This window comes from Corythoichthys intestinalis, chromosome 16 (assembly GCF_030265065.1).
Source record: "Corythoichthys intestinalis isolate RoL2023-P3 chromosome 16, ASM3026506v1, whole genome shotgun sequence".
In the NCBI taxonomy this organism is placed as follows: Eukaryota; Metazoa; Chordata; class Actinopteri; order Syngnathiformes; family Syngnathidae; genus Corythoichthys; species Corythoichthys intestinalis.
The window spans coordinates 37,033,603-37,105,691 of record NC_080410.1 but is presented as its reverse complement, the minus strand read 5'-3'; the positions used below and the strand labels follow the sequence as shown (position 1 = coordinate 37,105,691).

At 39.6% G+C, this 72,089-nt stretch overlaps 1 protein-coding gene across 1 annotated transcript; it reads right to left on the bottom strand.

The window, feature by feature from the left end:
* Positions 1-43,315: 43,315 nt before the first annotated feature.
* cacng1b (calcium channel, voltage-dependent, gamma subunit 1b) lies at positions 43,316-68,689 on the bottom strand. The gene is made up of 4 exons (XM_057817291.1): positions 68,338-68,689; positions 50,057-50,131; positions 49,666-49,803; positions 43,316-43,714 (listed from the first exon to the last, which is right to left on the bottom strand). The coding sequence occupies exons 1-4, from the start codon at positions 68,576-68,578 to the stop codon at positions 43,482-43,484; spliced, it is 687 nt and encodes a 228-aa protein (XP_057673274.1). The 5' UTR covers positions 68,579-68,689; the 3' UTR covers positions 43,316-43,481.
* Positions 68,690-72,089: the final 3,400 nt, after the last annotated feature.

Below are 72,089 nucleotides of genomic sequence, written 5' to 3'. Positions count from 1 at the left end.
TCCAAAACAAAGATGTCTTTTTACTAGGGCTGTCAAACGATAAAAAATTTTAATCGAGTTAATCACAGCTTAAAAATTAATTAATTGTAATTAATCGCAATTCAAACCTTCTATAAAACATGCCATATTTTTCTGTAAATTATTGTTGGAATGGAAAGATAAGACACAAGACGGATATATACATTCAACATACTGTACATAAGTACTGTATTTGTTTATTATAACAATAAATCAACAAGATGGCATTAACATTAATATTCTGTTAAAGCGATCCATGAATAGAAGGACTTTAATTTCTTAAAAGATAAATGTTAGTACAAGTTATAGAAATTTTATATTATAACCCCTCTTAATGTTTTCGTTTTTTCGTTTTAATAAAACTTCTGTTTGAGCGGGGCATGTGCATTAATTGCGTCAAATATTTTAACGTGATTAATTTAAAGAATTAATTACCGCCTGTTAACGCGATAATTTTGACAGCCCTAGTTTTTACATTTCTAATAATGGCTGCTGCTGGCTGGAAAAAAAACTTCTCATATCTCAAATATCTAATGTGCGTGCGTGTATGTGAGGGTCAAGTCATCAGCCAATTAAATGTGCGTTTAGGAGGAAAAAATGGACCGGCACATTCAGCAAGTGAAAAGATGTACATGTAAATCTAAACATAATGGAAAATAATTCACTTAATAAGGGTGGGGTCAATTACAACAATTAAAATACATGGGAAGACAATATAAATGGCCTACTGTATATAATTGAAGTCATTACATAACGCAAATAAGGTTGCTCAAAAGTTGGTGGGGACAATTTGAGCATCCTGAAAAGTTGGTAGTGTTTTGTCCCAACCGTCCCTATGCAAACTTACGCCCTTGATAGTAGGCCAAAAAGATGATACAAAAATCATCGAATTCAGAAACATCCCCCGTCCGAGAGCATGAGTGCCCTCCAGTGGAGAAAAAACATTGTTACCTCTGGGAGTCATATGATTATTGTTGCGACGTCTAATTTTTTTCTCAAATAGTTGCTCAAGTAGATGTAACGGAGTAACTGTAACACATAACTACCCGCTTCTGTATATACTGTGATTTTCGCACTATACGGCGCACCTGACTATAAGCCGTCACCCACTAAATGTGACACGAAAACGGTATTTGTTCGTAGATAGGCCGCACTGGACTATAAGCCGCAACTGTCCTCACTGTATTATGGGATATTTACACCAAAGATCTTAACCGGTAACACTTTATTTGACAGCGGCATCGTATGGCTGTCAAAAAACTAAATGAACCACCATGAAGCTTCGAACCAATTGGCCGTAAAGCTTCATTGCTTCAAGAAGCTTCATTTGGCCATCACTGCTACCTTGCGGGAGACAGTCGACCTCCTCTGCCACCTGCTATGAACACTGTTGTTGTCCAACATGCCACCTAGCATGCATTGCAGCTCTACAGATGTAAATAACAATGAAAATTCATGTTCTGTGCTAGTTCTTTATTTAGTTACTGTTCCATTTGTTTCATTGATTGCTTGTTATGGTATTTGGTAACACTTTATTTGACAGTGACGCCATAAGACTGTCATCAGGCAATCATTATGACATGACACTGTCATGAGCATTAATGAATGCTTATAACAGATGTCATTTAGTGTTATCCAGCAAATTATCTCACGCTTGAATGGATATAAAAGATCCGAGCTGGACATAAATGTAGTTAGTAACATAATTTGCCAGGTGACACTTAATAAGATCTGTTATAAGCATTCAATAATGCCCATGATAGCGTCATGTCATAATTATGACGATCTTATGACAGTCTTATGACGCCGCTGTCAAATAAAGTGATACCAAATACCATAACAAGCAATTAATGAAACAACTGGAACAGTAACTGCAAAAATAATTAGCACAGAGCATGAATTTTGATTGTTATTTACATCTGTAGTGCTGCAATTCATGCTAGGAGGCATGTGTTACCTATTAACCCAAAATAAAACAACAAATAAGCTGCACTTGACTATTAGCCGCAGGACTCAAATTGAAGAAAAAAAGTAGTGGCTTATAGTCTGAAAATTACGGTACTATATTTTCACACTATAAGGCGCTTCGGATTACAGTATAAGGTACACCTTCAATGAATGGCCTATTTTAAAACTGTTTTCACTTATATAGTGCACTGGATTATAAAGCACAGTAGTAGTAGTAGTAGTAGCAGTAATAGTGATTGGCGTTATGCATCCACTAGATGGAGCGGCGGTACAAGGAATGTCATACTATGATTAGTCAATCTCGATCCATGTATTGCCATGTAAGGCGCATCGGATTATAATACGCACTGTGGGTTTTTGAGAAAATTGAGGGCTTTTATGTGCCCCTCATAGTGCGAAAAATACGGTAAGTAATATTTCTGTGGAAAAAAGCAAAATGCCAATCTCACTCAAAACACATGATAATTTTATACCTAGATTAATCCTTCATTTCCATTTTTTTCCAGACAATTTCTCAGCTTTATTGAAGACCACAAGCTGACATTATCCCTGATAACACATTTGGGCACAAGGAAATGTCGTAAAACGTTCACCGCGCAGGTTGCTGACTTCCAGCTTTGCAATTCAAATTGCCTCCGAAATTACATTTGCATGTGCCGAGTTGTCATGCAGAGTGTCGGCAGGTGGGTGGTGATGATGATGATGATGGTGCGTGCGGCTGGAGTGATAACATCCAGCTCTGAATTCCAACCACTTTGTTGTCTTTGGAGCCACCTGCAGCAATACTTAACTCATTGGCTGCCACATTGACTGCGTGAGGTGAGATTTAGAGGGCTGGCAGTCAAAATGTCCTAATCGGGCTTTTTTTAGCTTCTTGATAGTAAATATTCTCATATTTATTCGTCTACAACTTTTTGAATTAAGAATAGAAAAGAAAAACTTTTTTTTTTTTTGTATAACTATCGCGTATTTCTTTCTCTCTGTCCCCCCAAACTGTCCAGCTACCTTATCTGAATAAACAACACAATAAAAAAAAATTGCAATGAATGTACACCAAAACTCCCATGTGGCACATTATTACTGTTCCAGCCTATAAAGACACTGGAAACAGTAAATATTCTCTTTTTATATTTATTAAAAAATATATTTTATTCATCTTATTCATCGAATTAAAAAATAGTGAAGACACTATTCTGATTTATTGTTAAATTTGTATTTACTTGATACTTTTTATTTTTTAAAATGAAGAAAAACAACTGTTAATATTTTCATTAATTTTTTAATTTTTTTTGTTCAGCACCAGGTATGTGCTGGTACTGTATGAGATTTTGACGGTATGATAACCTTAAGCAAAAATACCGCGGTTTTACAATATCACAGAATTGCAATTATTACTCAAAAATGTGTTATTTGAGATGTATGTACAAAAAAGTTTTCCATTGGACATGATTTTTTTTTATTTTTCACATCATATTTGCAAATTGGCAGATGTTAACAATGGCAGGAGACTTTACAGAAGTAGGCTAATGGCAGAGAGGAAACTAGTTAGCCGTAACTAGCCACGTTATCTGCCTCGTTAACAAGCTTACGTTATAGTATTTGTTTTACCGTCGCTAGACACATCAACAAGCTTGAGTGAACTCTCGTAGCTAGTGGGAAAAATTCACGACAGCGTTTACTTATGTTAAATTTTGTGTAAATTGACGGGTGATGATCACGTAAATGTGAAATCATGTTGTAGGTGTTCCCTGCACATCGGCTGTCCTTCCTCCTCAAAGCCGCGGCCGTCTGTTTAGTTTTGGGAGCCGAAGTACTCCCATACTAACGACTTTGTCTATTTTTGAGGGGGGAAAAGCTCAGGTTAGTGTCACTGACAGACACAGGACAGAGCAACAACGGTAACACTTTATAATAACTATCCGGTTTACTAGTTAATAGATCATTAGTAAACTGTTGATAAATGATTTATTGTTGATTTGTGAAGTATTTGCTAACACTTTGTTAAGCATTTACAGGGTGTTCTTAACCTGAAACAGTTTGTGTAGAAACGTTTCAAGTTTTTGTGTGTCACGTTTGGCATTTCTATCTTTTCAGGTTAAGAAATGCCGTTCACTTCAAAAGAAAAGGCATTTTGATAAGGCATTTTGCAGGCAGCGCTCATGTTGCACATTTATGAAAATCTGCCATAGAACCAACAAATATTTGTACTTTTCTTTGTATATTTAACCAATAAAACTTATGACCTTCAACATAAAGTGTATATAGTTTTATTAAGATCCATCAACTAGCATGGGCATTTAGAATGGGGTCAACCATATTGGAACACCCTGTAAATGCTTAACAAACTGTTAAAAAAAATACTTCACAAATCAACAATATCATTTATCAACAATTTATTAATGATCTATTAACTAGTAAAATGGATAGTTATTATAAAGTGTTACCGCAACAACTGAAAGGGGATGGGTGAGCAATGCCGTTCCAAGCCACAGATTTCTCGCTACATTTTTGAGAATTCAAAAATAGCTAATACCGTAACTATGGTGTGACGGATAATTTTAGTGGTTTTGAAACCATGACGCTTTCATACCACAGTAAACCTTGAAACCGGTAACCGGCACATGCCTAGTCAGCACATAGTTTTTGGTTGCAATGCACAAGCTCATAGAAATTTAACTCATTGACTGCCATTGACGGTGATAGACGTCCAATTCAATTGGACTGGGAGGTCTAGCAGGTTCATTCACTTCCAGCCCTCACAGTTCAATTGGAATTGACTTCCACAAGAGACAAACTAAATGAAATTCCCATCAGAAGTATGAAAACAGCCACATGATTGGACGTCTATCACCGTCAATGGCAGTACTTTTTGAATACGCTGTATGTGAAGAAAAACAAGGCAATAGCCACCCAGCCTGCGTGACCGTTTCACCGAGTGCTCCGTGTTTTGGGTTTCGCTCCCTCGCCGTCGCCATGGTGACCAAAAAAAGGAAACCATAGATGAAAATATTTTCAAATGAAGATTGAGAAAACTTTGCTTCTACTTTGCAGTATGTTCTTTCCTCCCACGTTTTGCCCAGTGAATGAGTCACATGGAGATGAGTGCTTTTAGTCAGCCGGCGAGTGAGAAAATATTCCACAGGCGTCATTCAAAAAGTGCAATTAGCTGCAGTTTTTATTTATGTATTCGCCATTCAAAACTGAATGGCAACACGTTTACCTAAGATAAAAAAAATAAAAGTAAATTAAAAAACACGATTGTACCTCTATAGCTGTCAATGGGATTGAAACATGAACACCCCTCCTTGTCCAAATTGATTGAAAAAGATAATTTTATATAGCAATTGACATATTAAGCCTTGAAAAAAATCTTTCCTGGATTATGACGCAGTGTGACCTCTAATCATATATGCCTTCCTCTCTTCTCTGCGTTGCCATTTTGTAATCATATAAAACTGCAGCTAAAAAAAATCTACTTTCCACAAGAGTGGAGCAAAATAACGCCTCCGTGCATATCGTTCTTAACAATTGTTCCCTGTGTGTTTTTCTGCAATTATTTGCTGACCTTTTCCAGCACCTGCCGCCTCGCCATGATTGTAAAAGCCGACTTGGATTAGTCATTTACAACAAAAGCTTTGAATATTTTGACTTGTCTCATTGCCACTGGCAGCAACAACAGTCAACTTTTGCTCTGGTATTAACATCAGTTAATTTATTGGCAGTGTTAATAACGATGTTAGAGTATAACAGCGTTACTAACGGCGTTATTTTTTTCGGTAGCGAGTTATCTAATTACTGTAATTACTTTTCCCATCTTTGCAACACCTTTAGCGTTACTGAGGATGTGAAGGGACGCGTTAGCGGCGTTACTACAATTTGATTGAATTGACTGATTGTTTTCTGATTTTGTTCCTGCGTCTTGAGAGGTAGCAGAGCAGGAGGGAGGAGGAGGGAAATGGGTGGTGACGCCGTTGCAAACGCGATGCTAGGCGTCTCGGAGCGTTAGCATAGCATTCGTGTTCCTGTTAGCATTAGTATTTAGCAGGCGAGCGTCATCTTAAACTCTAGGCCATTCTTTTTTGCGTACAGTTCGTGGCATCCTGGTGGGTACAGTTAATTAAAAATAATGTACTGTTTTCCTGTTGAGTAAGCATTATCATCACCAAGTTGGTGTTATTCTTTTAGATGCTACAATTAGGGCTGTCAACAGACTTTGGGAAAAGAGATCATTATAGGGCCCCCCACCACACCTCACCCCATCCCTGCCACCAGCTTGTCACGACAGCACAAGCAAAACCTTTAATGCTTTGCAAGCAATGATAGTGTAAATTTTCAAATTATTTTATTTGAGATGGACAGTTAAATTTAACAGACCGAAATGTCATTTAAGACAATATAAACAAACAATTTCCATCTATTGTCCAATATAGGCTACAGTACAATGCAATTGAGAGTGCTATGCCTGCCTGCTAAGAAACAAAACAGTTTAAGTAAACATCCCTGCCCCCTCAACACCCCTGGGGTTATCAAGCCCTCAAACAGTGATGCGCCAAGATTTTTTGACAGCAAAATCATTTATAATATCAGTGAAATCCAGTTTTTGAGCAAGCTCACGCTCAATGGAGAGCATGGCTAGGTTGTTAAGCCTGCCCTGTGATATGGTGGAGCGTGGGTAGTTTATTATTTGCATTTTACTGAAGGCTTGTTCTCCTTCAGCAACAGTCAGCCTCGCGCACCTGCTCCCCACAGACTAACATATATCCCTGATCTCCCATCACCTTCTCTCTCCTCGGCTCAATGCGAGCAGCATGTCTTGTCATACCGCAGCTCAATTGTCATATCTGTATGCCTTTTCAGTTGTTTTTTCTTTCCAGCATCTGATTCAGCTGGATGGGCGGGGCCGTGGCCGCACACCTGTGGCGCATTAGGAGCGTTCATTATTTAAGGACTCCTGTCACCATCTGCGAGTGTCGGACTATTGCATTTGCTTGTTACCTGCTTTGCTTACCGCTGTGTGCTCATCGTCACCCTTGGTGCTTCCCGACATTCTTTGATCGTGTTCTGGTTTGATCTCATTTACTTTTGTGCTTTTTTGGATTTTGTAATTGTAATTTTGTACTCAGTTATATTCACGCCATTTTGGCGTGCTCCCTCAGTTGTGTTTTCTTATACTCGCGTTTTCTAGCGTGCTCCCTCAGTTGTATTTTCTTATACTCACGTTTTCTAGCGTGCTCTCTCAGTTGTACTTTGTTATACCCGCGTTCTCTTGCGTGCTCTCTCAGTTGTACTTTGTTATACTCGCGTTACTTAGCGTGCTCCCTTTGTTGTACTCATTAAATACAAAATTCGCTCTCTGATCTCCTGGTCTGTGTTTTGGATCCACATTAACGGCTTGCCGTTCATAACATCAATAGGCTACAAGACAGACTCGAATCGGGCTTTGGTCACGGTGATTGCGAATGGAAACATTCAGTGTTAGCAGCTGTTGTTCACTTACCGACATCGACGTCCACAGCCAACTATAGCCCTAATTCTCTGGCTTCTTGCCCCCGTTTAAAAAACTGTCATTTTTTTCGTTCGCCTCTATGATCTTCATCTCTTTTTCTTTTTTCTTTTTTTTCTGTCCACCCGATTTATGACGACTCGCCATGCTTAGAGTTTATAACAATGACAGATTTTAATTTCCCGCTTCTGGGCACGTACGTAGTGTTGCCCTAAGTGTGCCAGAGCGGGGTCAAACCATTCTCTGCTAAGACAGAGGGGGTGGGGGGTGGGGCGTTGTGTAAAAAATGGAAAAAAATATACATTTGAAATATTGAATATGTTAAAGTTATATATATATCGAGTATAACATAATATTTAATCAGACAATGATTTAAATAGAAAAGAAATATATTCATGTAAAGTCAAATAAATTAAGGGTCATTCAGAGGCCCCTATTGTCCTGAGGCCCGGGACAACATACCCGGTTAGCCCCCCCCCCCTTTGACGGGCTTGGCTACAATATAATAAGATATAAAATATACACATATACATACTGTATATGTGTGTGTGTGTGTGTGTATACAGTGTGGCAAATACGTATTCAGTCAACCACTAAATGTGCAAGTTCTTCCACTTGAAAATATTAGAGAGGCCTGTAATTGTCAACATGGGTAAACCTCAACCACGAGAGACAGAATGTGGAAAAAAAACAACAGAAAATCAAATTGTTTGATTTTTTAAGAATTTATTTGCAAATCATGGTGGAAAATAAGTATTTGGTCATTACCAAAATTTCATCTCAATTCTTTGTTATGTACCGTTTGTTAGCAATAACGGAGGCCTAACATTTTCTGTAACTCTTCATTCACACACTGTTGCTGGTATTTTGGCCCATTCCTCCATGCAAATCTCCTCTAGAGCAGTGATGTTTTGGGAATGTCGTTGGGCAACATGGACTTTCAACTCCCTCCACAGATTTTCTATGGAGTTGAAATCTGGAGACTGGCTAGGCCACTCCAGGACCTTGAAATGCTTCTTACGAAGCCACTCCTTTGTTGCCCTGGCTGTGTGTTTTGGATCATTGTCATGCTGAAAGACCCAGCCACGTCTCATCGTCAATGCCGTTGCTGACGGAAGGAGATTTCCACTCAAAATCTCTCGATACATGGCCCCATTCATTTTTTCCTTTACACAGATCAGTTGTCCTGGTCCCTTTGCAGAAAAACAGCCCAAAAGCATGATGTTTCAACCCCTATGTTTCACAGTGAGGATGGTGTTCTTCAGATGCAATTCAGTATTCTTTCTCCTCCAAACACGAGAACCTGTGTTTCTACTAAAAAGTTCTATTTTGGTTTCATCTGACCATAACACATTCTCCCAGTCCTCTTCTGGATCATCCAAATCACAGGTGTCAAACCGATTCCAGAAAGGGCCTAATGGGTGCTGGATTTTGTTCCAACCGATAACGCGCAGAGATTTTAACCAATGAACTTCCTGCTGAAACAAGCAGCACCTGACAAAGTTTAACTGATTACACATGTAAAAGATCTAATTGGTGAAAAGGTGTCCTCTTCATTGGTTGGAAAGCAAACCTGCACCCACTAGGCCCTTTCTGGAATCGGTTTGACACCTGTGATCCAAATGCTCTCTAGCAAACCGCAAACGGGCCTGGACATGTACTTTCTTCAGCAGGGGGACACATCTGGCAGTGCAGGATTTGAGTCCCTGGCTGCGCATTGTGTTACTGATAGTAGCCTTTGTTACTGTGGTCCCAGCTCTCTGTAGGTCATTCACTAGGTCCCTCCGTGTGGTTCTGGGAGTTTTGTTCACCGTTCTTTTTATCATTTTGACGCCACGGGGTGAGATCTTGCATGGCGCCCCAGATCGAGGGAGATTATCAGTGGTCTTGTATGTCTTCTATTTTCTAATAATTGCTCCCACAGTTGATTTCTTTACACCAAGTGTTTTACCTATTGCAGATTGAGTCTTCCCAGCCTGGCGCAGGTCTACAATTTTGTCTCTGGTGTCCTTCGACAGCTCTTTGGTCTTGGCCATAGTGGAGTTTGGAGTGTGACTGACTGAGATTGTGGACAGGTGTTTTTTATACCGATAATGAGTTAAAACAGATGCCATTAATACAGGTAACGAGTGGAGCCTCGTTAGAAGAAGTTAGACCTCTTTGACAGCCAGAAATCTTGCTTGTTTGTAGGTGACCAAATACTTATTTTCCACTCTAATTTGGAAATAAATTCTTTAAAAATCAAACAATGTGATTTTCTGTTGGTTTTTTTTCCCCCCACATTCTGTCTCTCATGGTTGAGGTTTACCCATATTGACAATTACAGGCCTCTCTAATCTTTTCAAGTAGGAGAACTTGCACAATTGGTGGTTGACAAAATCCTTATTTGTCCCACTGTACATGTATATACTTTTTTTCCTTGTTTCACACAAGTTTTTAAGCAGTGTTTGACCAAGCCATGATTTCAATTATTTTACATTCAATTGAGTATGCAGCAAATTAGTATTAAAATATATATTATCAGAAAATGTGGTAGCCTATTGCCTTGGCATTGGCTGATACCACTAGAATTAGTATTTGGGAGCAACAATGCAACCCTATGTACATACTACCACTTACAAGACTCAAATTAAGGAACACGTCAAAAACTTTTCTATAGATGGAAGCATTTTAATGTTATTTTCTGATTTGAAAAAAAAATCTCAGGGCTATGATGGCAGATTCAATCAAGCACATGCACTCGCATTATCTTCACATCCATCCTCGCTTCTCATTCTCTAGACGAAAGTGCCTAAAAAGGCCAACACATGAAGTACTTGTGTAGCACACAGTTCGTTCACTTCATCACACATCTACTTCCGCTGATGGAAGCCATTTGGCATTCGAGTGCATACTTCAATGTACAAAAAGACAGACTGAGGCAGACAAAAAAAGCAGTTCAAAGAATAGGAGATTGAGAGAAATAGGTCTAATGCAATGGTGGAAAGAAAAGAACAAAACAATAGGATAGAAGATTTAGAAGAGGACCAACGACTGATGCAAAGGGAGGGGAAATATGTGCAATATTAGCTTGTAAAAATATGATAAATGTGAAAAAGGAAGACTAAGGTAGAACCCTACTCTTAACTACTTTTATTTGATATACAGAGGAGTGGAATCTGCAAAAAAAAAAAAAAAAAATTGTTTAAAAAAAAAAAAAGTATTCAAGTTTAGGTTATTTGCTTCATTTGATGACAAAAAGTCATGAAAACCATGACAGCTAAAATGTGTATCGTTTAATTTAAAATAAATTTATTCATGCCAAACCAAAAAAATGAAATTCTACACGTTTTCATGACTGGGTACGCAAAAATCAACTGGCCTTTTAACATATCGAAACTTGAAAACGGGTCAATTTTTAACCCAAAACAATATTCTGCATTTCTAACAGAACACAAAGGTTAAGCTCCTTGTGAAGGCCATCAGTGTTGTCACAGATGACTTGAAAATGTAATTTGATCGCTGATTACGCATACAAAAAGTAACCTAGTTACTGTATTGGGCCGAATATAAGATAGCCCTGATTATAAGACGATCCCCTCTTTTTCAAGACTCAAGTTTGAAAAAAGACTTTTTGAACACCAGATTAATTTCTATAGACCCTACTCACATGACGTCACAACCACGCCCCCGCGCCATATTGTCCGTCAACTCGTCACTGTTGATGCATTACCGCTACATAAATTCCTCCTATTATGGCGTGTTTTTCTGCTCGTTAACATTAATAATCAAAATGGTGAAGGCGTGTGTGGCGGTCGGTTGCAATAACAGAGAAGATAGACGGAGAGACTTGAAGTTCTACCGGATTCTGAGAGACCCGGAGAGGAGAGCGAGATGGGCTGCTGCAATTCGACGAGAAAACTGGGCTCCAAACGATTACCACAGATTATGTAGTAGTCATTTTATATCTGGTAAGATGCATTTAATACATATTTTGAGGGTTTTGGGCTGACAACCACAATTAAGATCATTGCTAGGCTAATCGCCGACAACATACACTCAGACGTTGTGAATGAACTACCTGAAAATATATAATTATAAGGGGATAATAAGACAGTTGTCATACAATTAATTTACAATTTCCCTATTGAAGTCAAAAGCCAAAAAATAAATTCAACTTGGGACAATCTGGAGTAGTGCTATCGCACTTCATATTTATTACATATTATATATGTATGTAGTGAGAGTGCTATCGCTAAACCATATAAACATTAAAAGCCCTAGCTCCATTGACAAATGACATGAAATACATTAGACTTGACAGTGGATGTTAGCAAGAACAAAAGATTTTGAATTGAAAATTTCGTAACTCACCTTCCCGAGCACAAGATAGATTCCTGCCGAATTTTCGTGGACGAGGACCTGTTTCACCCAACCAGCAATGAAGTACTTATAAGCCTCCAAGCTCTTAAAGGCTGATTTTGTGTGGACAAGATAGTTGTAAACATCAGGGTAGCAGATGTCAGGCAGAGACAGCGAAGACAGCGGGTCGAAAAACATCGATTTAGGCATCAAATATGGATCTGGCGAATGGATAAACTTCCACATAACGCCTTTTATGCAACGCATCCAATGAGTTTACAGCGTCAGATAACACCGGGGCTTCCATGAATTGCTCTATGAATTGCACGACTAATTGAAACCATTGAGAATAGGGCTAAAAAATGACGGACAATATGGCGGCCGGATAGAGCGACACGTCACTTTGTGACGTAGGTGAGTAGGGTCTATACAGAAAATAATTACAGTACATCTGAAACCAATAATTATAACAATATATTTGAGAGAAAAAGCATGTTATTTTGCCTCAGTCAAATCTTAATATCTGAACATTTAAATATGTAAACTAAAGTGCAATCACATTCGTAAATGAATGGCTTCTGGTTTTTGAAATGTAAATAAACTAATCTATTGTAATAAAACAACAAAATTGCAATAACTGCATTAACTATGAAAGTGAAGTCTAACTGTAACTGTAGTCTTGAAAGAAAGCTGAATAAGGAAAAATATTGCAATAAAATAATGCAAACTTGTTAAACTAATAGCTGACCTCTTTCTTGACAGAACATCGCTTCAATGATATCTGGCGCCATCTAGCGTCGTGAATGGGTATAATGTCTAGACTGCGAATATAAGACGACCCCCTCTTTTTCAATCTTATTTCAATGCAAAAAGCACCGTCTTATATTCGAGCCAATACGGTACTTTACTGATGATACTGGTCTTAATGCACAAATCAGATTTTGTCGTGTTTTTCCGACTCAAGTAAGGCATTAACTTAACGGTCTTAATGGGACAAGTCGCATAGAAGTGGACCATTTCAAATTCGATCTGGGTCACTTTTGTTTGTGGTTTAAATCCGATCTGGGCCACATTGTTCCAGAACGTGGCGGCGGTCTGAAAGTCTCCCAAATTGGAATTCATGCAGCAATTACGTCAGCTAAGAGCGAGAGCAGCTCGCAAGACGGCAGCGATGTAGCTGTTCAGTAGCGTTAGCGCCTAGCTTTTACCACGCAGGAGGTGAGCTTGACCACCACTGTTGTTAATAACGGCGTTAGAATATAAAAGTGTTACCAACGGCGTTATTTTCTTCAGTAGTGAGTAATCTAATTCATTACTTTTCTCATCTTGGCAACGCCGTTACCGTTACTGAGGCGGGAAAGGCGTGCGTTACTATGTTGGTTGACTGACGCGAGAAAAGTCTGAGAAAGACGAACTCACTCAGACGAGAGAGCAGAGCAGGAGTGTGGAGGAGGCAAGGGAGTGTGACGCCGTTGCAAACGCGATGCTAATATGCTAGGTGGCTCCAATAATACGTGACTGTAGCCGATAGCCTACAAACTACGCCCACATAATGCTTCGGTAGATATCGCATATATACAGAACTAGATGCAAATGACAGACACGCAGGCATTAGCAACATATAAAATAAAGAACTAGATGCATTAGAAAACAGCTGCCATCTTAAAGCAGTTGATTTCTCATGAAGGCTCTGATGTAACGAACCTTCCTAGCGAACCTAAGTCACTTTTTTTATCTAAAATGCTCCTAAATCAGCAAAATTTAACTTAAATCTATCTTTAAATGATGAAACACTTTTGAAACTTACACATGTCGAAAATAGACGGAAGGGAAGTAATGCAATAACGGGAGCAATTTTAACATCTTTAACAGTTGATTCACAACATTAAATGACTTCCACACATAGCAAAGGTTATTATTTAGTTATTGCAATATCCGCAATACCTCTGTGTCTAGTTAAGTTTAGGGTAAAGAATTTTGTTTTTTTTTTTTCTTCTTTTTTTTGGGGGGGGGAATAAAAAATGAAAATTATCACCAGTTACTTTGTCAAGTAACTAATTACTTTTACATTCAGGTAACTGAGTTACTAACGCAATTACTTTTTGGGAGAGGTCATTTGTAGCTATAATTTTTTTTTTTTTTTAAAGTAAGATTAACAACACTGTTGACCACAGTCGTAAAAAAATACAATGACGAAAAGGATAAGCCTGATAATGCTCGGTTTCTTACTGTGCACCAAATGAGTAATATTTCAGTTGTGCTTACGTGGCCGAGTTGTGGCAAACTGACGCACACACATAAGCCTTATGTGTGTGCGTCATGGAGGCACAGTGCGTAGTTATTTGTTTTGGTGCTTCTGTGCATGCAGGTCAGTTTGCTCAAGTGCGTCTCGGACAGCGAATTAGTGCGCACGCGTACTACTAGAACGCGCTCAATGGACAAAGGCAGTCTGAACGGGCACGCCCAAAAAACAGATATGACAACAACAAAAATCAGAATTGTCCATTAACTCATTCACTCCCAGCCATTTTCACCGGAGCAAGGCCCTTTGCTCCCGGCCGCTTTACTGGATTTTGACTGATTTTGCAAGGCCCATAGAACATTCTGTTCTATTGCTATATAAACATGGAACCCACCAAAAGAAAGATTAGACTCTCTTCTTTCAGCAGAAAAAGAAGTTAGTTCATATCTGAAATCAGCATTAGAAAATAGCGTAGTTTGAGCAATTTTCCAATTTCTGATGAAAAAACAGAGAAATTGAGCTTTTTTTGAACGCATACATTTCAAACATAACTTTGACTTTAACACAGATATTTTTTGCTTTAGTTACATCCCAAACATCTGAATAATGTTTTCCTTTTACAAAATAACATAAACAATAAGACGAATAGAGCTTTTGATCACAAAGTAACAATTTATTTACACATAACTAAACTATTGAACTACTTGTGCACATAACAAGGGGAAAGGCTCTGTGCTGCTCCCAGTTGAATGAGGTGGCTCCCATTAATCTGATGAGTCCGGATCATGATCAGGCTCACTTTTTTCATCATCTTCATCGTTGGTTTCAACCCCGGGCTCAGGAGTAACGCAACGTGAGCTCCACAGAACGCGTGTGGAACCTGACGCTGTTGTGGCCGTCACCGTCTGTCTCATCAAGATAGATTTTTTAAAATCCTTCTTTGACGATGGTTTCGTTTTCTTTTCAAAACACTCCTCTAGTGTCGTTTGCCTTTTTTTTCCCGATCGTTCTCCACATTTTTCTCAAATTCTCACGCGTATTCACAAGATTCCTCCAACCTCCGTTTCCTGACTATTTTTCTTTACTTCTTGGTCCGAGATGAGTTCTTACAAAATGCGCTGCGGCCCTCCAGTGGCCAGTTTTATCGCTTTAAAATGAGTTTTGAGTGCTGTGCATAGCAGTTTAGTTGCAACAGAACCTAGAAATGCCTCTTGTAAAAAAAAAAAAAAAAAACATAAAAGACGTATAAATACGTTTTTGGGACACTGAAACAATTAAAAATAGATCGTATTTATACGTTCTTGAGAGCAAATGAGTTAAGACCGGCAGTATGAAACTAGCCTAAGTTACTTTAAAAGTATTTTATAGGTTACTTTTTTACCATTTTTCTCACTTTGCTGCCTCAACATAAGAATGACAACAGAAAAATGTCATCACACATAATTGACTTTCCGATAATTGAATTTAAAGTGGAAAATCAGAATTTTTCACATAAGGCTCGATCTTCGAGTTAGCGTGTGCTTTAAGGGTTAATAGCATATCAGTGCCAATGTAGAACAATGCAAAGTGACTGCACAATAATCAACAACACACAAATGAATTGCACAGTGAAATAAACAAAAAAGGTGGGTGCGGCGTGGATGTGCGCGCACAACGCGGATGTACGCCGTACACACGCGTCAGTTTGGCAACAAAACCTGGCATCATCTAAGCACTTTACACTCAGTCGGACTTAACAACACATCCTAAAGATGCTAAACCAACACGTCACCGCATGGCATTAATGTGTAAAACGAATATGATGTAAAAAATGCTCGCCGATGACTACCCGCCATTGTAACGGCAAAGCTAAGAAACGTCGCGCATGAATCTGCTCCAACCTATCGCTGGAAACCTCCAAAATGAAGATAAAAAAACTCACGTACATTCATGGACACACGCAGATCATCATTCTCTCACACATCTCAACAGGTGGCTGCACTTGGCTCAAATGTGCACTCGCGATCCTCACGCGTCCCAAAACACAAAACAGGAAGTAATTATGAGCGGTTACCATGGAAACGAACGCATAGTGGGAACCTTTCTAAATTTTTCTATTCAAAATGCTCTTCGTACATGACTACAATATTCTTCACTCTATATAACATTATGAGGTAATAACAAAATAATAATGCACAGACACTAAGGAAACTAACTTTAATCAGATTACTGGTTTGGAAAAACAAACGCGTTCGATTGCTTGTTACTGAAAGAAAGTACCGTATTGGCCTGAATATAAGACAGTGTTTTTTGCATTGAAATAAGACTGAAAAAGAGGGGGTCGTCTTATATTCGCGGTGTAGGCATTATACCCATTCATGACGCTAGATGGCGCCAGATATCATTGAAGCGATGTTCTGTCATGACCAGTGTTGGGCACGTTACTTAGTAGTAAGTAATTAGTTACATTACTCACTACTTTTTCCAAAAAGTAACTGAGTTAGTAACTGAATTACTCTATAGTAAAAGTAACTAGTTACCAGGGAAAGTAACTATTTCCGTTACTTTAAAAAGAACTTGTTGTATGTCAAAGAATTTGAAATTTTCTGAGCAGTATTCGAGTCAGTGGAATAGAGAAGAACAGACAGGTAGTTAACTTGTTAGGTGCTTCAGCAGATTTGAATTGCTTACCACAGATGTCGACAAAAGCTCTGCCCCAGGACATAAATTACACATTACATGCAGGTTCTTTCCTTTAATTTTGACAAACTTGAAATACTGTCTATATACCTCTTAAAGGACAATTTTTCTTCTGAATGCTCTGCCATCCCGACCATGTGCATCTGTTTTGCGTGTGTGTGTTTGCCGCACGCGCTGTTCCGGTTCGCTTGTGAAATCACCGGCTCTGATTGGCTTACCACGACACACGACTCTAACCCTCAGCCAATCACAATCACTTCCATCGCATCTCCCGAGGGGCCGCATTTAGGTAGGCTCGTTTCCCGACAATTCACGTCACCTTCATAGCATCTGCCGTCCTCAAGATGGAAGCAGAATTATTGCTGGCTGACAGTGGGAGATGGGAACGAGGCTAGCATCAGGTGTAGCAAACACAGAAACGTTACCAAACTTTGGAAATCATTGTCTAATTGAATGAGCAGGGAAAAACAGCTTGGAGTCAGAAGTACGTGCGCTATTCTCCAACCTGAACGCACCCTAAGTCTTGGATGACAAATCAACAGAGCAGAGAGTCGACTCGACACGGCTGGTAGTTTCTTCATTTTATTCAGAGTAAGTAACGCACCGCTTTTGACCGTCAGTAACGGTAACGGCATTGTAACGGCGGAAAAAGTAATTAGTTAGATTACCCCGTTACTGAACAAATAACGCCGTTACGTAACTAACGTACGTTATTTATAACGGCGTTACTCCCAACACTGATCATGACAGATCTCAGCTACTCTCCCCATTCACGACGCTAGATGGCGCCAGATATCAATGAAGCGATGCTCTGTCGTGACAGATCTCAGCTCTCTCAAGTTTAACCAGTTTGCATTATTTTATTGCAATGTTTTTCCTTCTTCAGATTTGTTTCGAGATTACAGTTACAGTTAGACTTTACTTTGATGGTTAATGCAGTTATAGCAATTTTGTTTTTTATCACAATAGATTGGTTTATTTACATTTCAAAAATCAGAAGTCATTCATTTACGAATGTGATTGCACTTTAGTTTACATATTTAAATGTTCAGATATTAAGATTTGAATGAGGCAGAATAACATGCTTTTTCTCTCAAATATGTTGTTATAATCATTTGTTTCGGATGTACTGTAATTATTTTCTGTATAAAAATTAATTTGGTGTTCAAAAAGTCTTTTTTCAAACTTGAGTCTTGAAAAAGAGGGGGTCGTCTTATAATCAGGGCCATCTTATATTCAGGCCAATACGGTAATCAGATTACAATAATTTAGTAACACGTTAGTGACAACACTGAAGGCCATATTCAATTATATTATCATAAATTGCTGCAGGCCAATAAAAACTGGGCAATGAGCCGCAGATGGCTCACGAGCCGTAGTTTGGATTCCTCTGAAGAGGTTTAATACTCTCTTTATTGACGTCCCTTAACTCATTGGCGAGCATGTACGGCGTTAGACATCCAATCCATTTGAAGCGGGAGGTTTTGAAAGAGTGATGCTTAACCCGCACAAAAAAATAAGACATCAATGACATCATAGATTAATGGACTCCAGCTCTCCTTTTATCACAGTATAGTAGACACCGAAAAAAATCTTTAGTTGTTCAACCCCCTGCGAGTTCAAGCGCTTCTCATTTCAAATTGATTTCTTCCAACCAGCGGAATTGTAAAGACCTTGTGATTTTTTTCTCGCCCCTTTTAACCGGCTCGCTCTCTCCCAGGGGGGTGCCAATGGATGTAAAATGCGTGTCCGTTCGCCCTCTGCAAGCACAGGAGTAACATGTCTAGCGGCATTCGGGCAGAGGTCAGGACAGCTGGCAACTGAAAGTAACACGCATGACTCCTGCAATTTGATGGCGCGGTGACACAAAATGCATCGAATAGATGAAAATGTCTTTTCTGTAATATTATAATAATGGTGGATGAAGTCAAATGATGTGGAATAACAGAATGGGATAATTGATGGTACATGCAACCATCGTATAAAATTACTTGCAGTATGGCCCACTGTTGCTCGGGTTTGTGTAACGAGAATGCCTTAAAACAGGGGTCCCCAACCGGCGGGCGGCGGACTGGAAATGGTCCGTGGCGCATTTGCTAGTGGGCCGCACAGAAATAAGAATTTATTAACGACTACATTCTGGCCAAATTGACTTTTCCGTGTGCCCCTTAACACACCAACATCCCTGTCTACTCTAGATATAATACTGTGGCGAGCGACGTGGGGAATAATGACAGGAGGTTCACATTTATTTCACACTTCCTGCTCTTGTGCCCCATACACCGCACGACTCGAAGAAACAGCGCACGTTATTGAACACAACGCACATGTAATAACATTTGCAACCACCACCCACAGTCGTGGTTGCCCCAACTCCCCATAATGCAATTGGGCAGGACATACAGTGCCTTGCAAAAGTATTCGGCCCCCTTGAATCTTGCAACCTTTCGCCACATTTCAGGCTTCAAACATAAAGATATGAAATTTAATTTTTTTGTCAAGAATCAACAACAAGTGGGACACAATCGTGAAGTGGAACAACATTTATTGGATAATTTAAACTTTTTTAACAAATAAAAAACTGAAAAGTGGGGCGTGCAATAATATTCGGCCCCTTTACTTTCAGTGCAGCAAACTCACTCCAGAAGTTCAGTGAGGATCTCTGAATGATCCAATGTTGTCCTAAATGACCGATGATGATAAATAGAATCCAAATGTGTGTAATCAAGTCTCCGTATAAATGCACCTGCTCTGTGATAGTCTCAGGGTTCTGTTTAAAGTGCAGAGAGCATTATGAAAACCAAGGAACACACCATGCAGGTCCAAGATACTGTTGTGGAGAAGTTTAAAGCCGGATTTGGATACAAAAAGATTTCCCAAGCTTTAAACATCTCTAGGAGCACTGTGCAAGCCATCATATTGAAATGGAAGGAGCATCAGACCACTGCAAATCTTCCAAGACCCGGTCGTCCTTCCAAACTTTCTTCTCAAACAAGGAGAAAACTGATCAGAGATGCAGCCAAGAGGCCCATGATCACTCTGGATGAACTGCAGACATCTACAGCTGAGGTGGGAGAGTCTGTCCATAGGACAACAATCAGTCGTACACTGCACAAATCTGGCCTTTATGGAAGAGTGGCAAGAAGAAAGCCATTTCTCAGAGATATCCATAAAAAGTCTCGTTTAAAGTTTGCCACAAGCCACCTGGGAGACACACCAAACATGTGGAAGAAGGTGCTCTGGTCAGATGAAACCAAAATTGAACTTTTTGGCCACAATGCAAAACGATATGTTTGGCGTAAAAGCAACACAGCTCATCACCCTTAACACACCATCTCCACTGTCAAACATGGTGGTGGCAGCATCATGGTTTGAGCCTGCTTTTCTTCAGCAGGGACAGGGAAGATGGTTAAAATTGACGGGAAGATGGATGCAGCCAAATACAGGAACATTCTGGAAGAAAACCTGTTGGTATCTGCACAAGACCTGAGACTGGGAAGGAGATTTATCTTCCAAAAGGACAATGATCCAAAACATAAAGCCACATCTACAATGGAATGGTTAAAAAATAAACGTATCCAGGTGTTAGAATGGCCAAGTCAAAGTCCAGACCTGAATCCAATCGAGAATCTGTGGAAAGAGCTGAAGACTGCTGTTCACAAACACTCTCCATCCAACCTCACTGAGCTCGAGCTGTTTTGCAAGGAAGAATGGGCACGAATGTCAGTCTCTCGATGTGCAAAACTGATAGAAACATACCCCTAGCGACTTGCAGCTGTAATTGGAGCAAAAGGTGGCGCTACAAAGTATTAACGCAAGGGGGCCGAATAATATTGCACACCCCACTTTTCAGTTTTTTATTTGTTAAAAAAGTTTAAATTATCCAATAAATTTGGTTCCACTTCACGATTGTGTCCCACTTGTTGTTGATTCTTGACAAAAAATTAAAATTTTATATCTTTATGTTTGAAGCCTGAAATGTGGCGAAAGGTCGCAAGGTTCAAGGGGGCCGAATACTTTTGCAAGGCACTGTATAAGAATCGCTACAATACTACAGGATAGAATGTCGTCATAGAAATCCATTGGTTGGACTGCTAGCAGTACATCTTGTTTTGTATATCTATGTGCGCTTGTCCTTAATAATTATGTATGACGTAGGGCGGGAGCATCACATTGGTCCCTGAAATAATTAGCCCCCAACACTAGAATGACTGAAAAACAGACGTCTTTGGACAGATTTTTTTACTGGGAAAAGGGCACCTGACGAGCCAGAAGATGAGCCTAGAACCTCGAAGAAAACAAAATCTATGCTACTTCCCAATTACTAAAGACTCACGAACTGCGAAGGAGTGGATTCGTGATCCGTATGTGTATAAACCGAGTGATTCAAGCATGTCTGTGCAACAGGAATATCAGCTTGTAGAGATCGCAAATCACGGCGACCTTAAACGTACTTTTGAGACAGCAACTCTACCGAGGTTCTGGATTAAAGTCATTTCGGAATATCCTGACATCACTAGGAGAGAACTGAAAACTGTGCTACAATTTCCAACATCGTATGTTTGTGAAGCGGGCTTCTCTCACTCTCCCATCTCGGGAACGTCTCAACGAAACAAGCTCAGGCCTCCCACTGATTCAGCGGGTGACTTGTATTTTCCCTGCACTTAACACGACGGGGCTAAAAACAAATGTTATTTTATATTTGCTGTATTTTTCTGCCACACATTGCCAGTGTTCTGACAAATTTGGCATGCGCGTAACGTTAAAAATGACCATTAATGCAGCGATTCCAAAGTACACACTACAAACTTTCTTTAAAGAAAGGAATATTAACTTACGTTTGCCATGTTAGCTGCACACAACGACTGCAGGCAGCTCTCTCACTTAACGACTTAACGCAGTGTCGTTAAGCCTTAATTTACGCCGTTTTTGTGTTGCACAGGTATGTTTATGATATAGTTTTTTAGCACAGTTGGATAACATTGAGAGTCCAACTGAATATAAAAGAGAGTTTTTTTCACTGCCACAAAAGCTTTGGGAGCAAAATTTTGTAAGGGTGCAAAATTTGACAAAACACCGGTCTGTGAAAAAAAGACCCTAATCACACCGGTCCGTGGTGCAAAAAAGGTTGGGGACCCCTGCATTAAAACATACTTTCCTTAGAGATACAGCTGTGATGTAGTGAAGAAAATTAGTCCTATGCCCCTTTCCCACTGAAACTAGTGGGTCAACGCGCGTTTTTTCCAAACCGATGCATCCCACTAGCAATTGGCATTTGGCACCTTTCCCATTGACAAAAAAAAAGCCGTGTCTTTTTTTTTTTTTTTTCTCACCCATCTAACACCCCCACCCCTCCACAGCCATGCATGAGGTTCGTGACGTCACCACGCTAAGATGCGCTTCGACAAGTGCGACCGAATTCATTCAGTTCAAGGAAGTAAACAATGCAAAGCAACATGGAAGCCTCTTTTCCGTTTGTTTTCTCTGTTTTCATGCTTTTTACTGCCCTCGAAATGGTCGAAATGCAGCAAAGGATCAACACTCTGCTTGTGCTTAGGCAACGTAGGCAACGTGAATTTTGGTTTGAAAATGAAAGGAGTCGTGTACGTCACAGAAGCAGGAGAAGAGCCTTTGTTTCATCTGTTATGGCTATTGCTAACGCTGCTACGCCGACTGTTCGCCATATGTGGATCCGGGCTAGAGCACATGGTTTTTGTTTTTTGCTATGACGCATCACGTACTAGCCTACGTCACCACGTAGATTAGGGTGTTGACTGTTGATCCGGGATTTTGCTTTCACACTGCATTACGATCAGAGCAGAGGTGATTTTAACGCGGGTCGCTTGGCGGGTTGATTGACACGGGTCGAGGTGGGTCGCTGCACCTTTCCCACTGCCACCAAAAGCCGATTGTTAGTGGGTTGACACGTTTTTTTTTGGCCAGTGGGAAAGGGGTAATACAAAGAACTGTCAAAGACGACTTCTGTTTCTCAGGTTCTTTTATTCCCTTGGGTGGACAAGAACTGGCGACACACAATTCTGGAGTACCAAACAAAATACCGAGTGTACATTTATCGAGGAAAGAAGCTGGCTAGCCAGGACATTCCACCGATACATCTAGAGCAGAAGTGTCCCGACCTTGGAAATCCTACCACTTATATTTGCGTAACAAACAGTGAAGAAACCCAGAGGGCAACCTCGTGCCGCCTCATTGATAAGACAGTTCGCCCAGTTGATAAAACACACCGTTGTGAGAACAAAGAATTACTTTGTGGGTATGGGAAAAGGTTATATGGCTGGTTGGAAATGTGGTTATATGAATAAATGGAAATACATGTGTACAGTAGTAATAGTAAAAGGACACCATAAAGAGGTTAATGTGCAATAGCTTTTCAATCACTGTTTACGGTATATTGGCCAGCGATGCGGAGAAAAATGGGAGACACTTTTTATGTTTCACACTTGCTGCTCTAAAGCCCTATACACCACACAACACACAAGGTCAGTGCCGTTATTGAAAAGAAAACAGCAGAACATAAAAATGGCAACCACCACTCTCAGTCATGTGTGTCACTACTACCCATGAAGTATTGCGGGTGTAACACATAATAAATAACAGTCACTACAGCATTAATATCCGGCCAAAATGAATAACTTTTTAATATTCTGGAAAATTCTAAATCATTTTTTAAAAATCCAGCATCTTGTTGTGGACTTCTCAAACCCAAAACGTATCATCACAGCACCATAAAGTTTGAAAGCCAACTGCCACATTGCAATTGCAAGAGACGTGTATTTAGACCTCCACAATCAGGTCGCATTTTTTATGCTAATTTTTGGAGTTTGGAATTAATTTTCTGCACTAAATGTAGGCCCACAGAGATCAAACCCATCTAAGACCATTGCCAGAAACAAAGTACCGCCCAGTCGTTTCAGAGTCCATAGGGATCGAACACAGACACACAAAGTTCCATTTATACGTATATAAGTTTAGATATGGGAAGACAGTCGAGTTGCTGCCAAGCAGGTGAAATGTGACTATACGTACGTAATTGGATGCTCTGTTGCCAGCTTGTCCGAGTCCGTTTTGTGAGCACTGTTTTTGTTCGTGAACGCATTTGAACAAATGGGAGTGAGAGTGATTGAAATAAATCTTAAGAAATCAACAGCAAATGTAACCTTAAACCTAGCCGTAACCATAACCGTTAGGCTTACGGCTACGTAGGTTTAAGGTTACAGGTAGGAACTTTGTTAGGGTTACTTGATCCCAGTGACGGCCATATAGGCATGACAGCATTGTACGTCCATGCCAAGACAGCCTTTTGCGTCAAAGCCAAAGACGGCCATCTACGCTGTTGGCCAAAAGTATTGGCACCCCTGTAATTCTGTCATATAATGCTCAATTTCTCCCAGAAAATGATTGCAATTACAAATGCTTTGGTAGTAATATTTTCATTTTTTTGCATGTAATGAAAAAAATACAAAAGAGAATGAAAAAAAATTTAAATCATTATCATTTTACACAAAACTCTAAAAATGGGCCGGACCAAAGTATTGGCACCCTCAGCCTAATACTTGGTAGCACAACCTTTAGACAAAATAACTGCGAACAACCACTTCTGGTATCAATCATTGCGTTTCTTACAATGCTCTGCTGGAATTTTAGACCATTTTTCTTTGGCCAACTGCTCCAGGTCTCTGAGATTTGAAGGGTGCCTTCTCCAAACTGCCATTTTCAGATCTCTCCACAAGTGTTTAATGGGATTTAGGTCTGGACTCATTGCTGGCCATTTTAGAAATCTCCAGTGCTTTCTCTCAAACCATTTTCTAGTGCTTTTTGAAGTGTGTTCTGGGTCATTGTCCTGCTGGAAGACCCTTGACCTCCGAGGGAGACCCAGCTTTCTCACACTGGGCCATACATTATGTTGCAAAATTTGTTGGTAGTTTTCAGACTTCATAATGCCATGCACACCGTCAAGCAGTCCAGTGCCAGGAGTAGCAAAGCAACCCCAAAACATCAGGGAACCTCCGCCATGTTTGACTGTGGGTACAGTGTTCATTTCTCTGAAGGCCTGTTTTTTTTCTGTAAACTCTCTGTTGATGCCTTTTCCCAAAAAGCTCTACTTTTGTCTCATCAGACCAGAGAACATTCTTCCAACATGTTTTTGGCTTTCTCAGGTAAGTTTTGGCAAACTCCAGCCTGGCTTTTTTATGTCTCTGGGTCAGAAGTGGGGTCTTCCTGATTATCCTACCATAGAGTCCCTTTTCATTAGACGCCAACAGATAGTACGGGTTGACACTGTTGTACCCTTGGACTGCAGGACAGTTTGAACTTGTTTGGATGTTAGTCGAGGTTGTTTATCCACCATCCGCACAATCTTTCGTTGAAATCTCTCGTCAATTTTTCTTTTCCGTCCACATCTAGGGAGGTTAGCCATAATGCCATTGGCTTTACGCTTATTGATTACACTGCGCACGGTAGACACATAGAACATAAAGGTCTTTGGGGATGGACATGTAGCCTTGAGATTGCCCATGCTTCCTCACAATTTTGCTTCTCAAGTCCTCAGACATTTCTTTGGTCTTCTTTCTTTTCTCCATGCTTAATGTGGTATACACAAGGACACAAGACAGAGGTTGAGTCTGTCATGGAATTTCCTGTTTTATTTTGAAGGCTTCACCCTCCTTGTGTATGCGTACTTGCCCTTCCTCTGGTCATCTAATCACCTATTGTTTTTACCTGTTCCCCATTACCTCCTGTGTATATACTGCCTTAGTTTCCCTTGTCTTGTGCAGAAGTGTCTTATAACCCATGTTGGTTCCGTCAGCCTTATCTCATAGCAATCATAGTTGTCAAGATTTTATCCTCCATTTGGAGTGTCTTTTGTTTGAACTTTTGATCATAGTTATCTTGGCTTTTTCCTCCATTTGGAGCGTTTTATGTTTAGGTTTTTCCTCCTTTTGGAGTGTCTTTTGTTTGTACTTTTGATTGTGGTTATCCTGACTTATTCCTCCATTTGGAGCGCTTTATGTTTGTCCTTTTCCTCATCCCCACATGCCAGCGGAAGAACCTCAGTTTTTTAAATGAGAGTTTTTTGTCTGAAACTCCGCAGCTGAGTCCACCTCCTCGTTTCGTTCTGACAGCGTCAACTTTATGCATTTTAACTGGCTGCAAGTATGATTTAGTTATTGCAACCACCTGTTATGTGCCACAGGTAAGTAAGAGGTGATGTAAATAACACAAATTAGAGAAGCATCACATGATTTTTCAAAGGGTGCCAATACTTTTGTCCGGTCCATTTTTGGAGTTTTGTGTAAAATGATAATGATTTCATTTTTTTACCAATTCTCCTTTGTGTTTTTTTATTGCAAGCAAAATAAATGAAGATATTACTCCCAAAGCATTTCCAACCGCAAACATTTTCTGGGAGGAATTGAGCATTATCTGACAGAATTGTAGGGGTGCCAATACTTTTGGCCAGCACTGTACGTCCATTTCATTTACACCAATATGCAGGTAGTTCCCGGGTACGAACGAGTTCCGTTCCTACGCTGGCGACGTAACCCGAATTTCCGCACAAATAAGAACAAACCCTTTAAGTACTCCTAACTACGCCCTACATCTCAAAATAACAACCCCAAAACATGTATTATATGTCATCGTACTGTCCCTGCCAAGATGTTGGAGCTAAATTGTAGCTAGACAGCGAGCTAACCTCTGAAATGACATGTCAAATGTTCATGTGGTTGTTGACTTTATTCAGCTGCTCATGATATCAACACTTGCAGAATATTGCTAAATTAAAAATTAAATTAAATCAGTTTCATCTTCAACAACAGCAATTCAAATTTGCGTTTACAACTAGCTGTTCATAAAATTGTAACAATCCGCACAAACTAGAGTTGTTCCGATCATGTTTTCTTGCTCCCGATCCAATTCCGATCGTTTTAGTTGGGGATCTGCCGATCCGGATATTTCCCGATCCGATTGCTTTTTTTTTTTTGCTCCCGATTCAATTCCAATCATTCCCGATAATTTTTCCTAATCATGTACATTTTGGCAATGCATTGAGAAAAAAATGAATAAAACTCGGACGAATATATACATTCAACATCCAGTACATAAGTACTGTATTTGTTTATTATGAAAATAAGTCCTCAAGATGGCATTTACATTATTAACATTCTTTCTGTGAGAGGGATCCACGGATAGAAAGACTTGTAATTCTTAAAAGATAAATGTGACTTTGTATATTGTGACTAAATATTGCCGTCTAGTGTATTTGTTGAGCTTTCAGTAAATGATACTGTAGCCATTTAACTGTTCTGCCCAAATGCATGATGGGAAGTGCAACCATGACTGTGCGTAGTGGCACCAATTGATATATCTTCTCTGCGTTGGGAAAGAACATAGGGTGTTAAGAAAATGATCAACTACTACCTTTCTTTCCCACATTGCCTCCCACGTTATTTTTAATTGCTGAGAAAGGTATTATAAGGCTTTAGCCACATAAAAAATGGCTCCAAAGGCTGTCAAAATTCTCTCTACCCATTATACGCTACCTTTTAGCGCTATCTATAGGTAAAATGGCGTCTTTATAAATTGAATGCGGCAATGCGTGAGTGAGTCGTGCAGCGCATGCGTTAATTATTTAACGTGATTAATTAAAAAAAATTAATTACCGCCGTTAACGCAATAAATTTAATAGCCCTACTTTAAGTCAAAACTTCTCTGGATGAGTGTAAGGCATTTTGTCTGTAACGTTAAATACAATTAGAAAACGATTTAAATAAAATATATACAGTATTTATATATTAAAAAAAGGCATGTCTGATATTTTTTTTTGCCGATTCCGATACTTTGAAAATGACGTGATTGGACCCGATTGATTGGCATCCTGATCGATCGGGAGATCTTTAGCTCAAACGATTAGCATGTATCAGTTAGCGTCAGTACATAATCAAAAACAATCACATATAATCGACCCCAGTATTCGACCACAATTGAAAACGCACAATAAACAGTACAAAATGTGTTATATACAGGTGTTGCCTCTTTGGATGCTTCACAAGCAACAAATGTGCAGGGCAGGATGAGTACATAAAAGGTAAAAAAGGAAGCAGACGTCCACTTATGCACGTTTAATAGACAAAAATAAATAAATCCAGCTCAACCACTCGTCACTCAGGAGTGCAACGGACCATGCACACATGATCACACTTGACTCCCCAATAAGTAGGTAGCAACTGAAGGAGAAAGTGAACATACAGCATAAAGAGGCGCCACCGTGTGGTGGATGTCCTAAGAAACAAAGAGGATCACAGAAGTGACCATTACACTCAGTGGGAGCAAATGCGCTCTTCCTCGTGTGTGCCCGTATGCGTGTGCTCTTCTTCGTGTGTGCAAATAGGTTCTTCTTTGTGTATAAATGCGCTCTTACTCGCATGCCATTAGTACCCCCTGCTCACTGCTTCCTGAGCCAATATAAAAGCATGCATCACAAAATAAAGGTCAACATTATTAAGAAAAAAAAACAAGAAAAAAAACAAGACTCCAGCATGGTAAAGTCAAAATTAAGTAAGTCGGGTACGCCGTAACCCAGGGACTACCAATGCCATTTACAGCCATGTAGGCTACGTTGATGCTACGACCATGTGCGTTGATGCCATTGACACACACTTGTACGTCCACTTACGTATTTGGGGTTACGTCTTACTTATTCTGGGTCACTTATTTTAGTTCACTTTCTGTTGATTTTTGGGTACTTCAGTGTCACTTTTTCTTTATTATTATTACTGATTTTGGGTCACTTCCTGTTGATTATTGAGGACTTTTGGTAAATGGTCTTATACTTATATAGCGCTTTTCCACCTTTCAAGGCGCTCGAAGCGCTTTACAATATCTCGCCATCCACCTACTGGTGACGCAGCACCAGGAGCAACGTGGGGTTTAGTATCTTGCTCAAGGACACTTAGACGAGTTTATCAGGGCGAAAAATCGAACCCACAACTTCTGGGTTGGGGGACAACTACTCTACCACTGAGCCATGCCACCCCACTTTTGTGTCCCGTCCTGTTGTTTTTAGGTTATTTCCTACTGATTTTGTGATTTTTGAGAAAATTCATTTTGATGTCTATCGCCACCAGTGGCAGGCTGGAAGCCAACAAGTTAAAATGATGCCTTAATAAATGTCAGAAATAATAGCAACAAAAAAAAAAAGTCATTTGCAAATTTTTCTCAGTCACAAATGATGACAATATTAAAACAGATTGGCAAATGGTTTCAAACCAATGTTCTGGCAAAAGGTCACAGCTAATCAAGTGTCCAAAAAAGGTTAATAATTAAATGGATAAATGCATAATTAAAGGAACTAGTTCCGCCCAGTTCGCAATCAAATGATGAATTTCATTAAAATGTTAAATGAATATATGATAAGAAATTGTCCCAGCTGGTCAAGGTTGCAAAAATAATTACAAACATCAAAATATTAAATGAATAGTACAAGAAAAAACCACGTACAATCAGTGGGAAAATAATTGGAATTGTCGGAAATATTTTGTTATATGTCAGTAGTTACAATATATTACTTTTTTTTTTTTTTTTTTTAACAGCAAAAATAACCACAATGATCCAATTCATATTCATCACAGCCCTTTTTTCCCTCCACTTGATTGAAATGACTTGACGTCAAACGGAAGGCATTGGCTGCTCACGCGCTTTCATTTGCTTAATTAATTCGTGGCTGTGTTTCTAATCAAATGATAAGAAACAACATTGATTTTATGCAAATGTGTAATCTGTTTCAAAATCTTTGCCTTTGTTTTAGTTTTATTTAATTAAACGGATACATTTTTTTCCCCTTTTTTCCTCATTCACTACATTTACACATTGTTTCAGCACCACTGACATTTAAATTAGGTGGTGGACATCTGCCGCTGTTAACACCCACCGAAATGGACCTTTTGAGGACCTGGAGTGCCAAAATTGTCTCAATAGGTAATTAATACATTATGATTCTTGGCAGGGCCGGAAGTTAGGGGGGGGCTGGGAGTGGAACGGCACATTGGCCCGGGCCTCTAAGGCAGTTTTTTCCCACCAGTGTGCCGTGGTACACTGGTGTGCCACGAAAGATGGCAGGAAAAAACTACGAAGTCATATATTGTAATATTCTGAGAAAGATGTCGTAATGTTACAAGATTAAAGTGGTAATATTATGATAATTAAGTCATACATTGAAATATGACAAGATTAAAATAATTTGGTTGCCAATTTTTACATTACGTGAACCGGAAGTTGTTTGGTTTCATGGATCTCAACTTTTGGTGACGAAATGCCTGTGTGTTGTCCGATAATTACTTTTTAACCGATAATCGATATCCTGAAAAATCCTATACCGATATCAAATCAATACCGATATATGCGGTCGTGGACTTAACAAATTATGGCCACTTGTGATTGTAATGCCCCACCGGATGCTGTAATAATGATAAATGTAACAACTTCAAGAATTTTCAAATAAACATTCTGTGAAAAATAAGAGAACAACTTAATAATGGAAAAAGGGCCTATATTGCACCAATAGTGCTAACATCAGTTGCTTTTGGGATCAAGTGCAAAAGGCACTTATTCTGTCCTCAATTTGTGCATGGGTACACAAATCGACAGATAGCGGACAAATCAGGCTATAGACCAAGGGTGGGCAAACCGGTCCTCAAGGGCCCCAGTTGGTCCTGGTCTTTGTTCCGACCGATCCAACACAGACAGTTTAACCCTGTTGCCTTTATATTTCAAATAAAAAAATGTTAACAAGGGCCTGGTTGGGTCCATTTTTTCAGGACACCATAACCAAAGTGTCCAAACTGTTGTTTTCTTTACTGACCAATTATATTCAACATTTTGGACCCCAAAAGACAAAAAAAACAAAAAAAAACCAAATCTATTGTAAATATATATATAGATATTAGTGCTGTCAAATTTAGCGCGTTAAAGGGCGGTAATTAATTTTTTTTTAATTACTCACGTTAAAATATTTAACGCATTTAACGCAAGCGCGGAATAACCCACTCATGCATTCCATAATCCCACTGTTACGTCCCATGGACCGCTCACTATGGCCGTAACATAAAACGAGCCACACACACACACAAGTTGCAAGTGGACACAAATTTATTCACACAAGTCGAACTCGCAATGAACAAAATATACAAAATGCGGAAGAAGCTGGCTTCAATGTAAGCCCAGGCCAAAACAACAAACAAAATGAAACTACACTTAAACCCCACCCACTAAGTAAACCCTGATAGTAAAAAGGAAATAACAATAAGACAGCCACAAAGCTGGCTTCCAACACTAAACAAAGCGGGTTGAACGACAACGGCAGTTTACCTCTACTGCTGCGGTGCTCTTATTTACAGTGGTGAACAAAAACGATCCAATAACGAATGAACACAAAATACCTCACCGAAAAAGCGGGAGTGTAGCAAAGTAGCGATCAAATGCACAGGTGAATGAATGGCGAGCAAACAGCTGGCGAGGACAGGAGGTACGCGGCACGTATGCTGCCAAATACGAACTCTTAGAGTGTTGACTGTAAAATAACGAGCAGTCAGATGACTTTTGTTAACGCAGCCTTTATTTGGTTAACAAGACTCAGGCACAATACAACACACGCGAGGATGCGAGCTCAAACAACGGCCTAATAGTACTACAGTGTATCGGTTTAGCTGCCGTAAAGCAAGTGTCGTTATTGCCGCAAATGTAAACAAAGCGCTGCACAATGGATACATGACAGACAGCGGCTAGTTTTTGAAGTTGGCACCCTTCCTCGGGTGACCCATCAGCGGCGGCGACGTCGTCTGCCCGTCCGGCGTCAATCAGAGTACTCACGTTGGGAGGAGAAGCAGCCAGCTGGCGGATGCGACGATTAGCTGACTGACAGTCTCAAAAAAGATAACAATTAACAGGCCAGGGCCGTCACACCCGTCAGAAGTGCAGTGAGCAGCGTGGGTAACGGTTAAATGTAAACATGGAAGAAAAGCAGGATGGCCGTCTGGGTGGGGAATTCAAATTAAAAAAGAATATAGATGGAACAACTCTCAGAAAATGTAAATAACTTGGTTTGCCTCAGCGACTGGCTGGAGAATGAGCAGAGGAGAGGGCCACATTTATGTGTACACTACACACACTTTGCACATGTTCTAAATAATACTGTTTCTGTTACTGTTCTAAGGCTCTGTTCTGTGTTTGTTTTTGCAGAGAAAAAGAAAATGTCTTCAACAAAAAGAATGTTAATGTTAATGCCATCTTGTGGATTTATTGTTATAATCAACAAATACAGTACTTATGTAAAGTATGTTGAATGTATGTATCCGTCTTGTGTCTTATTTTTCCATTAAACAAATTACATATTGAAAAAAAAAAAAAAAAAAATCAGATATAACATGGAAAAAAAGTATTTTCAAAAATATTGACAATAAACTAGTTCAGTTCAATTTTTTCAGGTATGCCACTCAGTTCCTCCTTGAACAAGACAAAGGGCTACGTCATACACTACGTCACACAGCCTACTCTTCCGCCGTTTGCGCTGTCAGTCTCTCACTCTTCCCAACTTGCTGACAATCTGAAGAAAACGACGACAAATTTGGTCCATCCTCTTCCTCGAGTTGACGAAATAATGCACTAGCTTGCACTAAATTTAGTTTTCGATTCATTCACTCAATCCAACCGGCCCTCGCTCGCTACTTCGCCTCCCTCTCCTTAGGTGGTGCCTTGCCAGGCAATTTATTAAAAATGTTCACATTACGTCCGTCCTTCTTGACCTCACAATGGCTCCTGTGATATGTAGTCTTTTGTCACCCTGTTCACATTTGTTCCGCCACTTATTCTAGGATGTACAGTTGTGGTCAAAAGTTTACATACACTTGTGAAGAACATAATGTCATGGCTCTCTCGAGTTTCCAGTTATTTCTTCAAATCTGATTTTTCTCTGATAGAGTGATTGGAACAGATACTTTTTTGTCACAGAAAACATTCATGAAGTTTGGTTCTTTTATGACTTTATCATGGGTGAACAGAAAAAAGTGATCAAATCTGCTGTGTCAAAAATATAAATACAGCAGCGCTAATATTTGGTAACATGTCCCTTGGCCATTTTCACTTCAATTAGGCGCTTTTGGTAGCCATCCACAAGCTTCTGGTTGAATCTTTGACCACTCCTCTTGACAGAATTGGTGCAGTTCAGTTAAATTTGATGGCTTTCTGACATGGACTTGTTTCTCCAGCATTGTCCACAAGTTTAAGTCAGGACTTTGGGAAGGCCATTCGAAAACCTTAATTCTAGCCTGATTTAGCCATTCCATTACCACTTTTGATGTGTGTTTGGGGTCATTATCCTGTTGGAACACCCAACTGCGCCCAAGACCCAATCTTGGGGCTGATGACGTTAGGTTATCTTGAAGAATTTGAAGGTAATCCTCCTTCTTCATTATCCCATTTACACTCTGTAAAGCACCAGTTCCATTGGCAGCTAAACAGCCCCACAGCATAATACTACCACCACCATGCTTGACGGTAGGCATGGTGTACTTGGGGTTAAAGGCCTCACCTTTTCTCCTCCAAACATATTGCTGGGCATTGTGGCCAAACAGCTCGATTTTTGTTTCGTCTGACCACAGAACTTTCCTCCAGAAGGTCTTATCTTTGTCCATGTGATCAGCAGCAAACTTCAGTCGAGCCTTAAGGTGCCGCTTTTGGAGCAAGGGCTTCCTTCTTGCACGGCAGCCTCTCAGTCCATGGAGATGCAAAACACGCTTGACTGTGGACACTGACACCTGTGTTCCAGCAGCTTCTAATTCTTGGCAGATCTGCTTTTCGGTGATTCTCGGTTGAATCTTCACCCTCCTGACCAATTTTCTCTCCGCAGCAGGTGATACTGTATGTATTTATTTCAAGATGTATTTTGATGTGTATTTCAACATTTACCATATTGGCCCGAATATAAGACTGCCCTGATTATAAGACGACCCCCTTTTATTCAAGACTCAACTTTGAAAAAAGACTTTTTGAACACAAAATTAATTTTCATACAGAAAATAATTACAGTACATCTGAAACAGATTATAACAATATATTTGAGAGAAAAAGCATTTTATTTTGCCTCACTAAAATCTTAATATCGAAACATTTAAATATGTAAACTAAAGTGCAATCACATTCGTAAATGAATGGCTTCTGGTTTTTGAAATGTAAATAAACCAATCTATTGTGATAAAACAACAAAATTGCAAAAACTGTATTAACCATCAAAGTGAAGTCTAACTGTAACTGTAGTCTTGAAACAAATCTGAATAAGGCAAAGCATTGCAATAAAATAATGCAAACTGGTTAAACTTGAGAGTAGCTGAGATCTGTCATGACAGAACATCGCTTCAATGATATCTGGCGCCATTTAACAACGTGAATGGGTATAATGTCTAGACCGCGAATATAAGACGACCCTCACTTTTTCAGTCTTATTTCAATGCAAAAAACACTGTCTCACATTTGGGCCAATACGGTAATTTTTCTCTTAATTTCATTTTTTTAAATTACAATTTCTAAATATTTACATCATTTACAATTTAAACAAGTTTTAAAAAAGGGTTAAAAAAATTAAAAATAAAACGCAATTCATGCATGAAAGGGTTAAAACAAAAATATTGGCCCAACGATAGCTCATGTTTCATAAAACCCAAATAATCTCTCTTCACTCAAAACTATCTGTCACTTTCTTGAAGATGACTCCAGCATGACAATTTTTCCCATGTCGCGATAGCAACTCTATTCCGTTCTATACCTTTCATATCATTGCGTGAACTCCTTCTCATGCATGTTAATTTCCTGGAAGCAGAGCAAGTGACCCCCACGGCAAATGAGAATTCCTGGAATGAAATGTGACGGTGAGTAAATAGGAGGCATCTTGCCTGCATCTATCTCTCCAAAGGTAAAGGGCTCATGAAAGATTAACGCGGCGACCGGCAGCGTGTCGAATCTCTTGAGGTTTTACCTTTATTCTTCTTCTTTCTCATAAAAAAGAGGCCTGCATTAACTTATTCACTTTCATTGAGGACAAGAGAAATCAGAGAATATTTATTGTTTATTCCCACTTTTTAAAAAAGTGGGAATACATTTTTTTTTAAAAATGACTTAATAACTTAATACATACACTTCAGTGCTTTCAATGAGGTGAAGCTCAAAGTGTGTCTGACTGTGAGTGCTTTGTGACGGTGGAGGGGCTCAGTGGCACCCGCTGCTCGGTAGGGAAAGAAACTACAGTGCTAGAAGTCAAGTCTCCAAACACAAGCAGCTACAATAGAAAAAAAAACACACAACAAATACGCTTTATTTTTCGCTAGTCGTTTTTAACAAAGTACGTGGCACTAGTATGATTATGAAAGTCTCCGGTTCAACTCATAACAACGGAATGAAAATTGAAAAAGGCCTTCAGTGGATGTTAATTCGATAAGATCACTGATTCGCTCATTACCCTGTCAATCAAAAAGGGCTTTAGCCTTAGACAAAACATCCAATCATCTTGCAGAGAACCAGAGCGTCTGGGGAAGCCGAGCCTCGTCCACTGCCCGGAGACCTCCAGAGATGCAGAGCGTCCGATGAGATGGATAAACTTTAGCCATTGACTCGTTTCGCTATAGTGGAACAATGAATTCTTAACTCTGGAGAAGCACAGCTTTCACACTCTTTAAAGGACTGTGAAGATGCGCGTATGAATTAAAAGCAAACCGCATCGTAACCAGTGATAAGAAGCTAATTCTGAACAAAACATGAGTGCGTTGGAGCACATATTTAGTCAATGACATTTACACACAACAGTATACATTTGATCACTTATTTTTTGACATTTTGGAAGCTGAGATTCCCTTGCGGTCTCAGAGCAATCGCTACTGATACAATTACATGGGTTTGCTGTTAAGATGGCCTCTGAAAAGTAAACTAGAATGTGGCTCATGACAAGAATGCAGTGTCCCAGGAAGCGGGGTGCTAAGGGTGGTGCAGCACCCCCTGGTGTTGGGGGAAAAAAAAGTTTTGGTCGATTATTTTTGTTAAAAATATAGACACTTTTGCGAGCTACTTCCGCTTTACTTACGTATTTCTGCAAGCGACTTCCGTTTTCAATTTTTTTACCATTGACTTCAATGGCGCTGGAGTGGCATCACTCACTATAAACCCTGAAAAAAACACAATTTGGAAATACCGCATCCTTCTGCCATCTCAACATGGGAAGAGAACATTAAGAAATGGCCGAGGGTGACCACAAGTAAAATATTATTTTATTTTATTGACTATGGCAGTGGATGGAAATGCCATCAGGAAACTGTAAAGCTCCAAGGCATTCCCGTACCTGCTGCTAGCCTGTTGCTAATCAGTATGTGTAGATGGCACAATTATGTCAATGTAACAATTATGTTACGTTGATGGACATATATCGAGACTACGTTGTTTTAGCCAGGGGCGGCCGAAAGGCTGTGGCTAGAGGTGGTGACTCGGCTCGTGGCGGACCGTCAGCTCGATCCCAAGATCCAGCTACGAGCTTTTTAACTGCAGCAACGTTAAAATGCGCTATTTGAGCTGGAATTACCAAGCACAGTGGGAGAAAGCCCGTCTGGAGGCCGTAATGTTGGTTGAAAGTTGGCGAGTCTCCGGAGCTCTGCTGTCTGATATCACACTCTTGTATGCTATTTTTCCAATAATTTTATAAATTGTGATTTATTGACCTGTCTTGCACATGCACCAGTCGTTTAAAAAAAAAACAAGAAATGGAATCATGTTGTCCAAATGTTTTATTGCGATCAATATCTACAATAAAAAAGAATGACATACGATTTTTCTATATATGTACTGTTATTTCCTTGTAACAACAAAATCCGTGTCAGCCTTTTTACATTTGGCAAATGTAATATAATTTGTAATTTTATCTCATTTTTCACCTCACGTCAACACAGGCTGACAGATGGCACATTTATTGAAGATACAATTCAAACACATTTAAATATAAGGTCATTCAGCAGGATAAAATGGATTTTACACTATTATTGTAAAGCAACTTCAGAAATTACATTTGTAAAACAACAGGTTTCCCTTTTAAGAGGACCTAGTCAAGGTGGTAGGTAGGTGATTGTCAAGTTGGCCACCTTAACTGTAAAGTGCTTGCAATTGGCAGTGAAAGTTTCAAAAAACAGCCACTAAATGCCAGTAGTTTACCATTAATTACCACAAAATAAAAAAGCTACACATGACCATTTCCCTTGGTAATTTTTTTTTTTTTCCTAATCACATGTATAAAAAACACATGTTAATCCTTTGTTAGCTATTGAAGACATTTCTTTTAATCAGATAGAGAAAATCCATACTCTTATTTAATCAAGAAAAACATTTAAATATACCAGGAGGTGTTTTACTATCACCTACATTATAATTTGCCTATCACCATGCCATGTTATTCAGATCAACGTTAATACGTTACCCCGCACTCGTTCCAATAATAGACAGTGTCAACCGTGTTGTGTATCTGAGAGTGACGGTGAATCTACGACTCCGGTTTATCCATGCTAAGGCTAGTGCACCTGCCAATACCCCATTGAACATGGCTAACTCTTGAGTTAAAACTGCGAAATTCACATTCATTCGAAAGGCAAACCGTGCAGAAATTCATTATTGCATCTAACACATTTTAATTGGAGAAATTGGAAACTTACTTTGAAATGTTAAGCAGGTCCACCGCCTTCGCATGACCCATAAACTGCGACCCAAAGTATCTGGATGCGACTTGGTCGCCAATCCAATACCTCACATGCTGGTCCAACTGTCTGGACTTGGTTGTCTTGTTGAGGCTTTCGTAGAACATAACAACTAAGGCATCTGAGCAGTTCCTTGCGATAGCACACAGTACTGTGCGATTGCCTGCTGTTGATGCTAATGATGCTAACGGCGCGCACGCACGAGGTGCAGCGCATCGTAAAAATTCTAAGCGTCATCTTGGATTAAAAAAAAAAAAAAAAAAACTTTGTCACGGATATAATTTAGGTTGCACTGAGATGTTCTTGAAAATTAAAACCACTGTGAAAAAATTCCAGACTTACGACAGCTAATTTAATGCTTTTAATACCTTTAATAATGGAAAACTAAATTCAATGCTTTTTTAATACTTTTAATAACCCGTGGGTACCCTGTTTTAAGGAGCGGCCTGGGCAGCAAGCAGGTGCCAGATGATTCTGCCAATTACCAGTGGTACATCGGCCAACTGCACCTGTAGTTTTTGACAATAGTTCATAGATCTCTTGACTAATCTTGTTCTTTGCCATCAGGACAACCACCCATCAAGCCCTCACAGCCACAGCCTGAGCCACAACCGCAGCCAAAGCCATAGCCATTGTTCAATAAAAACCCTGCACTCCACTTCCGTTTCTTGGTCGCACTTTGGTCCACCTCAACTTTTCCAACTTTGCCGCAACAAAAATAATGTCTTATATGTATCTTTTTCCAATGCTAAATCTAATTAAATACATTGAACACACCAAAACACAACAAAACATTTTTTTTTCATTAGAAATGCAGTGAAATCTTAAATTCGATTCGAGGTCGAATATGAAGATGATTATGATGATAGTTCTATAATAGTGCCCTGCAAGGAAAAGTAGCTGTGCAGATTCAGACTGTGGAGTCCAGAGAGGCAATCTATCTTTGGTGTCTTCAAATAGGTAAGACATGCATGCATTGTAGCCATATTATTATTTGTTATTGCTATTGAGCTTCCACCGTGCAGAGAGCTGTTGGTTATTCGTGTGCAATTGACCTGTGACCTTTTAATTTTGTGTGTCATTGCGCCATCTAGCTGTGGGGTTTTGCATTATAATACACGGGCACTCCCAGTACAAAAACTCCAACACACACTGTAGGTGAAATAGTATGCTGTCTTTGTAGTAGCTTAGTAGTAGTATGTAAAACTATCCAGACACACTGTCGGTGAAATAGTTCGATGTTTTTGTAGAAGCCTAGTCGTAGAATGTAAAACTATCCAGCATGTGTGTGCACTGCCATTGTGCACGCCTTGTATGGAGAAAAAGCATGTGCATGACAATTTTGGACCAAAATGGCTGTTTTTGGATGGGGGAAAAACTAAAAAAAGTTCCTCAGCACCCCCTGCTGTGAGTGTCTTTAAGCGCCCTGCAAGAATGAAATAGGGACTAAATCCTTGCTTCTAAACAGAGCTGTGAACACTTTTGACACTTTCTGATGATTTCACTTGCGGTGTGGCGCTCACGAGCAATATTATGGATCTAGCCTATAGGATTTGGAGTCAGAGAAGCTTCAGCTCAGTGTCTGTCGCCTTTTGCTTTTCCGCCCATCAATGGATGCCATTGATTGGCGAGACTTCAGAGAAAAGACTCCAAAGAAGGGGGGCTGAGAGCACCATTCATGACTTCCCTCTCAGGAATGGAACAGACACACAGCAACAAACATTAGGAAATATTGGACGGTGGATTCTCTTTTGAAATGCATTATTTTGAGCTACATGAACAGTGATTGAAAAGAGAGCATCCAGACACAAATTGCTCAGGATAAAAATAGGGAAAAAATGATATCCCAATAGCATTATATTTAAGCTGGAAATTACAATGTAATACAAAATTTCTAAGGTTATAACGTCATAATTTACCATCTCAAATAATGACACGCTTTCTGTTGTGACATAAAATTTATCATCGTAGAACTTGACAACTTATCACGTCAAAACTTAAAAAGCATCAATTCATAACTTAACATGTTAAAAAATTTGTCTCATTTAATTAGGCAAGAAATCTATCATATTCTAAAGTGCCTGTGACAACATAAAAAAAGTCTTAAATAGAATTATCATGTGAATTAAAATCATATTTTGAGACGATCCGACTATATACAACAATTTGGCAAAGCACTGATGACAAAAATGAGTTTTTCCAATCTGCCCTTTAGCTACTCCTGTTATTATTGCGCAGCCATCTGGGTGATGAGGTCGGCAGAGTAACGTTTTCAGATGATTTATAATTCAGTCCAATAGAGGAGGAAGATTCAGAACTAGGAAAATGCGACAGAGAGCAGCAAATTACTGCATAACGGTCAAAACTGCCGACTTTTTAAACCTCCCAAACGGTATTTTATGCCACTTGAGTTCGTCGGCTTTTGTCATTTCCCTGTCCGGCTTCTGAGACGGAGGAAGGAGCGAAAACAAAACAGGAGGAGTGAGAGCTAGGTGACATGCTAACCCAAATCGAGTGGCACTTCCAAGTCTCTTCCTCACCTTTCGAAAACAAAAAATCACACAAAACTACTCCGACTCATGTCACACATGGCAGCGGGGGTGATACCCTTCACCAATCAGCCAGCTCCCCGCGGAGAGCAAGTTTCAGCTCGTCGTTGAACACCAAAAATGGAACATTCTCTGTGGACAAACCAGCCAACGTTGGAGGGCGCGACTGCCCGAGCACAGACTCGGCCGGTGACCAATGATGTGCGACAAGCTACTGGCCGGCGGCCGAGGAAGGCGGCCACTCCTGCCTTTTCGGTGGCCAGGGAGCATTGTCACCAACAAAATGTAAACCACCTCCTTATTAAAACGTGTGCCATTCATGATCCAAGTATTTGACATAATATAAAACACATAGCTTACTCACTTCCTCGTCCGTCCAATGTCGCTCCATTGTAATACTTGTTTTGCCAAATCTTCGCGGTGAACAGGATATTTTTAAACCCAAAAAGGCTGACATACCTCTCCCTGGTGCAGCAACAAAAGCCTGCAGCACATTAGGCTGCCGTGATGCGAAAAACAAACAAATTAATCGGCAAAATCAGCTGAATCCGCAGTCCTTCTGCATAATATCGTAATATCTGTATTGTGAAGATGATTAGTTCCCTAATGTCACATTCGCCTTCTTCCTCAATCCAGACTCTGGCCGGAAGTCACTCATTTTCATGGCACGGGATTCAAAAAATTGAATAGATATATTGATCGCTTCCACACACATTCAAGCGGTCAATTTCATTCAGGAGAATAAAATGCATGGAAAATGAAATAAACATGCTTTTTTATGTCACAGGCACTTTAATTTAAAATGGATCATTTTATATAACTCGATGACCAATCACATCATAAAGGATAGGTATCACGTGACAAAGCAAAACTTATCATGCTATAACTTGGTAACTTATCACGTTCAAGCATGAAATTCATCATATAAAATAGTGAAAACATAGCACATTAAAATCTAAATCTTATTGAATTCGAGTGTGAAATTTATCACGTCATAATTTTAAAGCTTACCATGTTATGACACACATTTTAAAACATGAAAGTTATCACATTTACCTCAAAGTTGGCCATGTTACACATAAAATTTATCATGTTAAAATGTGAAATTTACCACTTGATCACGCTAAAATATAAAATTGATCACGTTATAATGCGATCACTTATGCTAAAAATGTGAAACTCATAAATATATTAAATTTATCACATTCTAATTATGCTACTGAACTATTTTTTTCTGGTTTGGCAGCAAAGCAGTTTCTTTACATTTTTTATACCAACATGCAGTGCTATTTATCCTACTTTTAAAAAAAGCTTTTCAAAACATTTTTGAAATTTTCTGGAGTGTCTGGAATTGATTATTGTCATTTCAGTTCATTGGAATGATTAATACTAATGTTCTGTAGTAGTATTTTGAGTTACACACTTACCAACAAACATGCTAAACTCGTAGTGATCTGAATTACAGCGTTGCCATTGTAGTTCTCAGAACTGCCATTGACGGTGATAGATGTCCAAGGGGTCAGTTTAAAAGACATAAATGAAGAAAAATAGCACTCCTACCTACAGTGGGGCAAATAAGTATTTAGTCAACCAGCAATTGTGCAAGATCTCCTACTAGAAAAGATTGAGAGGCCTGTAATTGTCGACAAGGGTAAACTTCAACCATGAAAGACAGAATGTGGAAAAAAAAAAAAAAAACAGAAAATCACATTGTTTGATTTTTAAAGAATTTATTTCGAAATTAGAGTGGAAAAATAAGTATTTGGTCACCTACAAACAAGCAAGATTTCTGGCTGTTTGATTTTTAAAGAATTTATTTCAAAATTAGAGTGGAAAAATAAGTATTTGGTCACCTACAAACAAGCAAGATTTCTGGCTGTCAAAGAGGTCTAACGAGGCTCCACTCTTTACCTGTATTAATGGCACCTGTTTTAACTCATTTTCGGTATAAAAGACACCTGTCCCAAATCTCAGTCAGTCTAACTCCAAACTCCACTATGGCCAAGACCAAAGAGCTGTCGAAGGACACCAGAGACAGAATTGTAGACCTGCACCAAGCTGGGAAGACTGCAATAGGTAAAACGCTTGGTGTAAAGAAATCTACTGTGGGAGCAATTATTAGAAAATGGAAGACATACAAGACCACTGATAAACTCCCTCGATCTGGGGCTCCATGCAAGATCTCACCCCGTGGCGTCATAATGATAACAAGAACGGTGAGCAAAAATCCCAGAACCACATCGGGGGACCTAGTGAATGACTTACAGAGAGCTGGGACCACAGTAACAAAGGCTACTATCAGTAACACAATGTGCCGCCAGGGACTCAAATCCTGCACTGCCAGACGTGTCCCCCTGCTGAAGAAAGTACACGTCAGGCCCGTCTGCGGTTCGCTAGAGAGCATTTGGATGATCCAGAAAAGGACTGGGAGAATGTGTTATGGTCAGATGAAAATAAAATAGAACTGTTTGGTAGAAACACAGGTTCTCTTGTTTGGAGGAAAAAGAATACTGAATTGCACCATACCAACTGTGAAGCATGGGAGTGGAAAAATCATGCTTTGGCTTTTTTTGGCTAAGGGACCAGGACGACTGATCTGTGTAAAGGAAAGAATCAATGGGGCCATGTATCGAGAGATTTTGAGTCAAAATCTCCTTCCATCAGCAAGGGTATTGAAGATAAGACGTGGCTGGGTCTTTCAGCATGACAATGATCCCAAACACAAAGCCAGGGCAACAAAGGAGTGGCTTCGTAAGAAGCATTTCAAGGTCCCTGAGTGGCCTAACCAGTTTCCAGATATCAACCCCATAGAAAATCTGTGGAAGGAATTGAAAGTCCGTGTTGCCCAACGACAGCCCCAAAACATCACTGCTCTAGAGGCATGGAGGAATGGGCCAAAATACCAGCAACAGTGTGTGAAAAGCTTGTGAAGCGTTACAGAAAACGTTTGGCCTCCGTTATTGCCAACAAATGGTACATAACAAAGTATTGAGATGAACTTTTGGTATTGACCAAATACTTATTTTCCATCATGATTTGCAAATAAATTCTTTAAAAATCAAACAACGTGATTTTCTGTTTTTTTTTTCTTTTTTTTCCTCCACATTCTGTCTCTCATGGTTGAGGTTTACCCATGTTGACAATTACAGGCCTCTCTAATATTTTCAAATGGGAGAATTTGCACAATTAGTGGTTGACTAAATACTTATTTGCCCCACTGTATATAAGTGACTCGATATTGATGATGTATTTTTTGGTGGGGCAGAGGATTAAGAATACAAGCCTGTGAGTATTGCTATACTATCTGTCTACATGTGTTGCCGCACCATTTAAGCTCAAATAAAATTTAACTCTATTCTAGTCCAATTTTGGGAGAAATTTCCCACCAGCTAATCCAGGACGTCAGGCTCGGCGTCCATGCAGGTTTCCCAGGGGTTTCTGGGCATGTGCGGCATGGAGATGAGAAGGAGCGCCGCCCCGCTGAGGATAAGAAGTGTGAAGGAGGCGCAGGCGCACGTAAACGACCACGAATAGTAGTACTCGATCCAAATGGTTTCGTCGCTGTCGATCATCCTCTTCACCGACTGACGCATGACTTCCACCGAGATGATGATGCACAGGCCTGCCGCCAACAGAGAACTTAATTAGTTTTTCCACTAATTGGTTAAAAAGAAACGTTTCCATAATTTCCATCCCTCCATTTCTCCCAAAATGTTACAGTTGAAAGACATCCTGCCGAATTGAACAATTTTCAGTTAAACATGGTCTCTACATGATTAATTGCTTGTCAGAATAGTTGTTGATTAATCTAATAATCGATTTATTGTCAAATATCACTCTAAATCTTTAATTTGCTAATTGATTCAATGATGAGTAGTAGAGGTGTGCGAAATTTCCTATTCTTAGATTATTCGCGATTCGGTCGTGGAAGATTCGAGAACGATTCACAAACATCCAAATTCCGATTATTGAAATATGTCAAGTAAAGCGGAAGTAAAACACACTCAGCGCGCCGCGCGGTCTTCGGGACACAATGAGGAACGGAGCGAGAATAGCTAAACATCATGCTTGTCATTACCCGGCCCCTCGGGTAATGCCACTGCTCAACTCACGGCTCTAGCTCAACTCATGCCGCGAGATTAAAAAAAAACAAAAAAACAACAACAACATACCTGACTGCTGCCGAAAGCTGCTACAACATACGTCCACAATACATAATGTTAAGGTAGATATCATATTTATACATGACTAGATGTAGAATAGACTCGGTGGCGATAGCAGCACATATAGAGAAAGCTAGATGCGTGCGTTAGTAAACGGCCGCCATCTTAGAGCAGTAGACTTTCCTGCAAGGCTGTTGTAGCGAACCTTCCAAGCGAACCTAATTAACTTTTTCTCTAAAATACTCCTAAATCGGAAAATATTGACTTGAATTAGAGCAGGGCGGTAAACCGAAAATTTACCGTCACCGAAATTCTTAACGATGACCGACGTAATTTTGACCATGTCGGTAAATTCGGTAAATTAATAAAACAAGAAAATATAGTCTTTTCATCCCGCTTTGATTCTGTGTTGTTCGTCTATGTACATTCCCCTTTAAGAAAGCAGTGAATGTGCTTACGTAGGGAGTCACGTGATCATCAGGAAGCCAATCAAACAAAAGCCCGGTAAGCTAACGCTAGCAGCTAACGCTACAAGCAAAACGTGATGGAGTGTGGCTTAAGGGAGGTTCACCAAACTTTCAACCGACATTTAGTAGACTCTTGGTGGCATCCAGACGGGCTTTCACCCGCTGTCCTCCTTTGTTCTCACAATTTCCGGAGATGGTGCTTTCAGTGCTTTCTAATGGTAGCCAGGCTAACGCTAGCTAGCGGCTAACGCTACAAATGAACGTTATGGAGTCGGATAGCGGCTCTAACCTTGTCGAAACGGCTGAACTTAATGAGTGGATTGGGCACGGACTGCATCTAGCAATTACTATGTGGCGTTATTTTGTATCTGTCTGTGAGTGATTCCTCTGATAGCTTTTGTGATGGTAAAGCATTCAGCATAAAGTACAATCCAACGGCAAAACTTATAATGACCGAGAAATGGCCCCAGCTATTTTTATTGTGCGTGCATTTATTAAAAAATGCACTGGGGGGAAAAAAAACCTTAAACCATAAAGTAAACACTTGTATTTAATTATTATGTCACATCAGCCATTAACAATAAGTTGTCTTTTTGAAGTGTACTGTTCAAGCTGCAAGTCATTTGTGTTACTTGTTTGCATGCATGTTTGCACAGGCATATTGATTTTGACAATGTACATTGTTCAAGTCATACACGCTGTTATAAATGTTCATACTTGAATTCTTATTGCTTACAATACATTTTATAAACTTAATGTTTAGACTGCATGTACAATTGTTAAATACAGTATATCAAATTGAATGCTGGTAAATAAATCAACAAGAAATAGTTAATCTGTATTTCATGCATTGATTCAGATTTTCAAATTATATAACAGTCCGCTTGGGCGAATTTATCGTCATTTATCGTTATCGAGATAAATCTGCTCAATTTATCGTGATACATGTTTAAGGCCATATCGCCCAGCCCTAACTTGAATCTATCTTTAAAATAGTTTTAAAACTTTCACATGTCGAAAGTAGACAAAAGGGAAATTATGGAATAACGAGCAATTTTAACAACTTTAACGGTTGATTGACAACATGGAATTAATTGAATGTAGTTTAAAGCTGCTGATACAGAATGGGAATTTGAGTATATTATTTATTGTTTTTAACTGTTAACTTGATACTGAAATAGTCGTTTATTTAAGCTTGCGAGGCTTTTTTTTTTTTTTTTTTAACAGTTTTTGTAACTAATGTACAAAACATTAGCAGCTAATAGCTGGGGGTGGGGGGGTCATCAATAATCGATTCATAATCGAATCGTAGCCTCTGAATCATAATCGAATCGTTAGGTGCCCAAAGATTCCCACCTCTAATGAGTAGTAGAATTGTCGATTAAATCGATAACTAACTGGTTGTCAATCGATTAGCTAAACAGATTTAATTTTTAGAAGAATTATTGATTACTTTGTTAATCAAATAGCTCTTCATTAATCAGTTATTTAAATAGATGTTTGATTTGCTAATTGACTATTTGCCAATTAGTCAATGACAAAAAGAATTCGTTTCGTTTGATAATGAAACAGTTGGTGATTAATCGATTAGCTAATCAATGGTGTCCGAACTACGGCCCGGTTTTATTTGCCCATAGCAAATTATGAAAATATAACTGAATACGGCCTGTACAAGAAGTTTGAGTTCAGCCTACATTCCGTTGATCTTTTCAGTTTCAGCACCAGATGGACCTTTACTCCATTTTTGAAAAGCTGCCATCAATGTAAAGATTTACAAAATAAGTGGTTGAATGTGGCACATAAACATGAAAAACAAAATTCAAATGGACCTGTCACAAAGCCCCGCCCTCTTGTAAAACTCAACTCAAGGCGCTGTCAAATTCTCTCAGTGACTGTGATTGAGTGAATGAACATTTTATGGATGATGGGGAAAGTTCAAATTTCTTGAATTTGAACTTCCACAGCTGGCAGTAGATCTGTTTTTTAAAAAATGAAAATTTTTTTGCTTGATTTTTTTTTTTTTTTAAATTAATTTCTTCTAGAAGCAGACAGAGGACACATCCTGTTGATATCAGGTCACTTCCTGTAGATTTGGGCACAGGTTTTTTTGTCATTGAAAATGAATGGGAAATTTGGACTATTATTGCCATCAATGCCATTGACTTACATATTCGCCAATGGAGTCCAAGTACATTGGCATCAATACAATCGACATACATGGCCGTCAATGGCATGGATGTGCATAGCCCTCATTGGCATCTGTGTACATAGGTGTCAATGCAATGTAAAGCCAATGGAAATTATTGGGAAATTTGGACATGCATGGTCGTCAAACGCATGGACGTTCATGGCTGTCAATGGCATTGACTTACTTGGGTACCAGTTGAATGTCAATGGGCTGTAATGGTAAATGGTAAAAAATAACAAGAACTTACAGTATATTTTCCTGTCATAGAAAATGAATGGGAAATTTAGATGTACATGTCTGTCATTGGCATCTCATTAGAGATGAATGGGACAGTTTTTGGCGAATTTTGGGGGAACCGTCAGTTTTTGCTAATTCTGTGTACAACATTTATGCCCCGTACGGTCGTACCGTCCTTGAATTTTTTATGTGTAAATTATGTGATTTGGTCAAAACTTGTAGGACTAGAAGCATTTAGATGTTTTTTTTTTTTTTTTTTTTTTTTCATTTTTTAAGACGTTGACGGGCAAACTGAAAATTTAGGGGGGGTCATTTGAAAAATTCCCTGCATCGCGTGAGAATTTCAGATATTTGTTAAATGGACAGTACTTATATAGCGCATTTATCTTCATGGTTACCATTAGTGATGGGCGATACCAGTGATTTTGGATTCGATCTGATACCAAGTAATACCAAGGCCAAATATTGCGATCCCGATCCAATATCAATACCGGAAGTTCATATCTTATATTTATATATTATATAAAAATATATGCATATGTATACTGTATATACTGGACTGTCTCAGAAAATTAGAATACACAATATTCTAATTTTTTGAGACAGTCCTGTGTATATATACAGGACTGTCTCAGGAAATTAGAATACACAATATTCTAATTTCCTGACTGTCTCAGGAAATTAGAATATTGTGTATGTATATTCAACCCTGCAGAGTTCTCAGCCATTCTGATGATATCTAATGTACAACAACAGCAAGCTCTCAAAAACTAATAAAAGTCTCTTTGTGTCAAATATGCATTGCAATGGAAAAACTGCTGCTTTTAATAACTAGCAAAGCAGTTTCCCTACAAACTCACAAACCGATCCATCAACAACAAAATCTGATTAGTCAGTCTCACTCTTTAAACATGACCCTTAAATTCATATGTACAGAACATTTCCCTGCAACACGTTGTATTTGATCAATTTTTTATCTAAGTTAAATATTTTGAATCTAATTAAAGAAGGAATTAATAGTAGCATGTTACCGCCTTCTAATGATAGATCATTAAAACCAAATCCATTAAACAATAGTCACTTGCAATTAAAAAAAAAAAAAAAAAAAAAGAATAATAGCTAATGTTAGAAATACAGTAAGGGGAGATGTGTGTATTTCAAATGTTAAGTAATAATTCATATATTTTTTATACCCAACTTGCTTGCTAGTAGTTCACTTGACTATCCTATGGAATGTGATGTGGGCTGATTTATCCTCATTGTATCAAAAATTAATAAAATGGAGACTCACATTTAGGTTACAGTAATACTTCACTGTTGAATATTTCACTATGGTCATTTGACCTTTTTTATATAATGTGGTATGAACTTTGCTTTTCACAAACAAGATGTACTGTAGCTATAACTTCCCATTACAAAGCATATTCAATGGTGCTGCAAAGTTCTTTTTATGTGAGATGACAAAAACGCCATATTTACCGTTTCATATTGCACATCAGTGACTAATGCTTATATCGTCTCTGATTATCTATTAGCATCTACGTTACCTGGATAAGTCCTGCCTTTCGCAATCGCCCCTTCTAAAGTACTTTGCTTTGCTTCGGCGGCGTGCTCTTGTCTTTTCTCGTGTCCTCCTCGGCTTAAGCGGCATGTTTTTCATTTAATTCGTCGTGTGCTTTGGGATGCACGTTTCTTAAGTGTTTCGTGAGGCTTTTGGTATAACCAGAATATCTGACAGTTTCGGCACAAACTGTGCACTTAGCCTCGTTGCTATTTATTAAAATGAAATATGTCCAACGCAGACTTCTTTTACGATCCGTCGTCGATGCCGCAGCCATGCTACCACTAGCTTCCAAATGTTTGTTTGTTGTGACTGTGTTGGTGCCTCGTGAGAGGGGCGGAGGAAAAGCATGCTGATCGACATATGATAGGGACGTAAATGGGGGCGGGAGCAGACACCGGTGCTATGCTTATGTGCGTGCACTGCTTACGTGCGTGTAGAACGCGAAAGGCAAAAGTCGTACAAAAAGTGCACAAAAATATACCCAAAAAACAGACAAAGAAAATATATTTATTCCAAATATCGGTACTTTTGCTTGGGGATCGATACCTAAACACTTAACGCGCTGGATCGAAATATCGATATTTTGGTATCGATCCGCCCATCCTTAGTTACCATGCCCAAAGTGCTTTACATTAGCACACATTTACACACCAACGGTGCTGCTGCATGCAAGGCGCTGCCAACCAATTGGGGGCAAATTAGGGTTCAGTGCCTTGCCTAAGTACACTTTGACAGTAGGCAGTCATAGCCGGGAATCGAATCGCTGACCCTTCAGTCCAAGGACAACTCCAGCTACCAACTGCACCATGATAACGGTTGGTCAAACAGTTTAAGCTGTGCGGGAAATGCAAGTCATAAAAACAAAAAAAAGAAATTTTATTTATGGGCCTTTGCAAGATGAAGCCCCATATAATGAGTAAGTACTTTTTTACCCCACTGCAAACAATGTACTACCTGCAAAGGCGAAGAACATCCCGGCGGGCCGGAGCAGGTAGTCGCGGGCCTTCCCGAAGGAGAAGATGACGCACAGCGTGCCCAGGATCATGAAGAACAAGCTGAAAACGGCGATGGCCGCCGCCGAAATGTTGTACTCTGACGACAACAGAAACCCGTGGAAAGTATTCACGGTGGCTTAATTAGGATGACAGATTTGCAACAACAGGTTAAGGGGAAAAATAAATCACAATTTGATCTACATGTATTAGATTAAAGTGGGACTAGCCAGAAGCCAAGAGTTTATTACTTCAGGGACGTACGTACATTTTGTTGTTCTTCTGATATAGTGTTTCATCATGAGTGCTAAACCGAGTATATATACAGTATTTGGATAGGCGACACTTCTTACCCTTCTGTGTCTTGACTTCAAAAACTTCGGCTTCTTCTCCTGACGTGAAGTGTTTGAAGTAGGAGCAGTTCTTGGCTGCAGCAAGAAACATGGAAAGGATGCTTGTAAGATCCAACTCGGAGATGACTTTAACAAACTTTATTATCACACACACATTCAATATTCAGTATGCTGTATAAGGGTGGGATCCTCTGGCTACCTCATGATACGATGGCAATTTGTGACACAAAACTGGCAATAACGATGATCTCACGATATTTCAATGCAACAATTATCAATACATGGGTCAGGAAATGATTATAAGATATTCGGTAACACTTTACAATAAGGGTCCCTTGATTAAAATTAGTTACCGTCCAACATGCCTCCTAGCATGCATTGCAGCTCTGCATATGCAAATATCAAAATTCATGTTCTTTGCTAATTATTTCTTCAGTTACTGTTTCAGTTGTTTCATTAATTGCTAGTTAGCTACTTTTTTTGACAGTGGTGCTATAAGACTTTCATAAAACCATCATTATTATGACATGACACTGCCATGAGCATTAATGAATGGTTATGACAGATGTCAAATTATCTCACTTTGAAAGGATGTAAAAGATCCAGGATTGACATAAATGGAGTTGGTGATATAATTTGCCGGATGACACTTAAGGACATCTGTCATAAGCATTCATTAATGCTCATGTTAGTGACATGTCCTAATTATGGCGGTCTTATGGCAGTCTTATGATGCTGCTGTCAAATACAGTCCTATCTATTAACCCAAATAAATCAACGAATAAGCCGCACTGGACCCGAAGGATTCAAAGTGAGAGAAAAAAGTAACGGCTTATAGTGTGAAAATTAGGTAATGCATTTTAAGACAATAACTAATGTTTAAGTAACATTACAATAATTAATATGATTGCTTATCTAACATTTATTAATATATTAATTAACATGAGTTAATGAATTAGTTAATGGTTAAAATACATATAGGCCTATATAGGGTTAGGGTTTGTTAACTTAAGCATTTAGGGTTAGGGTTAGTATAATAATGTATAATGTATACTGGTACTAGTAAGTGATTGTTATTTGAAAATGACAAACATTGCTCTGTGAGTCCTTGGGTGTTGCTAACCTAACATTAAGTAAGGTATTATTTCACGTTTTTCAGTTGTTTGACACAGAGAATGGACGTCTAAGTGTCCGGTTGGTCTGAACAGTTTTAATGTTTCACAGTGACAATATGACTTACTCCCATTGTGATTATTCAACATATCTCGTTAATTATGACAGAACAGTGAACAGGAAGGGGTTATGGGCTAAGCTAAGTGATTGGGAGGGGTAGAGTGTACACAAATCAGCTCTGAGATCATGAACCCAGTAATCGTGTGAATCCCTTGTGAGCGTAAGCCAGTTGGCAACAGACCCTACGCCGCAACACAGCCAGTCCCAGCACCGGGACCCCCCACCCGAGCGAGCCCAATCGCATCCCGCTGCACGCGAACCCCGCCAAACACGCGACAGCCACGCAAACGAGCGGAGACACCGCGAAGGCACCAACCCAGAGCCAGGATCCCCACCCAGCCAGCCAGCCCGTGGGGGGGGGGCGCAGCGCATCCCTCCTCCCACAGCCCAGCAAAGGAGCCATCGTCACCCCCCAGAGATCCAGAGTGGTCCCCTGGGCCACCCGCACTCCCATCAACCGGCCCTCAGGGATGGGATGAGGGGACGCACCACGAACCCCACGCCTGCCCCCACCCCCGTCCGCCCACCCGGCCCACGAGCCACAGCCGCAGCCCCCCAACCGGCACAGCACGCCGCGGGACCCCCAGCAGCCCACCAAGCCCAGGGCACAGCAGTGTCCCCTGCCACAGCAGGCGACATCCAGCCGACCCTTATTGTAAAGTGTAGCACATGGGTCCCTTAACTAAAAAAATTATAAATGCTTAAGTTCCCCCCCTTAACCTTTATCAACCATTACTGAATGCTTTTTGGACCCAAAGTGCACATATACTGTATATTTAGAATATATCTAATTTGTTTTTAATACAATTATTTTACGAAATATAACAAATTTATATTCATTCAGATTCATTGAGTTACAATTTTATTAGGTATTTCAAGTATATTAACTTATTGTCTTTCATTGATGGCAAAAATCGACCAATCTATTTGGACGTCTATCGCTGTCAATGGCTCCAACTGTCGCCTTGATGAATTTATACATTTAATTATTTCTTTGTAGCATTTTATTGTGAGCACGCTTCCAATAGGGGCAAATTGCCAATAATGCAACAAAGCTCCCAAGATTGCATCAGTCCGTTATCTTTATGCCAACGCAGCGGCACACTCGTCGTTGAATGTGTCACCAGTGAAATGCGGTGTTCATTAAACACACACCAACGCGACGCGACATGAGTGAACGCGGAACCGATTGGAGGACGTTCGGCCCCATCATCGACCTTGCCGTCTAAATGATCGAGAGATTTCAGATGCGGGGCAGTCATAAGAACTGGAAAAGCTTTCAATTTAGCCACACCTGTCATTCAAAGTGGTTGTTTTATTTCACGTCTCAGGGTCGTCATCTTCTTTGGTGCAAATTGCCGCTCAATTTGAATTTGGGGAGGGATGCTGCTGGTATTTGAAGAGCCGTTGTTTAATAGTTGGTATTCTTATTTTAGCATAATTTTAGTTATAGTTTGGGAAAATTTGCTTGATTGGTAAAAGAGGTTCATTTCTTATTTATTTTTTCAGACTAACTCACACCAGCCAAAAAATTGTGCAATAAAGAGGAAAAAAACATAAACTGTATAAGTCTCACAGAAGCATAAGTCGGAAATTTGTTTCCAATCCAACACCAAGAACAGACATGTAATATTGCAATTTAAAATAAAAACAGGATAAAGAACAACAGGCTGAATAAGTGTATCCTAGTGTTATATGACACATAAACAACGAACTGAGAACGTGTCCGGTATGTTGACGTAACATAGCTATTAAAAGTATATATATTTTTTTGAATAATTTTATTGTCATCATCATCGGTATCATTGACAATCATTGACAATTACAAAATGTGATATGATTTGCCCGAAGGAACCGAAGAACAAGACAAAGGCGGACGGGAAGAAGCATATGCTTATCAGTTTCCCGTCCCCCATACAACTAAAGACGCACATTCAGACATGGTACATACATCAGATGGCCACAAAACTGTACAATAAACAATCTGGGTTTAGTAAGTCAGCGTCCAGTCAAGCAGCTCAATTAATTTCAGAGCGTATAAGGTTATGGCTCTGTCATGTCCCTGACATTTTTGCATCTGTTTGCTGTGGGAACATTTTGTTGTGGCTATGTGTGTGGCAAAAGTTATTATGTGTTATCACAGCTGGTGGGAGTCTCTTAGAAGTCTCTTAAAAGGATACATTGCTAAGGTGTACATGGTGGCAACAACAATTGGCGCACACAAAGATCACTGTAACAATTTCATCAGATATGACGTCTCCACAGCGAAAAACATGCTTATTATTCGTTTTATACAGTATCTTTACCATATACAGTACTCAGTAAACTAGACATTTGAATCAGGAGCCCGGTAGACACAGCAGATAATTATGTTTTTACGTGTCATGTTATATTCGTGCAAATTAAAGTCAGAGCCTTTGTTATCTTTAGTAGATAATCCTTAATGTGTTCAAGATTCTTGTAGAGACTCCTGCCGTTGATAAGTTTCAGTTTACCGTCCACATCCACGAGTTGTTATACTGGTCCACTGTGTTGTATTTACAGTTATCCAGCTATTGTAGAAGTTGTGGTCCAGAAGTGTGGTTTCAGATGTCATCATTAATTTTCGTCAGCTGGTCAAGACTCGTAATAGCTTTAATCTTCATATCTTGCATCTTGAGAAGGATCCTGCAAACCGAGACCCAGGTGTTGGCTATTTTCAGCTTTCTTGAGTTGACGTTCTTTTCTTGCAATTTCAGCATTTCGGCGAGTCAAGTTGTCATTCAAAAAAATCTTCGACCCTTTCAGGTGGCGGCGCTGGTTAAGCAGAGCAGTCTTGGTCTTGTGGTCTGCCAGCTTCATGAGCACCGTCGCCGGTTCTCCCCCCAGATGGGAGCAGAAAGGGGCGAAGGATGTCCAGCGGTTCCATGTTTATTCCATACTCTTTCAGCTTAGCAATTGCCAGTTGCGCCACTGTGTCACCTGGGCTAGGCGTCAGTTGTAATCCAGAAATGATGAGCTCATTTGCGCGTCGGCACTGGTCGAGATCGTCAGCCAAAATTTCCAGCCTCTTGATGCGAACATCTCTCTCCTCGACCGCCTGCTTGAGTTTCTCGTTTTCAGCGCGAATTAACTGGAGCTCTCTGACGATTTCTTGATTCTGGTTTTGAATCAAGCCAGTCAAGGAGACCTCCAACTTCTGTATGGAGGATTTTATTTCATCCAAGTCTCCAGGTTTCAAATTCTTTGGAGCCATAGTGGGAGTCAAGCTTGCTGGCTCTGAGCGCTTATCGGTTAAGATAAGAGAGTGCTTCAGAGAGAGTGCGTCTGTACACGGTGAAGTTGAGCCACGGAATGAGCTTCAGATAGCTACAGTGCTGGCCAAAATGTATTGACACCCCGGTAATTCTATCAGATAATGCTCAATTTCTCCCAGAAAATGATTGCAATTACAAATGCTTTGGTAGTAATAACTTCATTTATTTCGCTTGCAATGAAAAAACACAAAAGAGAGTGAAAAAAATAAAATAAAATCATCATTTTACACTAAATTCCAAAAATGGGCCGGACAAAAGTATTGGCATCTTCAGCCTAATACTTGGTAGCAAAACATTTAGACAAATAACTGCGAACAACCGCTTCCGCGATACATCAGTGAGTTTCTCCCAATGCTCTGCTGGAAATTTAGACTATTCTTCTTTGGCCAACTGCTCCAGGTCTCTGAGATTTAAAGGGTGCCTTCTCCAAACTGCCATTTTCAGATCTCTCCACAGGTGTTCTACTGCAGGGGTCCCCAACCTTTTTTGCACCACAGACCAGGGTGATTTGGGTCTTTTTTTCACGGACCGGTGTTCTGTCAAATTTTTCTCCCATATAAAAGTTTGCTCCCAAAGCTTTTGTGGCGGTGAAAAAAAGCCCTCTTTTGTAATCAGTTTGACTCTCAATGTTATCCAACGGTGCTAAAAAACTATTTACATCATGAACATACATGTGCAACACGAAAATGGCGGAAATTAATGCTTAACGACACGGCGAAGTGTTTAAGTGAGAGAGCTACGTGCAGTTGTTGTGTGCAGCTAACATGGAAAAGGTAAGTTAATATTCTGTTCTTTAAAAAAAATTTGTAGTGTGTATTTTGGAATCGTTGCATTCATGGTCATTTTTAACGTTTGCGTATGCCAAATTTGTCAGAACACCAGTAAAGTGCGGCAGAAATATAAAGCAAATATAAAATAACATTTTTATCTAGCCCCGCCGTGTTAAGTGCAGGGAAAATACAACTCACCCGCTAAATCAGTGGGAGGCCTGAGCTTGTTTTGTTGAGACGAGATGGTCCCGAGATGGGAGAGAAGCCTGCTTCACAAAGATACGATGTTGGAAATTGTAGCACAGTTTTCAGTGCTTTCCTAGCGATGTCAGGGTATTCCGAAATGACTTTAATCCAGAACCTCGGTAGAGTTGTTGTCTCAAATGTACGTTTAAGGTCGCCGTCATTTGCGATCCCTACAAGCTGATATTCCTGTTGCACAGACATGCTCGAATCACTCGGTTTATTCACATAAGGATCACGAATCCACTCCTTCGCAGTTCGTGGGTCTTTACTGATTGGGAAGTAGCATACATTTTGTTTTCTTTGATGTTGTAGGCTCATCTTCTGGCTCGTCAGGTGCCCTTTTCCCTGTAAAAAATCTGTCCAAAGATGTATGTTTTTCAGTCATTCTAGTGTGGGGGCTAATTATTTCCGGGAACAAATGTGATGCGTCCGCCCTACGTTATACATCATTATCGGGGACAAGCGCACATAGATATACAAAACAAGATGTACTGCTAGCAGTCCAATAATTGGATTTCTATGACAACATTCTATCCTGTAGTATTATATCTAGAGTAGATAGGGATATTGGCGTGTTAAGGGGCACACGCCAAAGTTAATTTGGCCAGAATGCAGTTGTTAATAAATTATTATTTCCGTGCGGCCCGGTAGCAAATGTGCCACGGAACGGTACCAGTCCGCGGCCTGGCGGTTGGGGACCCCTGTTCTACTGGATTCAGGTCTGGACTCATTGCTGGCGACTTTAAAGGTCTCCAGTGGTTTCTCTCAAACCATTTACTAGTGCTTTTTGAAGTGTGTTTTGGGTCATTGTCCTGCTGGAAGACCTATGACCTCTGAGGGAGATCCAGCTTTCTCACACTGGGCCCTACATTATGCTGCAAAATTAGTTGGTAATCTTCAGAATTCATAATGCCATGCACACAGTCAAGCAGTCCAGTGCCAGAGGTAGCAAAGCACACCAAAACATCAGGGAACCTCCGCCATTTTTGACTGTGGGGACCATGATCTTTTCTTTGAAGGCCTCGTTTTTTTCCTGTAAACTCTATGACAGGCACGTCCGAAGTCCAGCCCGGGGGCCAAATGCGGCCCGTGGTCAAATTTCATCCGGCCCCCAGCCTCTGTCATAAAATCAATAACGTCTGGCCCGCACACAGACTTAATAAATTGGTCAGCAGTACTGCAACCAGCATACGAAGTAGCTTACACACGAAATGCTGCTACTCATTTACCTACTAAAAGGCAGCAGCACTTTAACCCTTTATCGCCAAATTTATCACATTTGATACACCTAAAATTTCATGATTTTGAGATTTAGAATTTTGACATTTTCTTTTGAAAAAAAAATGATGGATGCAAGTCAACACATGCATCTGCAGGTCATAGAGAAAAAACATGATTTAGCATGGGTTATAGCTATTAGAGCGCTTATTACACATATTAATTTTGACATTTCGTTTTACAAATTCGAAAAAAAGGTTTCATTAGGACCTTATTTTTCAAATTTTGGGATTCTCTGATAATTGCTTCATATTGCAGGTATTTAAGGGCTAAGCAACATTACTCCATGTGACCAATTACTTCCATTTTCTAAAATGGCGACAATCAACAACAAAAAAGAAAGTTGTGACGGCCGACGCTTCAAGGATAGGTGGAAATTGGACTATTTCTTCACTAAAATATGCAACTGTGTCTTGCCTCATTTGCAAAGAGACAGTTGCTGTTTTTAAAGATTTCAATGTGAGGCGATATTACCAAACAAGACACGCTGACATGTACGACAAGATTAAAGGGAAGATACGCAGTGAGAAATTGAAGCAACTTGAAGCTAGTTTAATTTCACAGCAGTAGTATTTCGCAAGAGCCCGAGAGTCGAAGGAGAACGCTACAAAGGCTAGTTGGGAGATTGTTGAAATTATTCATTTAAAAAAAATAATAAAGCAAATGTGACACACTGAATGGCTAGCTAAATTTTGCTTAAATATATTGTTCTACGTAAAGGTCGTCGGCCCCCCACATTTTTACCACGCCAAATCTGGCCCCCTTTGCAAAAAGTTTGGACACCTCTGCTCTATGACGATGCCTTTTCCCAAAAAGCTCTACTTTGTCTCATCTGACCAGAGAACATTCTTCAAAACTTTTTTGGCTTTCTCAGGTAAGTTTTGGCAAACGCAACCCTGGCTTTTTTTATGTCTCTGGGTCAGAAGTGGGGTCTTCCTGGGTAACCTACCATAGAGTACCTTTTCATTCAGACGTCGATGGATAGTACGGGTTGACACTTTTGTACCCATGGACTGCAGGACAGCTTGAACTTGTTTGGATGTTAGTTGAGGTTCTCTATCCACCATCCGCACAATCTTTTTTTGAAATCTCTCGTCAATTTTTCTTTTCCGTCCACATATGGGGAGGTTAGCCACAGTGCCATGGGCTTTACGCTTATTGATGACTCTGCGCATGGTAGACACAGGAACATTCAGGTCTTTGGAGATGGACATGTAGCCTTGGAATTGCCCATGCTTCCTCACAATTTTGCTTCTCAAGTCCTCAGACAGTTCTTTGGTCTTCTTTCTTTTCTCCATGCTCAATGTGGTACAGTTCTTTGGTCTTCTTTCTTTTCTCCATGCTCAATGTGGTACACACAAGGACAAAGGACAGAGGTTGAGTCAACTGTCATCCATTTTAACTGGCTGCAAGTGTGATTTAGGTATTGCCACCACCTGTTATGCGCCACACGTAAGTAACAGGTGCTGTTAATTACACAAATTAGAGAAGCCTCACATGATTTTTCAAAGGGTGCCAATACTTTTGTCCGGCCCATCTTTGGAGTTTTGTGTAAAATGATAATGATTTTTTTCCTCATTCTCTTTTGTGTTTTTTCATTGCAAGCAAAATAAATGAAGAACTGAGAAATTGAGCGTTATTTAACAGAATTGCAGACGTCCCAATACTTTTTGGCCAGCACTGTATACCATAAAGAAAATACAAATATGAACTATAATATACTATTAAGAAACTATGAAACTATGAAAAAACTGCTTATTTTCCGAAAAATATGGTACTTACATTTAAACATGTATACATTTAATTTTATTATTATTATTTTGCATTATCATTTCATAGACTTCACAATCAGTTGACGAGACAGCTCCTGCTGACATTGCGCAATGGTTTCCCATAGGGGGCCGGGCAAGGCAGAGCATCGTGGCAGCTTTCACTACAATAAACTCAAACACATGCTGCGTTCTAACGCCACATTTAAGCGGAAACAGGACGAAAGTTTTCGTGCATACAAGCAGGCAGGAGTGTCTCAAGAGTGTTGGTTGAGGATTCAAGGTAATTATTATATAAAATAGCACCACGTGTGCACTTTGAAACGTTTAAAAAAAACAAATGAATGGAAAAAATTGGCGTAACTTTAGCTTTGAATATTTACGTAAAAAGAATTAAAACTGCCCGTTTTTTTTGCTTTTAACCATGAATCTAGACTGTTTTACGTTCATATGTATAGAAATTCCGGGATATGTGCATTTATTTACAAGAATTTTCAACTTGCAAACCTCTTTGTCTTGTGGTGTTGGCTTGTGTATCCATACACAATTGCGTAAATAATCAGGTAATTTTCGGAGACATTTCTGCATCCATACAATTTTTTTTCGGCTTTTACGTGTTTTGTTCGATGTAACATTTCAATCTAAAAGATAGCAGGATAGCCGGCAAGACGTGCTGAGGCAATAGTGACATCGGAATTCAACCTAAATAGGTTGTGATTGTATATAAAAAAATGCCAAATTTGATTATGTTGAGTAAAATAAAGATGATTCTGCATGCTTTCCTCAAGTATGAAGTTTTCTGATGTGAAAATTGAAATATATTAGGTATTAAAAATAAAATTGAATTTGCTATTTCAGGCAAAAACTTATATGATATGTTAAATATTGCTATTGATCCTGAAAATATAGGTGATTATCTCTGTATTTGGTGATTTTCGTGCATGCAGCGTAGAATTTTATAGCCATTTAAAGTTTCGTTATACTTACTGTAAATAAAAAATAACTAATCAGGATTTTATTAAGGAACGACTTTATTTTTTTTATTCTATGCATGGAAACTCATATATGCCTGTTGCCTGTTTTGGTTTTAGGTCGCTAATGGCTTTGGTTCTGAAAATATTTATGTTTATTATATATTCATTATCTATGATTATTTTAACTGTTTCATCCAAAGGTTTTTTTTCTTAGTTCACGATATTACACTTTTTATTATTATTTAAGCCGCTTAGATTGTAAAGCTTCCGGTCCAGATGGTTTTGTGAAAATTGTACATGTTGTCATAATCAGTGTTGGGCACGTTACTTTAAAAAAGTAATTAGTTATAGTTACTCACTACTTCTTCCAAAAAGTTTTAGTTTGTAAAGTTAAAAGAGTTAGTAACTGAATTACTCTATAGTAAAAGTAACTAGTTACCAGGGATAGTAACTATTTCCGTTACTTTAAAAAGAAGTTGTTGTATGTCAAAGAATTGGAAAGTTTCTGCGCAGTATTTGAGTCAGTTGAATAGAGAAGAACAGACAGGTAGTTGTGTTATAGAACCTTGTAATAGTTACAGTATTTATTTATATTTATTTACACGCACGTTCTTTCCTTTAATTTTGACCAACTTGAAATAGTGTTTATATCTCCACCTCGTAAGGGACACATTTTCCTCTGAATGCTCTGCCATCATATCCCTCTGCATCTGTTTTGCAAGTGTTTGTTTGCCGTACGCGCTGTTCTGGTTTGTGTGTGAAAACACCGGCTCTGATTGGCTTACTATGACACATGACTCTAACCCTCAGCCAATCACAATCACTTCCATCGCATCTATCCACGGGGTGCATTCAGGTATCCTCGTTCCCCTACTCCTCCCGTCACCCTCAAAGTGTCTGCCGTCCTCAAGATGGAAGCAGCATTCTTGCTGGCTGACAGTGGGGGATGGGAACGAGGCTAGCATTCAGGTGTAGCAAACACAGAAATGATAGCAAGCTTTGGAAAACATTGTCTAATTGAATGAGCAGGGACAAACAGCCTGGATTCATAAGAAGTATGTGCGCTATTCTCGAACCTGAACGCACCCCAACTCTTGGATGGCAAATAAACAGAGCAGAGTAGACTCGGTACGGCTGGTAGTTTCTTCAATTTATTCAGAGTAAATAACGAACCGCTTTTGACCGTCAGTAACGGTAACGGCGGAAAAATAATTAGTAGAGATGTCCGATCGATCGGGTCCGATCATGTCATTTTCAAAGTATCGGAATCGGCAAAAAAATATCGGACATGCCTTTTTTAAATTTTTCAATTTAAATTTTTTTTTTTAATTAAATTAATTAAGTTTTCTAATTGTATTTAACGTTACAGACATAATATGTTACACTCATCCAGAGTCTTTAGTTTAGGCTTAAGGTAGGGTTATCAAGTTTATCCCAATAACGGCGGTAATTATTTTTTTAAAAAATGTATCACGTTAAAATATTTGATGCAATTAATGCATGCGCTGCACGACCCACTCACGCAATGTCGCGCTCAATCTGTAATGGCGCTGTTTTACCTATATAGAGAGCTAAAAGGCAGCGTAAAATGAGTAGAGTGAATTTTGGCAGCCTTTGGAGCATTTTTTTAAATGGCTAAAGCCATACAATCCCTCTCCCTACGATTAGAAATATCGTGGGAAGCAATGTGGTGAAGCACGGTAGTAACTGATCTTTTTCTCAACACCCTATGTTATTTCCCAACGCAGAGAAGATATATCAATTGGTAGCACTACGCACAGTCATGGTTCCACTTCCCATCATGCATTTGGGCATGGCTACAGTATCATTTACTGAAAGCTCAACAAATACACTAGATGGCAATATTTAGTCACATTTGTCCTTTAAGAATTACAAGTCTTTCTATCCGTGGATCCCTCTCACAGAAAGAATGTTAATAATGTAAATGCCATCTTGAGGATTTATTGTCATAATAAACAAATACAGTACTTATGTACTGTATGTTGAATGTATATATTCGTCCGAGTTTTATTCATTTTTTTCTTAATGCATTGCCAAAATGTATATGATCGGGAAAAATTATCGGGAATGATTGGAATTGAATCGGGAGCAAAAAAAAAAAAAAAGCAATCGGATCGGGAAATATCGGGATCGGCAGATACTCAAACTAAAACGATCGGGATCGGATTGGGAGCAAAAAAACGTGATCGGAACAACCCTAATAATTAGTCAGATTACCTCGTTACTGAAAAAATAACGTTATGTAACAGCGTTATTTATAATGGCGTTATTCACAACACTGGTCATAATAGCAGAGCCCAAATTTTGTGGAACTTCCTGGTTCAAAGGTTAGCATTGACCTTCAAAATGTACCTTCGGCCATTTATCCAAACCCTTTCCATCAGCTGTTTTCCAATATGATTCCACGCAAGAAACCATGTGGTGTACAATTTGTACTGTGGGTGCTTTGGCAGCGAATTCTACCCCCATTAATATCCAATAAGATAATGCAGAGACCTTCAAAACGAACATTCAAGCTCCCTTTGGACATTTGAACATTCTTCAACTTCCATCCTCATCCTCAACTCACCAATCCATTCCTTTGTCCACCCACACAAGCTCTGGGTTCCCCACGTTAATCCTCTCCATCCCCCCGCCCTAACTCGAATCTCCCAGGTGTGCTTTTAACTGGCGAGATGGAGTGCTAAGGCACACTTTATTAAGGCTCATACTGATGCGGAGGAACAGAAACTGCCGGACTAAAAGTCAATGAAAGAAATCTCAGCACTGAAGCGGGCGGGCACGTACACACAGCCGGAGGCCGTGGAAAAAAAGCCTGAGTCCCCCATGAGGCTGGGTCTCTTCAAAGAGCCAGACATGGCAAAAGTACTCATGCTCCGTACTTAAGTGGAAGTTATGGTAGTTGTGGAAAAATAGACTCTGGTAAAAGTAGATGTATCAATTCAACTTCTCAACTCAAAGTTAAAAAAGATTCTGAAAGTACTTTCAGTCCGTCCCTATATCACTGAAAAAAATGGGGTGTTGAACTGACATAAAAAAATTATGGAAAGAATTTGCACCTGATAATATTGCTTTCCTTCAGCATTTAGCAATTGTGTTCTTTTAACATGAAGCACACATGTCTAGCCGATATTAGGCACTCATGTTGCGCGAACATAAAGCTCTCTTGTTGAGCCAACATAAGGCACTCATGTTCACCCCAAAATACATGTTGAACCGACATTAAAGAAATACATAATTTGCACCTGATTAAATTGCTTTCCTTCAGTATTTAACAATTGTGTTCTTTTAACATAAAGCACACATGTTGAGCCAACATAAGGCACAACTAGGGCTGTCAAATTTATCGCGTTAACAGGCGGTAATTTTTTAAATTAATCACGTTAAAATATTTAACAGATGCACGGAACGACCCACTGACGCATTGCCACAAACAGACTACAATGGCGACGTTCTACGTATATACAGAGCTAAGAGGCAGTGACAAGTGAGTGGAGTGGATACAGGCATTCATTTGGACCGTGCTTTTAATTGCGTAAAGCTTTGACATCTCTTCCACAACAATTATAACTATTGAGGCGAACAACGTGGGGAAGAATGACAGGAGTTGATCTTTTTCTTAACACCCTGCATTGTACACAGCACAGAGAAGATATATTATTTGCAGCCGCCACACACAGTCGTGGTTACCCACTTCCCATCATGCATTTGGGCAGAACAGTTTTGTCACTACATTATCATTTACTGAAAGCTCAACACATAAGCTAGATGGCAATATTTAGTCACAATATACAAACTCACATTTATCCTTTAAGAATCTATCCGTGGATCCCTTTCACAGAAAGAATGTTAATAATGTTAATGCAATCTTGTGGATTTATTGTTATAATAAAAAATTCAGTACCTATGTACAGTATGCTGAATGTATATATTCGTTTTGTCTTATCTTTCCATTCCAACAATAATTTACAGAAAAATATGGCATATTTTAGAGATGGTTTGAACTGTGATTAATTACGATGAATTATTTTCTAAGCTGTGATTAACTCGAATAAAAATTTTAATCGTTTGACAGCCCCTTATTTTAACATAAATGGCCATCAATGGCATCAATTTATATATGCCTCAATGGAATCCAGTACATTGGCATCAATAGTAGCGACATTCATGATAGTCAGTGGCATGGACGTACATAGCTGTCAGTGGTATTGACTTACTTAGGCGCCACTTCAATGTCAATGGGCTGTAATGGTAAGTGGTCAAAAATCACAACCGCCTATGTTTTCCTGTCATTGAAAATGAAGGGAAAATGTTTGCCATTAAAAATGACTGTAATTCCGGTCATTTTGATATTTAAACAGTGCCGGTCGGTCAAACGGTTTGGAGTCTCCACTGCGCCGAAAAAATGTGGACAATAAGATTATGAAAGAAAGAAACAAAATAAAGTTGAGGAATTTTACTAGCTGGGCCTTTGCCTTTCAAAGTCCCATCTAATAAAAATCTCTTTTCACATACAAAATAATAATTCAATGGTGACGGTACCAATGAGGTGTCCCTTACTTTTTCAGGGAGTTGGCAATCCTACTTTTAAATCTCGCGAGAAATCACAAGACTATTGCAATTAGTTGGAAAGACACATTAACATTATGTTGCGTCAACAATATCTAATCAAGCTCCTCATTCACTGTTCATGTTTATGTAGAGACTGCATGATTCAATCATGCTCACCTTGGAAACATGATGGTTTCTTGCTGAAAATGCACACTGTCTTTTAGTAAACTTTACAACCTGCCTGGTTCCTTTTTTTGAGTGATAAAGTTAGTTTCAGGTATAAGGTTTTGACAGCTTAGCCTTTGTAGTTTTCCCTTCCCTGACGCACGTTTTGACAAAGAGCAGCAAGAGTCCTGCCAGGCAAGAATATTCTTGGTTCGTTTTGTCTTAAAAGCTTTCTGGCTGTTGTGCTGCTCCAAAGTGTAGTACAAGTCACCTTATCCATGGCAAGTTTCTCAAAACTGGATCTGTTTCGCCAATTAACATTGAAGCATCATTGCAAAATTCCTGCTTGGCAGTAAGTTTCTGTCAATTACAGTAGTTTGGCACCAGTCTCAGAACCTTTCTGGCCGTCGTGCTGATCCACTCGAACTAGGATCTATTTCAAAAATTAACATTGGTGCGATGTTGCAAAATTCCTGCTTTGCAATAATTTCTGTCTCAGTCTAAGAAGTTTGTCACACTTCTCCAACTCTTGATACCATCAATACATTTTCTCCCGTTTATAAGGTCGGGTTATGGGGCAGCAGCTTCAGCAGAACAGTCCAGACTTCTCGCTCCCCAGGGACTTCATCCAGCTCTTCTTGGAGAATCCCAAAGCGTTTCCAGGCCAGCCAGGGAAATATAGTCTCCCCAGCATGTCCTGAGTTGACCCCGTGGACTCCTCCCAGTGTGACGTGCTCGGAACACCTCACTGGGAAGGAGTCCAGGAGGCATCCTAATCAAGTGCCCGAGCCACCTCATTTAGCTCCTCTCGATGCGGAGGAGCAGCGACTCTACCCCGAGCCCCTTCTGGTTCACTGAGCTGACATCCTACAGAGGAAACTCATTTTGGCCGCTTGTATCCTGGATCTTGTTCTTTCACAGCTCTGGATACAGTAGCTCCAAACAGGATCTACTCTTGACAAACCATGTATTGCCACTACCACAACTGATCAAGAAAAGTACCCTGATAGCAGCTGACTGTGCGCCGGATCCGGCATCAGCTCGCCAGGTTCACATAGCAATCACGTCTGCTGAACGCCTCAATGCGCCAGATGCGGCCGGGAATGTCAATTTGACAGTCCAAATGATAGATTATGCACTGGCCTGGGGTAGACAGTGCAGACCGGACGCGCTAAAAATCTGAAAATTAACGGTCGACGTGTGACGTCACACCAGCGCGAATCTTGTCGGCGGTTATCCGCTGCGACACTAAACAGGAGAACACGCAGGATTCAGGACACGTCATATCGGCGTACGGAAATACTTATGGTAAGTGCTTGATTCAAAGTCATAATAGCGTTTTGAAGTCACTTCTTGACTGCTAAACAAGTTATTCAATCAAGCGTTAATAAAAATGGCCAGTGTATTCAAGTCATCTGCCATGTCTGCAAGTTAAGTAATTCCAAACTTTGTTGCATAAAAAATATGGAAGGAGAAAGCATTTACTCTGCGTTGCTGTAAATGTTTCAATGTTTGAATACAATTATTCAAACTGAGCACATCCTCCCTGTCTTTGTGTATTTGTGTCACTGCCTTGATTGCACAGATGGGTGAGCCTGGGACCAGGTGCCGCTGATCATCGTCAGCAGTTAACTTAAACCGGTCCTTGGCCTCAAATCGTCGCTCGATTAACAACTCACCTATGTGACTTTCAGCTAACAAAGAATCTTGTAATCCTGATACTGAACTCATTTTTTTCCTTTTATTTCCCCTAGATCCTGTACTGCTTGCCTGCCAGAACGCCTGCCTGCCCGTTCAACTGTTCCATCACCAAACTGCCCACCGGATTCTTCGGACCCTATTTGGCCCTCCTTCTCATTGTCAATGAACTCGTATTACCAGTGCTAGTTTGCCTCTGTCTCTGCGCTTAGGTCCCCCGTTACCCCAGAACATTAACAAATAAAATGTTGTTTACAGTCTAAAAATGGGTCATCTTTAATGCAAAGTTGTTTGTTCCAATTAAAATATTTTGTGAAAAAACAATGTTGTGTTGTTATGGTGCATTAATAGGTTAGCATTAATAAATGGCATGATAAAGAAGTTTTGTCATTATTGCTTTTAATAGACAAATTGAATTTGCAATATGCAATATGATACATTGAACAACATGGACTCCAAATTTCATTTTAAAAAAAAATCTGGCCCAGATTGGGTAGCACGTGCCCCATATCTGGCCAATACATTAATGTAGTGTCTGCTACTTTGGACCAGTTTTGGCCCAAAACTAGTTGCTTATCTGGCAAGTGACTCCTACTGAGTTTGGGTGATTGTTCAACAAGACACTGGGGTGGGTCTGTTTCAAAATTTACAGTACAGTTTTTTTTTTTTTTTTTTACTTAACATACAAACTATTCCATATTTCTTCTCAAGACTGTATTATGTTATGGGAGGCATGACTAGTATAAAGATGCAAATGTAAAGACAGGCTTTCATTTCCAATTCTTCCTACACGTTGACCTTCAAGCATCAAGCAACATGAAAAGGTTTTGCGCACCTTTCTAAATTTGAATTCACAGCTTCAACTACACAAAAAAATCCAATAGCTTTCCTGACGTATTCCTGAGTTTACTTTACTAGGTTATCAAAAATATGCACTTCTCAATGGCATGGTGAAAAATGTGAAATACTCTGTTTTGAGTTAAGATTACTTCATTTCGAATTATGTTGACTCACAACAATAGGTAACCACCACTCTGTAACTAAATCAGCGACTGCACATTCAAAGAAGAAATTAGCACTTAGCGTGCGCAATTGTTACGTTTAGTCTCCCGTATAACATTAAGCTAATGATCGAGGTTGTCGTTCATATTTGTATGTTAATATACATATGGCGGAAAACATTCAGGTGACTTGAAGTTCCGCTCTGAGACCCCCAATTTGGCCAACTCTCAAAATTGTCCGATATGCATGTGTGATACATCATTGGAAAGCTTAAACTATAAATTTTCTGGGGGAAGAAAATTTTTGAACAGGAGGGCATTTAAAAAAAAAAATGTTTTTTTAAACAGCAAAACCCTATCTGGAGGTGAGAGCACGCGAGAGCAGAATTACAGACGCCATGACTGTAACGAGATATTATCGCGCACTTACCTTGTTTTGATCCAAAAACTCCATGTAGCATTTGTCACTGAGTGTCAAGACACAGCTGTGAATGGCCACAGCTGGATTTTTGGGGGGATTTTATGGGTGAAACATGGTAATATAACAAGGGTCGCGATGCAGAAATCGCAGACAAGGAGTGGTCAAGATTTTCTTTTTCATATATTTACCCTTTTAAATGTTTTTTTTTCAATTTTTCTTTGTTTGGATCGATTATTTATCATCTAACATATCGGAGAAAATGCGTCAGTAACAAAAAACATACAACTAAGCGATAGTTATGAGGTAGATATCCGTGACTTTTTTACAGACACCATTTTTTTTCATTGTGACGTAATTTGTTTAAAAGTTTAAAATATGTGAGTGAATCATTATTTAATTTTTTTTTTTTTTTTTTAATGAAATATTAGACATCATTTAATGATTCTAAGCTAAAAACGACAGACATTTTGAATAATTAATATAATTAATCACCTTCTTTTTATGGTTAGGTTGAAACAAAAGTGGTTGCGCGACGTCTGTAAATGGGGGTTTTCAGGGTAAAACGGACAAATTAAAAATAGTTCAGGGCCTTAATGCGCCATGAATCTGCTATGGCAGCATATAGACGTATTGTTCTATCAAAGACAACAGTTGTTTTGGCTTAAAATACAGCAGTTTCTTTTAAAGAGGAGTGCAAGAGCAGAAACCGCTTTTTCAGTCTTGTCTGTGTTTTCCGCCATATACATTTGTTTTCTACCCTTGTCTGCCCACTTTGGGTTGGGGGCACAAACTGCATTCTTGGCCTTTTATTGGTATTTCTTCAAGTAACCCTATCTATCAAAATATTGTTAATCCTACCTCCAGGTAAACCAATGGGTCCACAGCCTTTGCCCTGCGGGTCCTCCTCCACCATGAAGATGCTTTTCTTGCATAGCCTCCACAGGCCGAAGTGGGCGGCCTGGCAGCTGACATTGAGCTTATCCACCCGAGGGCTGAGGACGGCCCAGTGGTCGCTTGCCACGGCTGCTAACATAGCCGACATGCCTACCACGATCACCGCCGATGTGATCTTCACCTTGGTGGCCTGTTCCTCAAACATGCTTGGCAAGTTCCTGAGGCTTCCGCTCCCAAGGTTCTGGGCGCTCGCCGTGCTCCGGTCCCCTCAGCGACTCTTCCTCGTCTTTCTCGCCCTCTGTCTTGCGCCTGCTGCTTTGTACGAGAAAATATAAGGGGGATCTGAAAACGGCGCCCTACTTTCTACCTCTCTGCTCTTGCTCTCCCTCACCACTTTCCATTTGCTGAGTGGATGACATGTATTTTTTTTTCCCACCAGGACCAATCTTGAGCCCACTTACGCTAATTCCTCACATCTCGCGTTTTGAGAAGTGTCGGGCCTTCCAAACAATGTTGTCATTTATTTGGAACATTATCATATTCTTAACTCATTCAGTGCCATTGACAGGGCTCGTTGCCAATCTATTTGAACTAGGATGGCAGGCACTGAATTAACATTCAGTGTCATTGATGACGATAGACATTCAATCCATTTGGACTAGGAGGACAAAGAATACATACCTGCGAGCAGTGTTGTCACGGATTACATAAAAAAGTAATTTAATTACTGATTACTTATTACACTTCAAAAAAAGTAATCTAGTTACTTTACTGATTACTTTATTATCAAAGTAACTAAGTTACTTTAAAAGTAACGTATCAATTACTTTTTACCAAATTTTTCTCTTTTGCTGCCTCAACATAAAAATAACAGAAAAATGTCATTGCATGTAATTGAGTTTTTCACATTAGGCTTAATCTTTGAGTTAGCTGGGGTTTAATTAGTCGACCACCATTGGCTCGCCCTAGCTTAGCCATTCCGGAGCCCTAAAACTAACAAATAACTGACAAACTGCACAAAATTTGTTTAAATCAACTCCAACGACTAATTAAACCCCCGCTGACTCCAAGATAAAGCCTAATGTAAAAAATTCTGAACTTCCCCTTTGAAATAAAGACCGAGCCGTTAAATGTTGTCTCTGTAAGTTGTAAAGCAATAAAACAAACAACAAAAATGAATGAAATGAACAAAAATCCTACAACGTAAAGTTTTCATAATGGGTCAAAATCATTTTTCGAACAGATCATGTGACTAGCACCTTGGAGACTATCCTTTGCTTTGCTTAGCCAAAACTACACCATAGGAGGCAAGATGGATATTTAGAATTTCTTTAAACTTAAGCTTTCAAACGCTGCCAACAACAACTTGAACAGTTGATTGAACTCGAACAGTGTCAAGATGTGTATATATACTGTATATACAGTATTGGCCAAAAGTTTGGAGACACCTCAAAGGTGGATACTTTGAAGAATGTAGAACACAAAACCTGTTTTCAGTTATTTCACTTTTTTTGCCATTCCACATGTTTGTTGATAGTTTTGATGTCGTCAGTGAGAATATACAATAGTAGTGAAAATATATAAAACGCAAAAATGATGAAGTATGTCCAATCTTTTGACTTTCGTTTCAGTCTTCAACATGCTTCTCCCCGCAGTCCCACAAATGTAAAACTCTGCCTATGATTACAAACTATAAAATGTACATAATTACACATATCATAAAGGGTGGTTACAAACTGTAGGAGTGCTGGCTGTCTCGTTACCTGTCGGCTTTGTCTCGAGTTTCTTTCGCGACGCATTGTGCTGTAATTCCAAGTGCTTCCTTGTTGAATTGGACGTCGAGTATATAGTGGTCGACAGTCTTTCTGAGCCAGTGCAGAGTTTGCAACACACATATTTTTGTCATCTTTACTGGACGGATATGTGAAGTAACGGCTGTATCTCCAGTGAGCAAATGCAGCCGTTTGTTGTATCTCTCAGGCTCCTTTACTGTTAGCATCCTGATAGGTAGCCACTAGCCAGGCTATGTTGTTGACCGCCGTGGCAGACGGCGCGCGCACAGGCAGCATGGTAATACACAATATTTTCTTTTCAAATGCTCTTCGTACATGACGACAATATTCTTCAGTCTACATACAGTATGAGGCAACAACAAAATAGTAACGCACAGGCACTGAGGAAACTAACTTTAATCAGATTAGATTGCTCGTTACTGAAAGAAAGTAATCAGATTACAGTAACGCGTTACTTGTAACGCATTACTGTAACGCGTTGTTGTCAGTAACGCGTCTACACTGCCTGCGAGTACTGCTATCTTACCTGTCTACATGTGTTGCACCACCACTTGAGTGAGTTAAATTTAACTCATTGGCTGCCACTTAAAAAATGAGAGGGCTGGCAGTAAATTATACGGTACGGTGCCATTGACGCTGATGGGCGTCAAATCCGTTTGGATGGGGAGGGGCTTGCCTGAATCAAATGCCGTCAGTGTCAGTTATGAAATAACATTACAGCAATTATAAAAGTAGGAAGGTTGTTGATCCGTTTACTAAGGTTCAGGGTCGCAACTGGTAATATGCCAAGTTTACGCCGTTGTCAATGTAGAAACTGTTCATTTTTTAACCCTTATTATTTTTGTAATCAAAAAAAAAAAAAAAATTAAATGCCTAAAGAACTGGCGTCCACTTATGTGAACATCACATTATGGGTCATGTAGGCCACTGTATTAACATTTAGTTTACCTACATGACCCAAAATGTGATGTCACATACAGTGGGGAGAACAAGTATGGTGGTGGTGGTGGAAGCTTGTCGACATCTTTATTCCATTTGTGTTCGGCTTGCTCGTGAGGGTCAACATTGTTCACATCTTTAAAATTGCTCACATATCTGTCCTTCGCCATGGTAACAAGTTTGTCTCTGTATCGAACTGGCAAGTTTTCCCTACATTTTTCCATCTTTGGCACTCGTAGTTTAATTATATTTGCCGTTAAGTTTAAATGTCCCGTGATGCAGACGTGCTTCCGCAATGGCTGCGTTGTCGCAAATCTCGCACGATCCCGTGCTGCTGTGACGTAAACGCTCGAGCCTAATTATAAGCATTCATTAATGCTCATGACAGTGTCATGTCATAATTATGACAGTCTTGTGGCGCCACTGTCATATAAAATGCTACCAAATACCATAGCTAGTAATTCATAAAACAACTGGAACAGTAACTGAGGAAATAATTAGCACAGAGCATGAATTTTGATGGTTATTTACATCTTTAGCGCTGCAATGCATTCTAGGAGGCATGCTGGACGACAATAGTGTTGAAAGCATCTGGCAACAGAGGTTGACTGTCTCCGCTAAGGGAGCAGTGATGGCCAAATTTAGCTCCCTGAAGCAATGAAGCTTTGCAGCCAATTGGTTCAAAGCTTCATTGTGGTTCATTTGGTCTTATGACAGTCGAATGATGCTGGTGTGAAATAGAGTGTTACCGGTTAATATCTTTTGGAATAAATGGTTATGGTTATAGTTATGGTGTTATCCCATAATACAGTAAAGACAGCTGCTTATCTATGAACAAATGCCATTTTTGTGCCAAATTTGGTGGGTGGTGGCTTATAGTCAGGTGCGTCTTATAGTGGGAAGATTACGGTATATATATATTTTGTATTAATAATAATAATAATATATGTGTTAGGGCTGTCAAATTTAACGCGTTAACGGGCG

Coding starts and splice junctions, on each gene's coding strand:
- cacng1b (XM_057817291.1), bottom strand. CDS start 68,578: ATGTTTGAGGAACAGGCCACCAAGGTGAAGATCACATCGGCGGTGATC. Junction 50,132..68,337: donor ACCCATTGGTTTACCTGGAG/GTAGGATTAACA, acceptor TTCTTGCTGCAG/CCAAGAACTGCTCCTACTTC. Junction 49,804..50,056: donor TGAAGTCAAGACACAGAAGG/GTAAGAAGTGTC, acceptor TGTTGTCGTCAG/AGTACAACATTTCGGCGGCG.